A 65,478-nucleotide genomic window follows, 5' to 3' on the forward strand; every position below is an offset into this window, starting at 1 on the left:
CTAAGAGAGAGATTGGGGTTTTGAAAATGGGACGAAAACCCAAAAATACCCTAAAAGTGGGGTGGCGTACGTGAAACGTCACCTAGACGCCGTTTGGAGTATTCCGTTCCCCAAAACACGTCTGTCCGCATTTAATGTGAGCATACAATGATTGACACGTGTAAAGATTAGGGCTAAAGGCCTGTGACGGCCAAACGAAAAGATGTTTTCGCCTTGATAAAATAATGAAATATTGCACCAATATATGAAATAGGGTGCAGGGACAAAATGAGTTTGCTCGGTAAAAGAGCTTTACTCGTCATCTGAGTAAAATATAAACGAGTAAGGCTGGGGAGCAATTGTAGGGAGGTATTCCCGAACAGGTTCAAAACGAGCCCGAGCACGGTCAAAGAAAAGGTCAACGCACTATGGACCAGTGACATGAGAAGTCAATGGTCCAGAGAGGTTGTACGATTCTCGATGCAATAACACAAGACGTTATTGGACCAAATACAAGGAAAATGACATGAGATGCCACTGTTCAAGAAACTTGTTCGGCAAGAGAGAGCCGAACAGGAGGAGAGCTCCTTAGAAAGGAAATGGTCCAAATTGCTTCCCTAGGACCAGTTACATGTGAAGTAACTGGTCCAGGCCGTCTGTTCGGCCATGAGATGGCCGAACAAAGAGAGGAGTCCTATTAGAGGGAACATTCTAGAAGGGTCCAGAATCACTGGTATTCCGTTAAGGGATGAGAACCCAAGAATATAGGATCTAAGAAAGATACCCAACGAGTATGGGATGTTCGGCTTGATATGGAAAGAGTCCTACAAAGATTAAGGAAATAAACTGATAAGGGAACGAGAATCCAAGAGATCCTAGTTTTCCTATACGAGGTAGGAAACCTAGGGCAATATGGCTACTTGGGCAGCAAGCATCCATAAATCTATAAATAAGAGGTAAACCTAGAGTTAAAGGTACGCAATACATTGCTTTCTAATTGCTTTCCTACTGATAATTAGGGTTTCTTTAGTATGAAATAATAACAAAGGCATCGGAGGGCCTTTGCCACGAGAGGCAAAGGTGCACTCACTCCTTGTCTATTTTGCAGGACAAGGGTTTCGTTGACAAACTAGGGTTCCGGTCAAGAGGCACGTGAAGCCGTTGCATTCCAGTGCTGTTGAGAGCACTACTTGAATTTGTCCACCTACATCCTCCACATCAGAAACTTCATTAACTATTTTGATTACAGAATTTTGTATCAGTGGATTAAAAGTACCTTGAGACTTTTGGCTTTTGAGCAGTGTGTCTCGGTTTATCTACCCTAATATATAGAATTTTACTAATCAAAATCTGTTAAAAGATTTTACATTGAAAAGAAAAGATTTGTTGTATGAGGAAATGAAGAACCCAGACCTTTGTCCATAAAAAATGAATCATTTGTTTTCCACCTATTCCTCTGCTACCTCCTCTTTAGTTCCTTCAAGATCGTCCACTAGTAGAAATTCCTCCACCTCTTCTTCTAATCTTGAGTACTTGTATGAGTTTGAATACCTACCTGATGATAGTAAGGTTCCGCTTACTGATCTTCATTTCCTAAACCCATATAATGCCTTTGTCAGACCACAAACTTCTGTAAAAAAGTCTGTCACCCAACTCTTCTCCCCAAAACCTCCAACCTCCGTAAAAGAGTATTTTCAAGCCTCCAAGTTTGATCAATGTTCCATAGCAGCTACAGAAGCTGAACAACTTTTACCCTTGGAAATCCTGGTTGATTTGCCTCGCCTTTGGCAACAATAAGGATTTACTCATCTTCACTTTGGAGCAATCAGACTTGCTGTCACTTTCCACGGCAGAAAAGGTTTACCTGCTACTTCTAGACTTGCTCTGGTAGATACTAGGTTCATACAGTATCGGCACACATGCATTGCTACTATCCAAACCACGTTAAATGCTGGAACTGTGATCTTTACCTTTTACCCAAATTTCAACATGCCACTAGCAGATCCTCATTTGCTATCAACCTTGAAAGTCCAAGTTCAAATTGATGGTGCCTCCCAAATTTCTACCACATATGAAGCAACCCTTCACTACCAAATGGCCTATCGCCTTCAAAACCATGCTTTTGACATGTCATTACCTTCCTCCACAGATGAAGCCCTTTTCCTAACCGTCAACGCACCTCACCAAGCTTCCTGTGTCCATGTTCCATGTCAGATTTCCCATCCTGAACTTCTCAAGCTTCTCCCAGAGTCTTGAATCACAGCTTATGAGAAAAACCAACAAAAGCCCATCCCAGTTCAATCCTCAAATCCAACTTTCATCCCAAAACCTGATGGTACAGTGGAGATTTCATTCCCAAAAGAAGTCTCTGCCTCATCCTCCACCCATCCTGTTATTTTTCCTTCGAGAATTGACATGTTTGTAGATGGTTCTCGACCTGGCCCCCCAATAAAATACTTCCAACCCAGTGGCCTTCCAGTCTTCTATTTCAAAAATCCAGAAATAGGTCATTGTTATTTTGATGCCTATGACTGTGATGAGTGTCTAGAAGACAGTCTTCTAGAAGATGATGAGGACTTTGAAGAACCGTGTCCCATATGTCCTCCGTCACCTCCCATTCCTTGTAAATCTCCACCTCCTCCTCAACCTCCATCAGATGATGGCTCTTCGAGTCAACCAAGTAATTGTTTTATGTTCACCTCATCTCTTTTTTGGACTGAAGCAGATTTCCCTCCTTTCGAATTTCATAGTTCTCAAGAAAGAATGACCCACTGTCATAAAATTCCAGACCCTACTACCATTCTCACTGATGGTAGCACCAAAGCAGTGTCAGCAGCAGAAGCAGCAATAAATTGGCAGTCAGCAAATTCTCTGGCTCAAAACAAAATTCTTCAAAGAATTGCTAACTCTCAGCAAAATTTGGAGAATGTTGTCCATAAGAAGTTATCATTTTTGGAACTTCTTATCAGAGATTTGCAGTAGAAAATTCAAAATGTTCGCCAGGAACTTCTCCAGATGGCATATGCAAACCAAGCATTTTCAGCAGCCTTTTACCAAAAGGATGCTGAAATGAAGCATTTAAAGAATCAGCTTCATTCACTTCAAGCTCAGCAGTATTCTCAGCAAAAAAGCCCTTTTGACATGTTCACATCTTCTTCTCAACAAAGTTTGTTTGGGTATCCTAAAATGTCTCAACCCTTACCTATAACCCCTACCTCAGAATTTGGTGAGTCAAACTCCATCTTTGGAAACTCATCAACTTTCCTTCCTCCACCAAAAAGACCATCTCCACCAAAACTTCCTTTCCTAAAGCTCCAGATAAAGCCTGTCCAACCTCCAACAGTTCCGTCTCCACCATCTACATCTACCTCTACTCCAACTACCTCTACTCCTTCTAAACTAGCTGATCCAAATTCAAAGTCACCTCAGTTAATGGCTCAATTAACTTCTAGCCCCTCCAAAAATCCAATCTCCAGTCTCCTACATACCTTAGCCACTATACCTGAAACTCCATCTCCTGAACCAACCATTGAGATTGATTCGGATACTGAATCCATTGACCATATGCTAGTTCCTCATGTTTTCATGATGAACCTAGATCTTCCTGAAGAACATGTTGCAGATCCTATTATTGAAGAAGGTCCTGAGTTTGATACACCTCCACCTCCAGAAATCCCAACCTTTGATTCCTTCTCCCAGTCCAACATCCATACCCAAGGTTTCTCCTTTGATAACATTCCCCCATCAAAATGGTTGGATAAGCTTTATGAGATTCATGCTTGGTACACTGCTGCTCTGCTTTCCCCAAATGCTGCACTGAGTATTGTTATTACTAAGTGTACAGCAAAATTCCTTGGCCGTCTTCGTCAATGGTACTTAGCTCTTGGTGAGTACCAACAGCTGCAGCTTAAACAATTGCCAACCCTTGATCAATTTATCTCAGTCTTGCATTCTGAGTTTCTTGGAGACCACAACAACACGAAAGAGTTTGTTCGAGAAGAATATCTCAGCATGAAGTGTTGTTCATTCAAAAGAAAAGACTTGGAAACTCATTATGACCGTATGTCTCAGAGATTTTATCTTCTCAACGACATGGATGATGTCAACCTTAAGCAAGCTTTTCTAGCAAGCTTTTCTCAATTCCCTTCCTGAAACATTGGGAAATGAGACAACAAGGTTACTTCAAACAAAAGGATTGACTCTGAATGCAACATCTCTTGGCGGTATTTACCAGCACTATTTGATTGCCTTGGAAAAACTATGCAATCACCAGAAATTCCTCAGAACTCTTGAAGAACAAGGAAAACTTCTTGGCAAAGCGTGTGACCGACCAGACCTGTCTATAAAGTGCAAAGACAAGAAGTGCACTTACCGTCCTTCATATCGGAAGTCCAAACAATTTCAGAAATGGAAGTTCCAGTCTCCTGGCAAGTTTTCAAAGTTTTTAAAATCTGGCAAGTTCTCACACCGGAAGAAATGGAAATTTTTCAAGAAGAAAAAGTTCAGAGGGCAGCGAAAGTCTGATCGCTGCTACATATGCAGAAAGAAAGGGCACTATGCCAAACAGTGTCCAAATAAAGCAGCAAGAGACAAGATGGTAAGCTCTTTGGCTCTCATTGATGATGATCTTGAGGATGCTGATGTCGAATATCTGTTTTCTATTGATGATGAAGCAATAGCTGAAGCAGTCCTAGCATTTACCTTTTCCGATTCAGATGAATCATCATAATCAGATGACTCTTCTGATGATTCTGACTCATTCTCTTATGAAATCCAAACAATTGGGTTCTCCAACATCATGCTGGCTCAACCTTTAGCCCAGGTCAAAATCTTGCTTGGAAAATATGAGAAACACATACCAGTCATCACTTTCTTTGATACTGGTGCAGCAGCCTCCATTCTCAACCCAGCAATCCTCCCCAGGTCCTATTGGCAATCGTGTTTCAAACCCTTTACAGTAGCCAATGGAGAAACTTTTGTCATCACTCTAATCAGTAAGCCTATTATCATCCAACTTTTCCCTGGATACACCATAAAACACCAAGTCTATGGTTCTGATCTCCCAGAAAAAGACTTATTGTTAGGCTTTGATATTCTCCAAAATCTCAGCAAAATCTCATGGCTCAAAAAAGGCTTGAAATACAAAAACTACCTGTTACCCTAGACCACCCAACCAAATCTATTTTCCATAGAAGATTTCTCCTCCATCAAAGAAGCCATAATCCAAACTTCTTGTGCTGAATCCCATTCTCAGTTCCTTACCAAATGCTCCAACCCACTCTGGAAAAATCCAGATTTCTTCATTTCTCTTCCTTTTAAGAAAAATGAAGACATCTGTAACAACCCTGATTTTTAGTAAGTTAAAATTTTGAATTTTATTTTAATTCTTGGATTTGCTTTCAAAAATTTCCTTTTAACTTTAATAATCTGTCATAATTAGATTTTAGCCCTTTTAAAAAATTGTTTCTTGATTAAAAGCCCTACTTGGCAAGTATAGTTAGCTTCTAACCAATTAGTTAGAGGGACTTAACTACCAATTCATCTAGTTACTTTCTCCTAACCCTAGATGAGCCTTTTGAACCTCCTTGAAACTTTTGAACCTTTCAAACCCTAATGAAACCTTTTGGACCTAGGTTATTATTATATACATATACATACATATATATATATGTATGCCTAGTCAATCAAGTCATACTTGTCATCCTGGATCTTTACCCATTGGACGATAAAGGTTAGAGAAACTTTATCCATTGGACAATAGACTTTCCATTAAAAAGATATCTATGCTAGATTGTTAAGTACAAAGATATAGTTATATATAGGTATATATACATATGCCTAAAGCACATATGGTATTATTCTAGTGTATATAGTACCTCACCCTTTTATCCATTGGTCAATAACCGCTAGGGAAATTATTACCCATTGGATAATAGAATTAGTAAGTACTAGGGTTTTATTTAATAATCATTTCCTAGATTTCCCATGTGATGATATATTTATATAAATATATATATGTGTACTTTATAATATATACCCTAGATTTCCCTAAGATATCCCAAGTACAAAATCTAATATTTTAATGGAACATGTGCATATTTGACTATTTTAATGGGGAATTTTGATCTTGTAATTTTTTATTAGATACTTGGAAATCTTACTAGATCTCATAGTACTATTATATATATATACTTAGACATGTGTGTGTGTGTGTGTGTGTGTGTGTGTGTGTATATATATATATATATATATATGATAAGGACATGTGTTTAATTGAATAGTTTATTAGGAAAATATTGAATTTGAAATCCCATTAGATCACATAGTACTTTAAGTACATTTTATATATATGTTTATTTGTACATAGGAGTATATATATATGAGAATGCCGAGAGAGAGAGAGAGAGAGAGAGAGAGATTTGGTTGTACCTTGCCTTGATCTTCCATGATCTTCTTACATCCTTTCAATCTAGGGTTATATATTCTATAAAGCAAAAATCTACCCTCCATTGTCCTTATATATTTACCTATTCACACAATCTTTGAACCATCATCTTTTCTCCGTCAAATATTTCCAAAATCAAATCCAAAGTACCAAATCTAGCCATGCAAGCCTAGAACTAGATTTTGATCTTTCAAAGAAAGCATGACAAGTTGAATAAAAAATGAGATATGGAGAGGGAGAGAGATTCGGTTGAGAGAGAGAGAGAGAGAGAGAGAGAGAGAGAGAGAGAGAAAGAGAGAGAAGGAAGCCTTGGTCTATAAATAGAAGGCCATTTGTTTTGATTCGGTTAAGTTTTCTTGAAGTTCTTGAGAGCTACCACCAAACCACCTCCCAAAATCACCCCTAGATCTTTAAAGTAGCCTAGTTTAGTTATCAAAGTTGTTTCTAGGAAGAGAAAATCCAACTCTCTTCCTTTCGAAGCAAACCAGAGCCGTTACACCGCCGATTTGCAAAATCGACGACCTATTCTCAAAACCGACCTACCGCCAAGAAGAACAATAGATTCTCCCTGTCTACTACTCCAAAGTATAAGTAGAGTTCCATATACGCTATCTCTAAGTATATGTAGATTATCCTTAACCGTTTTCTATAAGTATATAAGGTTATCTATTGCTTGTAATGTTTGGAATGAATGATAGTTAGTAAACTCGTTTTGTTAATGGTGGTATGAACATGTTGAATAATTGACTTTTACTTCGATAAACATATGTTGTTTAGAACTTGCCAAAAAGGAAGAAAGAACGGCTTTCGAAAGATAAGACTTATCGTTGATAGAAGTATTCGTATTTTGATCTTAAGGATGGTTATGAGCATGCTTACATGAATTGCTTGTATTACTTGTGGTATAATATTGAGTTGGATGATCTTGCTAGTTAGTTTCAAGATTATAATGAATGATTTATGATTACTTTTGTGAAAAGTCCTACAACGGAGTCCATGCATGAAAATGAGACACGAAAATCAAGAAAGTAGAAACATGACACCTAGGGTGAGGTTAACGAAAAGGTGTGTTTTGACTTGGATAAAATATTTTTGAAACTACGTAATGGCCGGACGTGGTAGCCATTTTGTGGGTGTGTTTTTTGAAAACCCAATGGGAACCCGGAGTGGCGGAACCATTGTGGGATACTCGAGAACCCGGAGCAGCGGAACCGAGGGTTTTGAATTGTGGATTGGTTATCCTTAGAGAGGAGCCAATACCAAATTCAATGATTTTGTGTGCCAATGGGAATCCGGAGCAGCGGAACCATTGTGAGGTTGTGTGCGTTCCCATGGGAGCCCGGAGCGGCGGAACCGAGGTATGGCTTGGTTATCCGTGGAGGGGAGCCAATGCAAATTTTGTGTGCCACTGGGAAGCCGGAGCGGCGAAACCATTGTGTGGATACTCGGGAGCCCGGAGCTGCAGAACCGAGGTTGGGTGTGTAAAAACGATTTTGGAAATGATGATTTGGTTTACGAGAAACGGAAAATGGTGACACAGTCCACGACGAGTTGCGTAGGAGAAACTCAGAAAACCATGGACACAAACGATAGTTGATTAGCGAATGTGGATGTGTCATTGTGAACTGTTTTGTTAAATATGCATGTATTATGTGGAAATCGTTAGTAATATGATCTACTGCTTGTAAGTTAAGGGTTAGTGGGTATGGGTTATTCTATTGAGCTTTTGTAGCTCATGGTGTTACCTTTGGTGACCCTGACATATTATATCGGTGGCGACGCTGGTATAATGTGTCAGACCTTGTAGATGATCAAGATGAACAGTACACCTTGGAGGCTTTTGAAGCTGAGGAGCTGACTAGGATGGAGGAGCAGGTGGAGCTGTAGTTAGGAACCCTAGAACCCCTTCATTTGTGTAAATACTGAACTCTTGTGGGAGTTTTGATGTAATAACAAGCCAGACTCCATTTGATTTTATCAATAAAATGTTTATTTAACGTACCCAAAAATTGGGGGCGTTACAACATCAACCCCACCAAAGCTACCCATCATGGAATGAACCTAGAACACTACCAACTTGATTTCCAAGAGCTCCAGCAACTCCAGTCAGAAGGTTTGATTGAGACCACAACCTCTCAGTGGGCATGTGAAGCATTTTATGTAAATAAAAGGACAGAGCAGATAAGAGGAAAGCTCCGCTTGGTTATCAACTACCAGCCTCTTAATCATTTTCTGCAGGATAACAAATTCCCTCTCCTTCGGCGAAGTGTTCTTTTTACAAACTTGCCTAAAGCTCAAATTTTCTCAAAGTTTGACTTGAAAGCAGGTTTCTGGCAGCTGGGCATCCATCCAGATGATTGTCCCAAAACTGGTTTTTGCATTCCAGATCATCACTTCTAGTGGTCAGCCATGCCTTTTGGATTGAAAATAGCTCCATCTTTATTTCAAAAGGCCATGATTCGGGTATTTGCTCCTATTCTATCCTCAGCCCTCGTCTACATTGATGACATCCTACTCTTTTCTCCAGATATTGAGTCTCATGTTGTCTTACTCCAAATTTTCCATTCCCTGATCCAAACCCATGGTATCATGCTCTCAGAGAAAAAGATGTTTCTTGCTCAACCAAAAATTGATTTTTTAGGGATGCATATCTCTAAAGGTCAATATGCCCTTCAACCTCATATAGCCTCCCAACTTGACCATTTTCCAGATGAAAATCTCACAGTCAAACAAGTTCAACAGTTCCTTGGAAATTTAACTATATGGCTGATTTCATTCCCAACCTTACCCAATACCGAACTCCTCTCTCAGCTCTATTAAAGAAAAACCCTCCTCCTTGGTCAGCTCATTGTACCAAAGCTGTAAAGACCTTAAAACCATAGCCAAAACCATTCCTCCATTAACCATACCTTCAGATGGAAAAAGAGTTCTTCAGACAGATGTCTCTGATCTATATTGGGGAGCAGTTCTTTTGGAAGAAAATTCAGAACAAAAGCGCAGAATTTGTGGATACAAGAGTGGTGCATTCTCTCCAGCAGAACTTCATTACCACTCTACTTACAAAGAAATTTTGGCAATCAAAAGGAGCATTGAGAAGTTTGAATTTCTTCTAATCGGTCATCATTTTCTAATTCAGACTGATATGATGAGCTTTCCCAGCATGCTCAAGTTCAAATAGAAGCACCTTCCAAAGGCACAGTTACTCAGATGGGCAAATTGATTTTCCAATTGGAGTTTTAATGCTATTCATATAAAAGGAAAAACAAATGTCCTCCCTGATTTTCTATCAAGGCTCAAAAAAGAATTGTTGGGCCCGGAGTGCCCCCATGGATTTGGTTACACAATGCCACTCCCTGCGACCACTCTAAAAACAGACTTGCGTGTGCGATGTCGAATGCCATAAAAGACTTAATTGAAACCCTTCCTACCACCAATTGGTTTTAGGAGAGATGGTGGATAAACGGTCCGACAAGTGGTATCAGAGCCAGGAAGTCATGGGTTCGAGTTGCGGGAGCGTCATCGTGAGGGACGGATTGTTGGGCCCGGAGTGCCCCCATGGATTTGGTTACACAATGCCACTCCCTGCGACCGCCCTAAAAACAGACTTGCGTGTGCGATGTCGAATGCCATAAAAGACTTAATTGAAACCCTTCCTACCACCAATTGATTTTAGGAGCGATGGTGGATAAACGATCCGACAAAAATCAATTAGTTTTCAAAAACAAAACCACATTCCTTTGTTCCTGGTCATTTTCCAATGATTTCCTGTTTCCACCCAGTTAATCTTCCTGTCCACCTTCAATGTCAAATTTTGGAGTTAACCCTTCTTTCCAGGTGTGTCCAAATGTGTCAAAGCCTTCAACATCTCTGTATTTTTAAGTATGGTCTTGATAAAGGTCCCATAAAAGGTTTACCTTTCCATCCTGTCTATCCCTTCCTCACCCATTTTGAAGTGTCTTACCATAATGTATTTTATTTCTAAAAAAGAAGCCTATCTCCTCTTATGGTATTTAGTTGATGTGTATACTATAAGTGTCTATTTTAATAAATCAGCAGTCTTAGTTTATCTGGCTCATGCGGCGTTCAATCAGATCCATCCTCCAGAAGATTTCTTTTTGAAATTTCTCTTGCCCTTTGGAAGCATATCTTTCTGGCAACAGAAGATCAGACAAATCCCCAACAGTGCAGGCGGAGATCTCCAATTTGCTTTTTGGACAAGTCGCAACAACAGGAGTCATCCCAATCCAGATGGTTCTATCACATGGAGAAAGGAGTATCACACCATATTCCTCTCTGCATATCCAGAGTCTCAAAGCATCCAGAACGACAGTGGAAATTATCTTGTCATGACTCAAACACTATGTTCACTTAATGGATTTGAAATTATGCAGAAGCGTTCAATCTACTCCTAGAGGGGGGTGAATAGGAGTTTTAATAAAAATATACCAATTTTTAAATTTAACAGTCTTGATTAATCCAAACCAAAAAATAAAGTACTGCAGTAGAATAAAAATTATAATAAGAGATGCACGATTTACGTGGAAAAACTTAGGGTCCTAAATAACCCTAAGCCAAAACCATGGCCTAATACTACTGCTTTATTCTATTAGTCGAAAAGAAGTACAGATTGCGAAATAGCAAAAACCTTACCCAAGCCTTTACCTATTCTCGCCATCTCCGATGCTCCTTGAGCTTCTTCGAGATCCAATAGATGCACCACGGACTTCACGCCCGATCTCCGGATTCAACCGGCTCCGAATCAATCTCCCAAAGATTCGGCCACAGCAGGAAACGGCACAAAGAACCACCAACAGTGAATGAATGATATGATGAGAAGCATGATCTAGATAACCCAACTATCGTTCAAAGATGCAAGAGGCAAGAACAACAAAAACGGAATACGGGCTGCACACCAAAATCACCCCACTGCCGTGCACCCCTTTCTTTTTCTTTATTAACAAACAAAATCTCTCGCCCTCCGCCAAAAACCGAAATAGTCGAGCAGCCCTTTCTTTCGTTTGTATAAACAAAAAAAAACTTCAATGGATCGTGCAAGAATGAAACAAAACAAAGGGGTTAATTGCTGCCAAAATAAAACTCTCTCTGGTTGGCTACCTCCTCTGAATGAACAACCCCTCTTTTTTTTATATACTTTTGATACCTCTCGACCGAAAATCTTTTACTAATGCAAGTATGGAAAGTAAATTTTCGAAGGATTTTTTTTTTTCAAAAGACAAACGTGCAATTTTGTTTCTCTAAAAAAGGAAATCTCGTAATGACAATGATGTTAGTATGGAAACGAGTATTCGGAGAGATTTAGGAAAGACAAATTTGCATAAATAAAATTTTTAATCTTGGAAATAATATGCATGATGTGCTAATGCAAATTACCTCTCACGCGATTGGATCAATTACATAGCGGTCAACTTGGCGCAGATAATGGGAGGAGCATCGAGCGAGCAACTACCCCCTAATTAATTAACCTACCCATTACAATCAAATGGAGCCGATATAATAAAGACACCAATGAAGGTTTTGAACAACCCCAGAAAGTGCCAAAATATCTAACAATCTCCCCCTTTGGCATTTCCGGGACAACACCAACTGCACTAAAACACAATGGAAAAATACAACTTAAAGAGACAAACACTAGTCTTAACTAGGTCTATCCAATAAAGCTTGAGTTGCACTTCCAATACCTGCAAAGATAGCTCAACAAAAACTATGCGACAAAATATATGTTTCGAAAAGTAGAATGGGTCGGCATAATTTAATAATAAATGACAAAGCAACATTATATCCAAAAGCATGAAAACTCAACCAGCGATTCATCAATAAAATAAATCTCTCCTTATAAGTATCTCTCCAAATGAACAAAGCACTCAAACATTCTCTATCTTTATGCAAGACTCAACGACACATATCACTCTCCATTACTCCCCAACCCATGACCATAAAAACTCTCCCCCTTTTTGTCACGGAAAAACAAAGGAAAAGACTGTATCCGAGTGAGATACATGCAACCTGAAAGCATACAAGAGAATCATACGATATGCAATAACAAGAATCACATAGGCAAGATGGCTATAAGAGAAATGCATCGAATGAAAAATTTAAGACCATATCAACTCATGGAAGCAGAATGATGCAGATCAAAGAATGGACAGAATACCATGCCCAAGCCTATGAATGTGAAGCGTAAACGCCGTGCATGAGGAGCAAGAAAACTTATCAAGGACTAAGTGGGCGCTATAATCTTATCTCAAGAAAGGTTTAAACAAGACTATCACAAGGAAGTCAAACCAGAAACGCTCGGACCTACGAACTTAAGCACAAACCTCATCGGTTGTTTTAGACTCAAGATTAGCGACTTATACCTAGCCTTGTGGGGCAAAGGACCAAGCAGCTATAACCTCAAAGGTGAAGAGACAAATGTAAATAAACCCCCCCTTTTTTTTTAATAGGGGTATTGTTCCTTCTTCTTTTTTCTTTTTTTTTTTCAAAGCAATAGACAAGAAATAAAAGAAAGTCTCATTTTGATTTTTCCAAACCTTAGAGGTGCGTTACACACTAATCCATAGGCGGCCCATCTCATAAGGAGTCAAATGAAAGAAAGCATCCCTAGGTAAACAACGAACATGTGGTCAATCAAAGTGATGAGTTAAGATAAACTCAACTGAGACTCAATAGAGACCACTTAAACAATGTACGTTTACTAGCTCCAAGTGAGATTGTGTGCATAGAAATGTGAGCATGGGATTCTAATACCAAAATAGAGAGCAACATCACTATGTAACAGATTGATATGATTGAAAAAAAATTGATTTGATACATTACTCTCAAAGGCATAAGCATATGTAAAACTGATATCAAGATAGCACATGATTCCCAAGCACGCAAAAACATTGCAAGCACGTACACGATTAAAAAAATCTTTGACTCAAAAACAATATACCAAAAAAAAAAAAACTACTAAGTACATAACAACACATGACAACTCAAAATTAAAAACATTCAAAGCAAGCATATGAGATGGCATGTGACCCCACACACAACCTAATCTAGAGAAATTAAACCAAGAGATTTCCTAAGGTACTCAAACCTAAGAGAATCTAAAGGCTTAGTGAAAATATCCGCTTTTTGATATTGTGTGGGTATAAACTCAAGTGTCACGACACCATCTTCAACTAAATCACGAATAAAATGATGACGGATGTCGATATGTTTAGTCCTAGAATGTGGAACTGGATTTTTAGAAATATTAATGGCACTTGTGTTATCGCAAAAAATAGTCATTACACCTTGACATAGACCGTAGACTTGAAGCATTTGCTTCATCCATAAAAGTTGGGTGCAACAACTACCAGCGGCAATATATTCTGCCTCTGCGGTGGACAACGAAACACAATTCTGCTTCTTGTTATGCCAAGCAACCAAGCAGTTTCCCAAATAGAAACAACCACCGGAGGTACTCTTCCTATCATCCGCGCTTCCGGCCCAATCAGCATCGGAAAATGCGGCTAAGTCCACATTAGTACCCTTAGGATACCAAAGACCAAGCGTGAAGGTGCCCTTAACATAACGAATAATTCACTTGACAACGATCAAGTGAGACTCTTTAGGGTCAGATTGATAACGGGCACACACTCCAACACTAAACGAAATATCTGGACGACTAGCTGTAAGATATAATAAGCTTCCTATCATACTACGATAAAGCGTGGAGTCAACACTAGCGCCCTCAATATCTTTAGCAATTTTAATGGTGGAACCCATGGGAGTACGAGTACTCTTGGAATCTTCCAAACCAAATTTTTTGACCAATTCTTTCGCATATGTGGATTGGGACAAAAATATCCCATCATTCAACTGACGAATTTGAAAGCCTAGAAAGTAAGTCAATTCTCCCATTAGGCTCATTTGAAACTCATGGGACATCTGTGCCCCAAATTGTTTTGCATGCCGCTCATTTGTGGAACCGAACACAATATCATCAACATATATTTGAGCAATTAAAAGGTCGCTCTCAATTTTCTTCAGAAATAAAGTTCGATCTGCTCCCCCTTTCACAAAGCCAGTATTTAAAAGATGATCGGTTAAACGTTCATACCAAGCTCGAGGGGCTTGTTTAAGGCCATAAAGGGCCTTACGAAGGCGGTACACATAATCAAGGAATGAGGGATCAGTAAACCCTTTGGGTTGTTCCACATACACCTCCTCCTTAAGGTCACCATTCAAAAAAGCACTTTTAACATCCATTTGAAATAATTTAAAATTAAAATGAGATGCAATGCCAAAAAGTAGCCTTATTGACTCCATTCTTGCTACGGGGGCAAAGGTATCATCGAAATCAATTCCCTCAATTTGGGTGTACCCCTGGGCAACTAACCTAGCCTTATTACGCACGACTACGCCATCCACGTCCTTTTTATTTTTAAATATCCATTTAGTGCCTATGACATTAGTGTGAGAGGGTCTTGGTACTAAGTACCAGACGTCATTCCTAACATATTGTTGTAGTTCTTCTTGCATGGCTCCTATCCAATAGTCATCTCCTAAGGCCTCTTCTACCCTTTTTGGCTCTAATGTGGACGTGAAACACACATAATTGATCTCATTCGTAATTTGCCTCCTAGTTTTCATCTCATCATTGGGTTCTCCTATGACTTGGCTAATGGGATGGTTAAGCTTTACTTTAGCCAAGGGTTCTTTGGCAGAGAAAGGAACTAAGTTGTGTTGACCTAACTCCTCATCTTCTTAAGGCTCATCTACCTCAACCTCACTATCTTTTTCAACTCTCTCATCCACACTCGTAGGAATGTCAACCACCTCTTTAGAAGAAACTCCCTCATCTAAACCATTGGATTGAAACTCCCCCTCAAAAATTTCCCAACTCCCCTCATCATCATCATTAACCTGAGGGACTGACTCATCAAGCGTGGTATCGTCAACAACTACATTGGCTGACTCAACTAGGGTAGAGGTGCGTAGATTTTATACTCTAAATGCACTACTCGTGTTGGAATAGCCTAAAAAGATACCATCATCACTCTTTGAGTCAAATTTGCCTAAGGACTCACTATCTCTCAAAATATGACATTTACTACCGAACACCCTAAAATACTTCACTGAAGGCCTCTTACCATTCCAAATTTCATAGGGTGTAAGGATAGTCCCTGGTCTAACATACACTCTATTTATAGTATAACACGCAGTATTAATAGCTTCAGCCCAAAGGTTTCTAGGGACACGTTTGGCATGAAGCATAATTCTTGCCATCTCTTGAAGGGTTCTATTCTTTCTTTCAACAACCCCATTTTGTTGGGGTGTGCGAGGTGCGGAGAACTCGTGCTTAATACCTTTTTTATTATAATATTTTTCAATGTCGGAGTTCTCAAACTCACGACCACGATCACTGCGGACTCGTGAGATAGGGTACCCTTTCTCATTTTGAATACGTTGACAAATAGTTTTGAAACAAGCATAAGCATCGGATTTTTCTCTAAGAAAACCAATCCATGAAAAGCGAGAAAAATCATCAACTATAACCAAAATATATCGCTTGCCCCCTAAACTTTCAGTACGTGAGGGTCCATCAAGTCCATTTGAAGTAACTCTAAGCATTTTGTGGTTGCAACTAAATTTGTCTTTTTATGAGGGCGTTTTATTTGTTTGCCCTTCATGCAACCAGCACACACAAGCCCTTGCCCATTGGCAAGTTTGGGCACTCCCCTCACAATCTCGTTCTTAGTTATTCGATGTAATTCCGGAAAATTTACATGTCCTATACGTTGGTGCCAAATTTCTACATCGTCAAGCAATACTCGATGACACACATTAGAACCGGCAATTTCAACACAATAGCAATTATTTGAGGAACGAACACCTTTAACCACACACAAACCCGAAGCATCAACAATAGAGCAATTATTTTTAGAGAAATTGACTTCATGCATATTATCACAAAATTGCCCTATGCTTAACAGGTTAGCTTTCAAACCCTCAACATATAATACGTTATCTAACGGAGGGATTCCGGGTGCATTTATGGTGCCTTGTCCTACGAATTTACCTGTATTACCACCACCAAATGTGACAAAACCACCATTATACTTGTCTAGCTTAAAAAAGAAAGACTTATTTCCGATCATGTGTCTAGAACATCCACTGTCTAAGTACCAGGCGCAGGCATCATGTGCCCGAAAAGCAGTGTATGCTACATGACAAATGACTCTCTTCCATGTTTGCTTCGGTTTGGTGTTCACATGCGAGGTGTGACCATGTGTAGTATGTCTTGCAACAATCCTATCAGTCTCTCCACTATTATTAGCCAAAATTGACAACTTTTTGATTTCCACGACGAGGTAAGAAGTTTGATTTGCCAACTGACTCAAAGTCTTTTGAAAATTCTCATTCTTAATGTTTGTGGGAGACTGACACACAACTTGAGGTCTTCCCACATTGGGTTGACCATTTCAAACACTTTTATTAATTGGGGCTACAAACAGTTTCCCCTTTGTTCTCTGATTGTCCCTTCTAAGTGTATAACAAAAAGGTCGAATGTGACCTTGACCACCATAGTAGTGACAAATAAAAGGATTTTTCTTTTCAGGAGCATGAGTATTGTTGTAAGCATTCTTAATGATGGTGGGAGATTTAATAGAAGATTCGGGTTTATCGCTCACTACCTCATTCTTTGCAATTTCAGATTTCACAAACTTGATTTCCTTTTTTGTGAACTCGTTAGCCTTATGTATCAGTGAAGGTGGATCAACAAACCCTAAGCCGCTTCTATTTTTAAACGTATGTGTCATCTTAGCAATACGAGTTGCACCACACTCATTACGCTTTATGGCCTCAGTGGCCTCCCTAAGGTCATGCTCCAGATCAAAAATCCTCTCGTTAGACCCTTCAAGAGCCTTCAAGGCATTCACATGCTCTCTCTCAATTTTGGCAAACTTGTCTTTCAAATTAGCAGTATAAGTTTTTAATTCTTTAAGCTCGCGCGGTGTTCTTAGATTCAATGTCATCACTAAGTTTGTTCCTCTCACCACTAATTTTCTCGATGACACTCATGAGTTCCTTCTTTTTCTTTTTCAGTTTGACACCTTGTTTAAACAACTGATTATAGGCCTCATGAATAGAATCTATATCATCATCACTATTCTCACAATCTTCGTCAGTCGAGACATACTTACTATCATCGCTAAGAGTTGTAGAAAGTTCAACCGATTTGGGGGACGCGGGAGACTTAATGTTGGCAACAAGCACAGAATATCTAGGAGCTTCAGAACCCCCATCACTACTGTCATCACTATCGTCATCCCACGTAGCCTTTTAACCCTTGGCCACTTTCTTTTTAAGAGTGTTTGCACACTCTGTTTGAACATGCCCGAAACCGTGACACTCGTGACATTGTATACCTTGGGGTTTCTTGGATTTGTCAATAAAAGATTTCTTTTAATTATCCCAAGAATTAAAATTCTTGCCCCCACTAGTTGAAGGAGAAAATTTTCTGGAATTATTATTTTTACGAAATTTAACAAAATTTCTGAATTTTTTAGCAAAGAAAGCAAGTTCTTCTCCGTCAAGGTCATTATCACTCTCTTGTGTCACAGAGGATTCTTCTTTAGAAGATTTAAAAGCAATGCTTTTATTAGGCTTTAATGTAGGTTTCTTTGAGAGATGATTCAATTCAAACGTTTGAAGTTTACCTACAAGTTCCTCAAAAAGAATGTCATCAACTTTATCACTTTCTTCTATCGCAACTACCTTAGCCCTAAACCTCTCAGGAAGAGACCTAAGCACTTTTCGACAAACTTTAAGATTAGGGATTGGTTCTCCTATTGCGTGGAAGGAATTAATGATGTCACTCAACTTAGTGATAAAACTATCAAATGTCTCATCTTCCTGCATTCTCAAATCTTCAAAACGTGTTGTAAGTATTTGGAGTTTTGAAGTTTGAACAGTCTTAGTACCCCCGTGGGTGACTTGGAGAATATCCCAAGCCACTTTTGCAGTAGTGCATGCGGAAATACGACTAAATTTAGTTTTACTCAATGCTCCATAGATGGCTCCTAAAGCTTTAGAGTTTGCCTCAAAACTTTCATTGTCAGCAGAATTCCACTCAGTGTCATCCTTAGCCCTCATTTGTTTAGTCGTAGTGTCTTCTATGGTAGGGGTCTCGTAGCCGTACTTGACAGATCTCCAAACCCTAACTCCTAGGGAACTTAAATGTGTTGTCATACGGGCTTTCCAATATGGATAATCATTACCGTCGAAAAAGGGTGGCCTCGAGTTTGAGGCTCCTTCTCGTGGTGTGTTCTTGTCCATTATAACTAGAATAAAAACTCAAGTGGTTAAACCTAAACAGAGCAACCTGGCTCTGATACCAATTGAAATTATGCGGAAGCGTTCAATCTACTCCTAGAGGGGGGTGAATAGGAGTTTTAATAAAAATATACCAATTTTTAAATTTAACAGTCTTGATTACTCCAAACCAAAAAATAAAGTACTGCAGTAGAATAAAACTTATAACAAGAGACGCACGATTTACGTGGAAAAACTTAGGGTCCTAAATAACCCTAAGCCAAAACCACGACCTAATACTACTGCTTTATTCTATTAATCGAAAAGAAGTAAAGATTGCGAAATAGCAAAAACTTTACCCAAGCCTTTACCTATTCTCGCCAATCTCCGATGCTCCCCGAGCTTCTTCAAGATCCAATAGATGCACCACGGACTTCACGCCCGATCTCCAGATTCAACCGGCTCCGAATCAATCTCCCAAAGATTCGGCCACAGCAGGAAACGGCACAAAAAACCACCAACAGTGAATGAATGATATGATGAGAAGCGTGATCTAGATAACCCAACTATCGTTCAAAGATGCAAGAGGCAAGAACAACAAAAATGGAATACGGGCTGCACACCAAAATCACCCCACTGCTGTGCACCCCTTTCTTTTTCTTTATTAACAAACAAAATCTCTCGCCCTCCGCCGAAAACCGAAACAGTCGAGCAGCCCTTTCTTTCGTTTGTATAAACAAAAAAAAACTTCAATGGATCGTGCAAGAACGAAACAAAACAAACGGGTTAATTGCTGCCAAAATAAAACTCTCTCTGGTTTGCTACCTCCTCTCAATGAACAACCCCTCTTTTTTTTTTATATACTTTTGATACCTCTTGACTGAAAATCTTTTACTAATACAAGTATGGAAAGTAAATTTTCAAAGGATTTTTTTTTTCAAAAGACAAACGTGCAATTTTGTTTCTCTAAAAAAGGAAATCTCGTAATGACAATGATGTTAGTATGGAAACGAGTATTCGGAGAGATTTAGGAAAGAGAAATGTGCATAAATAAAATTTTCAATCTTGGAAATAATATGCATGATGTGCTAATGCAAATTACCTCTCACGCGATTGGATCAATTTCATAGCGGTCAACTTGGCACAAATAATGGGAGGAGCATCGAGCGAGCAACTACCCCCTAATTATCCTACCAATTACAATCAAATGGAGCCGATATAATAAAGACACCAATGAAGGTTTTGAACAACCCCGGAAAGTGCCAAAATATCTAACAGGATTAACACCTGCAGAAGTTCCCTCATTTCTCCTCCATTATGAATCTACAAATTGGAAATTCAATGATACTTATACGGAAGAATGGCGCCAAAATATTCGCTATCTTTTGGAGCAATATTACTTGACCGACAGAACTGAAGACTATTCTGGAAGCAGTGGTTCAGATAATCCTGAATGACAATCATGTGCCCATGCCACCTGTTTCTCTTTCCATTTCCAGATGATGGTGAAATAATTGGTCTTTACTGTTATGTACTGTTGTAAGATGTATAATTGGTATTTATTGTTACTGTTGATGTGTGCAGTTATTACGTTGTAGGCTGTACCTAGTAGGCATAGGTGTTGATATAATTAGTTTGTACTGTAGTAAGGTTGAAAGATAGTTTGTACTTTGATGTGATGGGTAAAGTTGTATGTGAAAAGTCTACGTAGTAATTAGTGTGGCAAATAATTGGTTTGTATTATTCCAGTGTACCAATTATATGTGGTACTATGAATGATGTAAGCACCAGTGTCTGTATTGCCTATAAAGGGAGGGCTCGACCCGTTGTAAAAACCAAGTTAGTTCAAGCTAGTAATCAAGCCAGTATTTTCCAATAATATCTCATGTGTCTTGTGTTCTCTCTTTGATCCTAACCTACTTTGTGTTTGTACCCACTTTGTGTCTGCAAACTTGGTATCAGAGCCAATGTTGTATATTCTAGCTTAAACCCCTTCTAGGAACTTCTTTTTCAGAACTACTTCGAATCTTTTCTAAAAGAAAAATTGAAGTGTATGCTCTGTGGTTGCCTTTTAAAGGATCCTCCACATCAGAAACTTCATTAACTATTTTGATTACAGAATTTTGTATCAGTGGGTTAAAAGTACCTTGAGACTTTTGGCTTTTGAGCAGTGTGTCTCGGTTTATCTACCCTAATATACAGAATTTTATTAATCAAAATCTGTTAAAAGATTTTACATTGAAAAGAAAAGATTTGTTGTATGAGGAAACAAAGAACCCAAACCTTTATCCGTAAAAAATGAATCATTTGTTTTCCACCTATTCCTCTGCTACCTCCTCCTTAGTTCCTTCAAGATCGTCCACCAGTAGAAATTCCTCCACCTCTTCTTCTAATCTTGAGTACTTGTATGAGTTTGAATACCTACCTGATGATAGTAAGGTTCCCCTTACTGATCTTCCTTTCCTAAACCCGTATAATGCCTTTGTCAGACCACAAATTTCTGTAAAAAGTCTGTCACCCAACTCTTCTCTACAAAACGTCCAACCTCGGTAAAAGAGTATGTCCAAGCCTCCAAGTTTGATCAATGTTTCATAGCAGCTACAGAAGCTGAACAACTTTTACCCTTGGAAATCCCGGTTGATTTGCCTCGCCTTTGGCAACAACAAGGATTTACTCATCTTCACTTTGGAGCAATCAGACTTGCTGTCACTTTCCATGGCAGAAAAGGTTTACTTGTTACTTCCAAACTTGCTCTGGTAGATACCAGATTCATACAGTATCAGCACACATGCATTGCTACTATCCAAACCACGTTAAATGCTAGAACTGCGATCTTTACCTTTTACCCAAATTTCAACATGCCACTAGCAGATCCTCATTTGTTATCAGCCTTGAAGGTCCAAGTTCAAATTGGTGGTGCCTCCCAAATTTCTAACACATATGCAGCAACCCTTCACTACCAAATGGCCTATCGCCTTCAGAACCATGCTTTTGACATGTCATTACCTTCCTCCACAGATGAAGCCCTTTTCCTAACCGTCAACGCACCTCACCAAGCTTCCTGTGTCCATGTTCCATGTCAGATTTCCCGTCTTGAACTTCTCAAGCTTCTCCCAGAGGCAGAGACTTCTTTTGGGAATGAAATCTCCATTGTACCATCAGGTTTTGGGATGAAAGTTGGATTTGAGGATTGAACTGGGATGGGATTTTTTTGGTTTTTCTCATAAGCTATGTTCCAAGACTCTGTGAGAAGCTTGAGAAGTTTAGGATGGGAAATCTAACGTGGAACATGGACACAGGAAGCTTGGTGAGGTGCATTGACGGTTAGGAAAAGGGCTTCATCTGTGGAGGAAGGTATTGACATGTCAAAAGCATGGTTTTGAAGGCGATAGGCCATTTGGTAGTGAAGGGTTGCTGCATAAGTGGTAGAAATTTGGGAGGCACCACCAATTTGAACTTGGACCTTCAAGGCTGATAACAAATGAGGATTTGCTAGTGGCATGTTGAAATTTGGGTAAAAGGTAAAGATCATAGTTCCATCATTTAACGTGGTTTGGACAGTAGCAATCCATGCGTGATGATACTGTATGAACCTGGTATCTACTAGAGCAAGTTTGGAAGTAACAGGTAAACCTTTTCTGCCATGGAAAGTGACAGCAAGTCTGATTGCTCCAAAGTGAAGATGAGTAAATCCTTGTTGTTGCCAAAGGCGAGGCAAATCAACCGGGATTTCCAAGGGTAAAAGTTGGTCAGCTTCTGTAGCTGCTATGAAACATTGATCAAACTTGGAGGCTTGGACATACTCTTTTACCGAGGTTGGACGTTTTGTGGAGAAGAGTTGGGTGACAGACTTTTTTATAGAAGTTTGTGGTCTGACAAAGGCATCATACGGGTTTAGGAAAGGAAGATTAGTAAGGGGGACCTTACTATCATCAGGTAGGTATTCAAACTCATACAAGTACTCAAGATTAGAAGAAGAGGTGGAGGAATTTCTACTGGTGGACGATCTTGAAGGAACTAAGGAGGAGGTAACAGTGAAATAGGTGGAAAACAAATGATTCATTTTTTACGGATAAAGGTCTGGGTTCTTCGTTTCCTCATACAACAAATCTTTTCTTTTCAATGTAAAATCTTTTAACAGATTTTGATTAATAAAATTCTGTATATTAGGGTAGATAAACCGAGACACACTGCTTAAAAGCCAAAAGTCTCAAGGTACTTTTAACCCACTGATACAAAATTCTGTAATCAAAATAGTTAATGTAGTTTCTGATGTGGAGGATCCTTTAAAAGGCAACCACAGAGCATACGCTTCAATTTTTCTTTTAGAAAAGATTCGAAGTAGTTTTGGAAAAGAAGTTCTCAGAAGGGGCTTAAGCTAGAATGAACAACATTGGCTCTGATACCAAGTTTGCAAACACGAAGTGGGTACAAACACAAAGTAGGTTAGGATCAAAGAGAGAACACAAGACACATGAGATATTACTGGAAAATACTGGCTTGATTACTAGCTTGAACTAACTTGGTTTTTACAACGGGTCGAGCCCTCCCTTTATAGGCAATACAGACATTGGTGCTTACATCATTCACAGTACCACATATAATTGGTACACTGGAATAATACAAACCAATTATCTGCCACACTAATTACTACGTAGACTTTTCACATACAACTTTACCCATCACATCAAAGTACAAACTATCTTTCAACCTTACTACAGTACAAACTAATTATATCAACACCTATGCCTACTAGGTACAGCCTACAACGTAATAACTGCACACATCAACAGTAACAGTGAATACCAATTATACATCTTACAACAGTACATAACAGTAAACACCAACCAAAAAGGGATGTTTTTATGAAAAGAGGCTTGATGATGAATGGTAAGAAATAAGGAAGTTAAGTGTGGCATCCATTTGAGAATTCTTAAATTGGTTTGTGAAATTGTCATTGGCTATTTAGATTACTGAGTGTGTAATGCTACTTCCGACTCGATGTATGACTAGTTAGGGTTAGCTACAAGACGTATAGATTCCCTTAATAGTAGTTCGGCGGTTCTTCATGACATTCCATCGTATCTCAAGTCATTCATTGAAATCCATTCACTCTTATTGCATGTTTCATCGCATTTACATATCGTTTGAGTATAGAATTCTCTACTGGGCTAGTGTAGCTCAACCTATCATTTTCATGTGCATCCTAAGGATCTTGACATGGAGTGCATGGTGTGCATGCTTGACTTCACAACTTTGAAAGTCGTCATTGAGAAGTGGTTCCATCATCCTTTGTATGATCTTTTTGAAAAGATATAATAATAAATTCATTTGAACTCTTTTAACTTTGGATATGATGTAACCTCAAAATTTGTCATCTTTGACTAATTATGGAATTTGGGCCGTATTGCCAATGTTGTAAAATCTCTAAACTCGGGGACTTGGTTTGTAAGTGATCTTTTCGGGAACTCTCTTTTGGGTATTATCTATATTATGCGGAGATTGATTATTGAAATGGATTATTATTTACGTTGAAAATCGAGGGCGTGACAAATTGGTATCAGAGCATTAGGTTTAGAACACCTCGAGACCGTGGGGAGACTTTTAGTCTCATGGGTTCAAAGGAATATCATTGCATTTGTTTTCAAAACACGCGTGTGCTTGCATGAATGAGTTTGTACATCGATGAGGCATGGCATAAACATTGCGGTAGAATGGAGTAGAGTTGTTAACCCATGTTAGAAGGTTGGAGACTTGCATCATATGGCAATGTGATTAATGCGAACGACTTGCTTTCTTATGCTTTTATAGTAAGATGTCTTCGAGACGTGAAGTTAGGTGGGGTGAAACCAGAGATCATGATCACCAGGATCATAGTGCATACAGGGAGAATGAGGTGAATCCGCGTACTAGGGATGAGGCAATGTTTCCTCAGATCATTGAGTAGGCGAAGGGTGTTAAGATTCTGGAGGGTGCTCAGAGGGGTACGAATATGGGGGAAACTAGATATCGAGTTGTTAACGTGACCTCATCTTCTGGGAGTATCCAGAGTTTAGGAAGAAAGAAGTCGAGGGACCAAGTCACTCTATTCATGACCAGTAGAGCCTTAAGCCACCTTCTCATACCAGGACTCCGGGAACTCTCCTCAAGCGTTAGATTGTGTGTCACCATGTGGTCAGCCTGGTCATATTCATGCTCAATGTCCGTGGTGTCAAAGAACTTGCTTACTTGTGGGAAGCTTGACCATTTTGCGAGAAACTATCCACAGATTATTAGCCAGCCGCAACCCCCGAATACACAAAGGCAACCGACCATTAGAGTGAGTGTGTCACCAAAAAAATTCCAAAGCCAAGAGAGGAAAAGGCAAAGGGTACCAAATCAACCTTTGCAAAATCGGATAAATCTTAGGCCACCTTGTCACACCCTTGATTTTTAACATAAATATAAATGATTTCCATAAATAAAACCTCGCCATAATCCGTACGATAACCAAAATAATGTAGCATTCCCAAAATATTACATCTTTGGCTCCGAGGCCCAAATTAACACAAGTACTGAATATTCAAGAGTTAAGGATTACATTATTCCATAGTCAAAAGATCTACAAATAAAGTTACAAATACATCTTCAAAGAGATTTACAAAGATGCCTAAGTAACTCTTCAATCGTTAGCTTTCAAATAATGATTACATCCAAGCACTCCAAGCATGCACGCTATTGTCCTGTGTTAGTACCTAAAATGAAAATAGGCTTGAGCTACACTAGCCTAGTAGGAAATTCTACGCTAACATTATATGCAAGAGAGATGCAAGGATGACCACAAGGCAAGAACAGGATGTAGACCATATGATAGGCAATAATCAAGGCTTAACAATCCAACAAACTTGATATGAAATTTGGCATACACCTTAATCTTTAACCGTTTCAGCTTTCCATGTGTCCAAATTCGCTTCACGTTAGTGTCATGAGCCGAAGCTTCTGCCGGGCTAATTACAGGACCCCGATACCCCCAGCCAAGCGCCCACCTACAAGGTTGGGCCTTGAGTGTTCAATATGAGCATTAGCTCCTACCGGGCTAATTATGGGACCCCGATATCCCCTACCAGGCACCCACCCATTGATGGGCCCTGAATGTTCTCGTTGTGTCGATAAGTGTCCAAGAATCTCATACTCACATAACGTGTCATTTCAATTTAATCAAGCTCCATATGGAAGTCAACGTCCAATTATACCAAACAAGGGGTGAGGGATGCAAAGATACTCCATGAACTCAACGAATATGATTTACAATGTTATGGAGTGATTTGGTGATGATTAGAACAAGTTAGAAGTAATCGGGGGTCAAAACAACGAAGTTTGAGACAAGACAGCAAAACTGGCCTTTTGATTATTGTATAGATACTACGAATTTCAGTATCTATACAACCATGCTTAAAAACGTTCCAAAGACTATTGTATCGATACTGATTTAATCAGTATCGATACAACAGTAACTAAATTCGTTCCATAGATTCTTGTATCGATACTGAGTAGAGCAGTATCGATACAAATGGGTGTAAAAGTAGATTTTCTGCAAAAATCGACATTTTCAACAACAACAACAACCAAGGACAGGATTTAAGGCTAGAAAACACTTCTATTACATATATTGAGAGGTAGAATCCCTACCTCGAAGTCGAAGCACGATTCCCAAGAAATTTTGAGCCCTAACTTTTCAAAAACCTTGATTCGACCAAAATACTCCACACCGAGCTCTAATCGACGAAGAGAAAGCCCAAAATCAAGTGTAGAACGAGGAATGAAGGTTAGTTTGTGAAGGTTTTGAGGAGTTTTGGTGAGATTTTGGAGAGAGGGTAAGAGAGAGAGAGAGAGAGAGAGAGAGAGAGACCGGAGATAGAGAGAGAGCCGGTGAGGGAGATGAGAGGGAAAATGATTACATGCTCTCTCACCCTCCTATATATACTCATATACATAATAATTACACATGCACCCCTCAATTAACCATCTTATCACATATGTCCCAAATCACATAAACACACTTATTCCATATTTCTTTCTCGATAATCAAACATTTATAAAACATTAACTTTGATAAATAAATATGGGTCTCTACACACCTACTTTATCTAGGAATCAAGGAGTCTCTCAGCTTGATAGACATTGTTATGTCTGCCGCAAACCTGGTCACTTTTCAAGAAATTGTCCTTGGGGATTCAGAGTACATGAAGCATCGAGCTTAGTGCAGCAGCATAAACGTATACCTAAACAGCAATAGATGTAGTTCCGCCATCAAACTACCACCTTCTACTACTCTCTAGTTCTCAGAAAAATGTTAACATTTGAGGTATCTTCTTTCCTTTGGTATTCGACTTATTCGTTAGCTACCCCGTATTAATATGTTATCTTGGGCCTCTGTAGTTTGCGTATATCGAGGAGTGATGTGATTTGAAAAGGGATTGGTTGTATCCATGACAATAGGTGATATTCTGAATGTGAATTCACAAGAATTGCTTCCTTGTTTGTCTTCTTTCGTTGTCCTAACTGAAATCAAGTTGGAATTGTATTGAAATCTATTTTCTGTATGTCTGTTGTACTGTTGGCTTGTTCTGGTTCTAGACATTTGAGTTAATTATCACAAAATTGTTCTTGGCATTTTTTGGGAACAATCAAATTCTTGTGGCAAAGAATCCTATGACTCATTTGTTAGTGATGATGACGATTGCTCCTCGTTTTCCATTCGAAGTCTTATTGTTAACATTACTTTGCTTGAAGATAAAGTTTTCGTTGGTCAATTTAGATACTCCTATTGTGGCTACCAATTTCGTTGTCTACTTGTAACTGTTATCCTATGCAAGTTCTTCTATTGCAACTTGACCTACAAAACTTAATCTGCAATCACATACTTTATGATATACAACTTCTTTGGTACTGTCAAATTCGGACTTGTTACTATTGTTGCATACTTTGGTGGCACCATTTATTCTAACTTCTTAGTTTTGAAGTCATATGATTTGAGCTTGTTTTCGTTTTGTATCCGTATGCTTGCCTAAACCTATCCGGTTGATTTTGATTTCAATATTGTAGTTACTAGTCTATTTGTTGGGGATTATTGCCCTACTTAAATTCTTATGTTGTAATTGGAGCCAAATCTTGTGGCGACATATTTATTGATACCCATTTGTTGGTGCCGTTCAATTCGAATCCGCTTGTTATAGTTGCTCTCATTGTCAATCGATTCTGTTGTGATTCCTCAACTCTGGAGGCACATGACAATTTGTTCTGTAACGCTCAGTCTTAAACTGTTAAAAGTTTTGCTCATTACTGGTATTGGACAAATTTTTGATCTTGTAATAGCTTGCCTATAGGGGGCTTTGTCCCACTATTTGGTGTTCGTCCTCAGTAAGGCTATGATCGATTAGTTCAAGGTTCTTTGGATTATCATGAGAAGGCACATTGAGTTTGTTGTCTAACCGTTACCTAACCATTTTAAACATTTCCTATGTTCTTTGAATTCCAGACACCTTATTACCATCCTTTGAATTCTCATTTGGTGTTGTTGAGTCTTGGAGTTTGCTCATTCATTTAAGATAATAATCGAATACCTTTCATAATCTAGAATGACCCAAGCTGGAGCGAGAATTTGGTGCGACTTTTAGAAAAATTGGTTTGTGTTCTAGATCCGCTAGATTTAGTATTGAGGAGTACGACAGGATTTATTCATCAATAATTTTGAAGTTCGAGAGAGGATGACCGAACAGAGTAAGGTAAATTCGTTAAAGATTGATAATTGCACGAGGCTGACCAAAGGATTACGCCAACTGCCATTGTTATCCATAGTCATTCAAAAGGGGGAAAATCCTGTGTACCATAAAGTGTCACCGCGTTGGAGTTTGACTCATTTTGGGTGGAAAAGGGAAGCGTTCACCACTAGAAAGATAGGGTGAGTGTCAGGTATCGTGTGTGTCCTTCGAATGCCCAGGCGACAACCGATGAAATCCAGTTAGAAGAGGCGCATGATCACCGCACTTTCTAGATGGAAGTCTCGGGAAGTCAATTGGACTATCGGGTTACATTTAGAGTAAGATCATTACGCATGGATAGATAATCGTTTGTAGAAATCTCGCAATAACGAGAAGCTTAGGAATTGTGTACCGTTTGAAGGTGCCATAGAAATTTTTGAGCATTTGTGATGCATTATATATATACGGATAATAAAGAAGTACGAGCCGAATCCATTGCATGAGTTAGAAAGGTCTGAACTTGAATTAGAAGCCAACGTGTCCCATGGTGAGAATCCGATACCTATCCTAAATTTGCGTAGTCAAGTGTTGAGAGGTAAACTGATGCCGTTAGGGTGTTTACCAAGGAAGGGAGGATGAAGTTAGAAAGATGTACTCATGTTTGTTGTTGTTTGATTGATGTGAATCTGACATGAATTTTGATGGTTATCAAATTGTTGAATAAGGGATAGCAATACGATTGGAATATGTTGATATGTTGATTGGCATGATTGGACTTGATTTATTAAATTTTGAGGACAAAATTTCTTTAAGGATGATAGAATGTAGAGACCCGAAATTTTTTTTAATTTTTGAAATGATTATTAAATGACTAATTGAGAAAATATGTTTATTTTGGTGGATATTTAGATTGAGGATTGAAGTGAAAGAATAGAAGATTGAAGTAGTGGGTGTGTGATAAAAAAATATAAGAGTATGTAAGGTGGGTGTGTGTATTGTAGGAGATTATTTTCATCTCCCTATCTCTCTCTCATCTGTGTTCTCTCTCTCTCTCTCTCTCTCTCTCTCTCTCTACCGTGTATCTCTCTTGCTCTCTCACTCAAAACTCCACTCCATCTCACAAAAACCTCAAGGATCCATCTCTATTTCATCTCTAGAATGCAACCTCGGGCTCGTATCGCGTGGGTTTGTGCTAGAACCCGTTTTTGGAGGATTTTGGAGCTTTGGAAGCTAGGGCTCATTCGTTGATCTCGTGTTCGAAGCTTTCTAACCTTGAGGTAGAGATTTCTTACTCATTCTATGTGTTCATGAGTTGATTTCATGCTTTAATCGAGTTTAGATCATCAACCATTGTGTTTTCGAAAAGCTATCGAAATTTGCAGAAAATCGCCCAAAATTGCCTAGGGATCGATCCCTAAGCATGAGAGATCGATCCCTCATTCAAATCTGGACTAAATCTGGACTTTTGCCCTTGGGGATTGGGATTGATCCCCAAGAGAGGAGGGATCGATCCTTCCCCTCTCTGGAAATTCTGCTCGCTTTCTGGGTTTCATCCCAACTTCAAACAGCCATAACTTCTTTATCCAATGTCTGTTTCATACAAATTTTATATCGATTCGAAGGTCTTGAAGTCAGCTTTCATTTGCCGCTAGAACCACCTTAAATCTCTTATTACACAGAAAGTTATGACCATTTGAGTAGAGATGTGTCAGTATACCGATGTCTGTGTCTATTCCTAAGGTTATTCTTGTTCCGTGTTATGATTCCCTATATAATTAGAACATTTTTAAGTCACTCTTGAGCATGATTTCTTATGTTCTAATGACTCATTATTTGATCCTGTCTCTTAGCACTCATTAGAGCATAATATCAACGACGTTGGTTAGGAAAATGTACCGTAAGGTCGATAGGAGTACCGTGGGCTATAAGGGATAAAGTGATGAGTGTTATGAGAAGACATGAGCTTGTCTAGTGATCCGATAGGTAGTGTTGTCACTCGTATCCTCATGCCTCATTTTGTTGAGCTTCCTAAGTTCCTTTGGCACTCGTTCTATAAGATTCTCGTTTAGAACCTAGCGGGTGGTGTGTCGGGGAGTGGTTGTGGGTTCGGTACGTGACGTAGGGCATTGTAATAGATTTAAAGCCATAACGTGGACTTAAAATACTTATCAATGTTCAATGGGGCAAGCTTATGAGTTTGTAGTACATTGTGTGATGATGAATTATAGAATGTGACCTTGAGAAACGTTGACTTATTTTATATGGATAGATAATACATGTGTGTATGTGTGAGTTGATAATTCTGAATTGAGAGTCCTGCAGCGCAAGGTGTGGTAATGCGGAGACTTTAGAGGGCCCGCAATGCAAGGTGTGGTAATGCAGAAACCCAGGTGGAGAGAATTCACTGTAACGCAAGTGGTGGTAACACAGTTGAATATCTCGCATGATGAAGGAAGTTATGATTGATTATAGAAGTTCATGTTGTCATTCGGCTGTTTCTTGCTTGAGATTGTAAGTGTTGAAAAAGGGAATAAACGATTGAATTTATTAAAGTTTTTGAAAAGGAAGAAACTTGGTTTTGGAAAAAGGATTTTTATGAAAATCCTCCAGCTATTCTTGAGCGAATCAATGGTTTTCGGTATTTGTGCACAAAATCAACGAACTCCAGCTATTCAAACTCGAATCAACGGAGCTTGACCCGTAAAGGTCGAGAGTTCTCTCAAAACTATTTTGGCAACCAAAAAGGGATGTTTTTATGAAAAGAGGCTTGATGATGAATGGTAAGAAATAAGGAAGTTAAGTGTGGCATACATTTGAGAAATCTTAAATTGGTTTGAGAAATTGTCGTTGGCTATTTAGATTACTGAGTGTGTAATGCTACTTCCGACTCGATGTATGACTGGTTAGGGTTAGCTACAAGACGTATAGATTCCCTTAATCGTAGTTCGTCGGTTCTTCATGACATTTCATCGTATCTCAAGTCATTCATTGAAATTCATTCACTCTTATTGCATGTTTCATCGCATTTACATATAGTTTGGGTATAAAATTATCTACTGGGCTAGTGTATTTCAACCTATCATTTTCAGGTGCATCCCAAGGATCTTGACGCGGAGTGCATGGTGTGCATGCTTGACTTCACAACTTTGAAAGTCGTCATTGAGAAGTGGTTCCATCATCCTTTGTATGATCTTTTTGAAAAGTTGTAATAATAAATTCACTTGAACTCTTTTAACTTTGGATATGATGTAACCTCAAATTTTGTCGTCTTTGACTAATTATGGAATTTGGGCCGTATTGCCAATGTTGTAAAATCTCTAAACTCGGTGACTTGGTTTGTAAGTGATCTTTTGGAAAACTCTCTTTTGGGTATCATCTATATTGTGCAGAGACTGATTATTGAAATGGATTATTATTTATGTTGAAAATCGAGGGCGTAACAGTTGAGCTACACTAGCCCAATAGAAAAATCTTTACCAATCTTTTATGTAAATATGATGATAAGTGCAAAATGAGAGGACAAGGAGACGTAGTTCAAGCAGGAGATAACAATTGACTCATTGGTGTATCGACATTTAGTTCGATCATTCAAACATATGCCATTATCACAAATAGTCGCACATTTCACAAGATTTATGCACTCTAAAATCTCAACTCGGCCTGCTAACCCAAATTCCTATCTTCGGTATTTCCACCCCTTGCGTTACAGTATAACATCACAAGGATTACCATGTTGCCACCTCTTGCGTCACAGTGATCCCTAATGACTCAGGTTACTTTATTACCACCCCTTGCGTTATGAGACTCCCTAAACCAACTTCCGACCGAATCAACTTATTTCTCATACAATATGTAAATTAAGGTTCCCTCATGATCACATTCATAGATGAAACATCATACAATATGCCAACATTATCACAAATGCGCCATGAACAATCACAAATATCAACAATCAATGGTATGCACTTAAACGACGTTTTAACTAAGTAATTTCTTATTCGTTCCTCACTAACGGAAAACCAACGGAACAAGGATAACATCGAATAATCAAGAGAAGTCAATTAGACAAGCTTGAGGTAGGTTAGGAGGTGTTCAAAGGAGTTTAAAAGTGATCGGAAGTCAAAACAGTCGATGGAGAAGCAGCAGGAGCAAAAACTGGACTTAAGGTCCTGGTATCGATACGCGCCAAAGTTGTATCGATAAAACATTAACTGTCCTAAAAGATAGCTTTATAGTATCGATACGACACTTAAGTCGTATCGATACAACAGAGTTTCGAGCAGCGATTCTGCAGAATTTCAAGGGCAAACACAACAACAAAAATCCAACGATCCAAGCCTTCATTCTACACCAAATCACATATAAACACATAAGAAGGGTAAAGAAGTCCCTACCTCGCAACAATGGCAGAGATTAAAGCAATTTGAACAAGCCCTAGCCTCTTTGAACCTCGAAACTTCGATTCAAGCTCGACCCAAGGATCTCTGAGCTCAAGAATGCGAATGGAAGGCCGGAAGAAGGTTGATTCTTGAACGTTTTGTGAGATTGAATGAAAGTTTTGTGAGAGAGAGCAATGGAGAGAAAGTGAGCCGGGAGAGGGAGATAGGGACGGATGAGGGAGAGATGGGAGAAAATGATCTCCTACACACTACACACTCCCCTTTTATACCCCTATATCTTGTTATCACACCCACACTCCCTTAAGTCTCAATTCTTTCACTTTGGTCCTCAATTCAAATAACCACCAAATAAACCATTTTCTTTTAATTAGCCAATTAATAAACATTTCAATAATTAAGATTTTACGGGTCTCTACACGAGATGCATTCCTCGACCACTTAATCGATTGGTCGGCCGCCAGATCGTCTTTTTCTAGAATTCTGGAATGTTCTGTCAATCGTTTGATCCGATGCTCAAAACCCTAACAACCATTTTTCGATTCTTTTGGGCTACGTAAAGGGATTACCATGCAGAGTTAGAGTTGCCCTACACTTCCAATTTGAACCGTGCATCGTGATTGGTTGGAGTGAGTCACCCCATGCCTATATGAAGGGGCCCTGGGGTTTCGAAATTGATATGATCATTCACCCTCTCTAGCCACAAAGCCCTGCAAAAATACTCTCTCATACTCTCTCTACAAAAGCTCTAAACTCTCATAAACAGCCACAATCCGATGACCAAACCCCAAAGTAAAAACCCTAACCCTAGGGTTTCTGTCACGCCCTCGATTTTCAACTAAAATAATAGTACATTTTCTACAAATAAAAGTCTCTCTCTCAACTATATTTACCCTTAAATGTCATGCCAATAAAAACAAAGAATCAAAGCTCTTCTCTCTAATAATTTTTTTTTACATAAAGTCTCCCAGACGTCTTCCATTAAAAGGGCTTCACAATAATCAAGGAGAGGAGTTTATACATAGCTTTACATATGTTCAAACAAAGGTACAACATTCAATTGGGGGTAAAGTACACAGTGTGAATTAAACTAGATGAAAAACAACCCCTTAATGATCCCAATGAAGCTCTCAAGAGACGTCTCAATGTGTACTCCATGCAATCCAAGCTAAGTGTAATAGCGAGTACCTGAAAGGATAGGGTGAGCTACACTAGCTCGTAGAGATATCCATACCTAAATTATATGCAGAAGTGAAGACAGACATCAAGGAAAAAAAATATTTTCCAAAAGCATATTTGTTTTGTCAAAAAGTGGAACACAAAGATAAAAAAAACATACTCATGTAGAAAAGAATATTTAACTCCAATTCTCAAATACTGACACTCTCAACTACACATGCACCCACTTCTATCTTAAATAAACTCAAGTTCATTCCCAAACTCAAAACATACTCCTACGTTTTCATTCCAGTGACTGAGAGACAACTCCGGATTCTTTAACCAACCAATTTGTCTTTCTTACCCCACTTCACTGGTCACACTTGCATCTAAGTTGACACACTACACACAAAGAAGTGAAATACAATGTGCACAAAGACATTAACCTCAATGTGTCATCAAAGAACTCACACATCCACCTAATTTAATCTTTTCAAACTTAAGTTTTATAGTGTCCTCCCTCGTGTCACTTTTTATTCTGTCTTTTCGTTTTCCTCTCGTCATCAACAAGAGTAAATTATCCACCTATACGGACATACATACCGTTCAGTCAAATCTCGAGTTTACCAGTATAAGTTTAAACTACAATACCAATGTAACTCTTTCACAATAGATACTATCACATCTACGGCATCAAACTTAACACGTTTCCATACCAATTAAATTACCACACAAATCCCAATTTATCAAGCCAATAAAATTTAGGAAGTCTACAAGAAGGAAGAAAGCAAGCATCGACACTTCAAACCATCTAGGACACCAACTCAGGTTAAAAGTTCATAGTTTCTCCCATGAGTACTTCGTTCCGCCAAAATTTCACATTCTAAGTCAACGTACCAATACTCACAACCTTCTGTATTTCCACCCCTTGCGTTACAGTAAACATCACCCAATGGTTAAGTTTTGGCATTTCCACCCCTTGCGTTGCCATCTGCATTACCACCCCTTGCATTGCAGTAAATACAACCCAATAGTTGGGTTTCTGCGTTACCACCCCTTGCGTTGCAGTACTTCCCCAGTACAACCCTTGGACTACAATCAATTTATCTCATCAATCAGATAACATAAACATCAAGCGCTTTTTCCCAATCTCGATGTACTACAAAACACATCGATCAGACCAACTTAAAGAATAACTATGCATAAATAATATCATCTTCACGATTATAACAATAAGAACACCCCAAGTCCAACTCTTTCATGTAGTAAATCCACCACATATCTTCATCAATTAAATAACATTAACACCAAGGCATTCGCTTGCATATCCACACATGAATACACACGACACTTTAATCACGCCGGACATCAAGAAGCTCACACACACACACATACTCTCACGCACCTTTTACTTAGATTCTGGGCTTACCGTTACCAATATCATTTTCTGTTATCACGTTTTTATTTTTAAAGACTTGGATATACCTTAGGTTCTCGAACGACCACTTTCTCTTTACCGATTCATTTACTAAAACATGCCCTTTTAACAAAATCAACTTTTCAAATCTCTTAAATTGAACCCACATACCAAAACACGCACACTAAACCAACCCCATGGATACAGCACATAAAGAAGAAAAACTATTTATATTTCTCTAAGTATCAAACAACATCAATGTCAATACACCAACAATGCACATCTCTTATACACCACAAGTTCTCTTTAATCCAACACCTAATCATCTAAATCAATCCATTATATCCCCACACTACAAGAGAAAATGCTTTTTTCGTTGGTCTTTTTGCGTCGGCAGAAAATGCTATCGCAAAAAATTATTTAATTTCGACGGCATTACCTCCCGACTCAAAAATTGTCAATTTGCGTCCGCAACGTTGCCGTCTCAAAAACCAAGTAGCAAATAGACTTTTTTTGCGTCTGCAATGTACACCCCGATGTAAATAGTTACTTTTTGGCGCAAAAAAAGAGTACGCGAGATCGTCTAAGAATTGGCGGGGGGGCGAAAAGTTATAAATTTTTTTGGAGGGTTAAATTATTCATTACTTTTCCCCAAAACCCATCCGAAACCCCTAATCCATCTCTCTCCTTATTTTGCTGCAAATCCATCGGAAAACCCCAAATCCTTCTCTCTCCTTATTTTATTGGAAATCCAATCAGTTTCTTGGTTCCTACCGAAGTCCCCATCACTAGAATGAGTTTGCACCCAGTATAATTGATGCCGCTTGAAACAAGGTTTTCCCCTGGAGCGCTTCCTCAACGAAACCGCATTTCCAAGTCTTAATCTGGGTGTGTTGTAAGTTTCGATCTCTCTCCTTATTTTGCTGGTTGTATGCTCTTTTCTTTGGCCCTAACTTTTCTCTCTCTCTCTCTCATCATCTGCTCATTGAAGATAACGAGAGCACCTCAACGACGACCACTGTCACAGGGGTTTCCGACAAGATGAATGAAGACAATTTCTCTCACGTGATTCTACCAAGCAAACTCTCCAATGCTTCTATTTGAGGTTCAGGATTCGATATTCCACCAAGCAAACTCTCTAATCCTCAACTCCCCAAGAATCTTTTCCAGGGCTGAACACTACGTCTCGTGATTCCACCATCGGTATGCTCTAAGGGACCTCTTCAAAAAAAAACCTTTTTGCTACTCATTTATTTTCTATCTCTCACCAGTTGTGGTTTGTGTGTAATCTTGAATCTTTATTGCTATTTATCACATGCATGCTATTGTTATTGGGAACCCAACTCGGTTGGGAGTTATTTTACTAGGGCCTAGAGAAGTCCCCAAAAGAACCGAAAGAGATCCCCATATGTGTGTGTATATTCATAAGAGTTCTTTAAGAATTTTTAGTATTTTAGTTTTGTTGTTGAGATTGAAGAATAGTATAGTATACTTTACATTGTTCGATATAGGTGTTCCTGATTTTTGTACATGGAATTCATTAGTTATGTGTCTCTGTCAAGAAAAAATGTGGATTGAAGACAGGAGTATGTTCCGGGAACATAATCTGTTGGAATGAATATATTGGACCTGCATTTTATTAGTGGTGTTTGGAATTTATGTAGGTCACAAAATCATCTCTACGCTTACGATTCGTTAAGATTAAAACGTTTTGGAAGTTCAATGAAGAATGTTTTTTCGTGTTTAATTGAAAATAATTACTGCTTGGCTAGAAAGTGTTTTCTATTTTCTAAATTCGAAAAACATTTACAACCCTAAAGTTACGAGAACAGTTCAAATTCTGTTCATGGCCTGGATTCTTGGGTAGAAGACTTAGTAGGCTAGCTCTAAACCTCCATCAAGATCAAGACTTAGAAATAAGAGGCCTAGTTGGTTTAAACCTCCATCAAGATCAAGACTTAGAAATAAGAGGCCTAGTTGGTTTTGAAGCCCAAAAGAATAGAACTCAAACACCCGAGGAGAATGATATCAATATTCAAGAAAAGGATAGTGAAAGGGGTCAGGTCCATTTAGAGGTCTTGTAATCATTGGATCTCATAATGACCTTAGAGCCTCTCAAGTTGAAGGCATATACTTACATGTGGATCTTAATCCAAAGAGCCTCAATAGGCAGTTAAGAAGCCAAACAATGAGGAATGTATTAACTCAAGAGAGCGTGACATTGTGGAAAACTCTATTTCTGAATTCCAAAGCCAGCTATAAAATGTTGCCCGGAATGAACTCCAGTTAACAACCATGGTTGGTACAAGATTAGGAGTGGATTTTGTTGAAAAGGCTACATTAATTATGGAGTGAAGTCTAGAGTCTCAAAAAAGAGGGGAACTATTGTATTATTTGCACGTTCTCTCCGATATGAGTAATATTTGCAATTTAAAGAATTTTGTCATGCTGATTCATTGTTCTCTGACTTCTATTTCTGAAAATTGGTAATTTTAAAATGTGATATTTTGACAACTTGTTTATCTATTTTTGTGTATATGGTTAGGGGGACTACTGGAACTCACGTGGGTTTATGTGATTTGCTTAATATTGTGTCCTCTATTTGGCCTTTTCTTTTCGTTCAAGTGTGACCTTTTTCGTATGTTGCATTATCTCTCTTTATTTTTCTTTCCTCAATTAAGCGACTGAGAGCATACTTGAATTTTTTTGGAGTGGGTAGCTAGTATGCATTTGTGTGTCTGTATGCATAATGTACATGTTTGTCTACAGAAATAATTGAGGGAAGTAGAAACATGGACAAGACTTGGATTGATTTACCAAGGATGTCAAGGGACTACTTTGATGGGATTGACAGATTTCTTGAGTTTGCATACACTGATAAGCTTGATGATTCATTCATCAGTTGTCCTTGTAGAAAATGTGAGAATCGCTATAGTTTTCCTCGAGCAGCTGTAAGGAAACATCTTTACTCTTGTGGATTTTTTAAGAAGTACAAAAATTGGACAAACCATGGGGAGTCATATGCTTTTCTTAGTGGAGAGCAAGCCTATGGAACTTTTGAAAACTCAACAGTTGGGGACGATATGGTTGGAATGATAAGTGATGCTCTAAGGAATCAACATTCGGGTACAAGTGTTGGGAATGATGAACGAATTCCAAATGAACCTCAAAAAGGGCCTGATGAAGCAATGGCAGCGTATCTCAAACTTCTTGAGAATGCAAATACCGAGTTGTATCCTGGGTGTAAAAATTTCACATCATTGTCGTTTATTGTTCGACTTCTACATATGAAGGTGCTCAATAAGTTGACAAACAAGACGATTGACAAGTTTCTTGCATTTTATCATGAGGCTTTCCCTGAGGCCTTGAATCTTCCGAATTCGTACTATGAAGCCCAAAAGATAATTGATGATTTGGGCTTTACATACAAGACGTGGGATGCATGTCCTAGAAGTTGCATGTTGTTTAGAAACGAGCATGCAAATCTTGATGCTTGTGTCGTATGTGGTGAATCGAGATGGAAAGTGACTATCACTAAGTCAAAAACTGGCAAGAAACGTGGTAAAAAAAGGGCTACGAAACAAATGAGGTATATCCCTTTGAAGTCAAAATTGCAAAGGTTTTTTACGTCATCCGAAATAGCCAAGCTCATGAGTTGGCATGCCGATGGACAAACCAATGATGGTGTTCGTAGGCATCCTGCTGACGCTCCTGCATGGAAGGAATTTGATCGTCGACATGTCAGGTTTGTTGGTGATATTCGAAACATAAGACTTGGGTTAGCATCTGATGGATTCAATCCATATGGAACAATGAGCATAACTCATAGCACTTGGCCTGTCGTGTTGGTTGTGTACAATCTACCGCCATGGATGTGCATGAAACAACCATTTTTTATTTTGTCTTTGGTTATTGATGGCCCGAAGGGACCAGGCGATAAGATTGATGTGTATTTACAACCATTAATTGAGGAGCTATTGGAATTATGGAATGAAGGAGAACTCACATTTGATGCATCAACCAACCAAATGTTTCAACTGCATGCAGATTTAATGTGGACAATCAACGATTTCCCCGCATATGCCAACTTGTCAGGATGGAGTACCAAAGGAAAATTTGCTTGTCCTTCATGCAATAAAAACACAGTATCTTGCTAGTTGAAACATGGTAAGAAGCAATCCTACAGGGGTCATCGCCGATTCTTACCAAGTGATCATAAATTTCGAAAGGATAGAGTGTCATTTGATGGAACACGGGAATGGAGAAGCAAGCCTAAACCATTGTCTGGATCTGAGTTGCTGAATCAAATCGAATTAGAAGGTATCCTTACCCAATACAAGATATTTGATCTTAAGGTACGGTTTGAGAGATTAAAAGCCAAGGAATCCGATACATCTTCAGACCACAATTGGAAAAAGAAGAGCATATTTTTTGAGCTGCCATATTGGGAATTCAATTTAATCAGAAACAATATTGATCTAATGCATGGGGAGAAGAACTTTTGTGACAATATATTATGGACAATACTTGGAGTTGTAGGAAAATCTAAGGACAATCCTAGTGCCAGGCGTGATCTAGAATTTCTACATATTAGAAAGTCGTTGCATTTGCAGTCAAGAGGGTCCAAGAAAGCATATATGCCACCACCACAATTTACAATGAGCAAAGAAGAAAAGAGGATATTTCTCAAAGTATTAAAGGAAGTTCGAGTGCCAGACGGTTATGCATCGAATATCTCAAGACGTGTGCGCCTAGATGATACAAGTATTGGGGGACTTAAGAGTCATGACAACCATATTCTAATGCAACAACTTATACCTATTGCCATTCGAAAAGCGTTGCCTAAGAAGGTGGTTGAACCCTTGATTGAATTGGGAAATTGTTTTAGACAATTTTGCTCCAAAGTTAATCGTGCTTCAGACTTGGAATATCTTGAAGATCGTTTTGTAGTGACGCTGTGCCATCTTGAGAAAATATTTCCACCATCCTTTTTTGATATAATGGAACACTTGGCTGTACATTTAGCTGAAGAAGCATTAATTGCTGGACCGGTTCAATTTCGATGGATGTATCCAATCGAGAGATTCCTTCTTATGCTGAAACAATATGGGCGGAATAAAGCTTATCCGGAGGCTTCAATAGTTAAAGGTTACTTGATGGAAGATTGTATGAATTTTTGTGCGCAGTATTTGAATGACGTGGAAACAAAATTGAATCGTCCAGCGAGGAACTATGATGGCGGTGACAGTATGGGTCGGGGTGTGGGGGAAAACACGATATTTCACCTTGATGATAGAGAATGGATACAAGCTCATCGATATATTTTGTTCAACACCAATTCAGTTGCACCTTTCATTACGTATGTTGAACTACCCCCTTAATCCTTTGTTTTAAGTTATTTACTTTTGGTAGTTTTTAATGTGTATTTTAACTTTGCACAGGAAGCACCTTGAATTTCTCAAAAATAAGATGCCTCGAGCTGATGATCATCAAATTCAGCAGGAGCATTTTGAAACATTTCATGCTTGGTTCAAGGACCATGTATGTATTTTTCTATAAGTCATAATCAAACATAATTACGTTCCTATATCATAATTTTTTGACTTCAACATGATTTTTAATAGGTCCAACTTTTGTTGAGAACAAGCATCGTCACATTTTCTGAAGAAATCCATAAGTTGGCTATTGATCCTCATACCATCGCAAGGAGATTTAGTGGCTATGCTATTAATGGGTTTCGTTTTCGTGTGAAATCTATTGATGACAATCGTTCGACTCAAAATAGTGGTGTAGCTTTGAAAGCAAATACATTGAGTTATGCGAGTAGGAAAGACAAAAATCCTCGGGTAGGACCAGTATACTACTATGGATGCCTCACTGATATTGTGGAAATTCGATACACTAATGATACAAAATACGTGATGTTCAAGTGTGACTGGATTGATAATATTCATGGGAAGAAAGAAGATGCCTTCAAATTTACATTGGTCAATTTCAACCATTTGTTGTACCGAGAGGATCAAGCTACCAATGAACCTTACATCTTGGCATCCCAAGCAGAACAGGTTTGGTATGTTCCAGATCCGATCGAACCTGATTGGCAAGTCGTTATAAAGATGTCGCAGAGAGGGCTGTATGATATGCATTCCAATGATCCCCAAGTAGATCCCTATTTGAGCCAGCAATTGGAAGAGAACATAGGGCGCCAAGATGAAGATCTTGGTTGGGTGAGGGAAGGAGAAGAAGGTGACATCATCGATGAAGATGTTTAGGCTTAGGGGGTAATGATTTTGGACGTAGGGATGTATGTTTATTCATCTCCTTATCATTTCTCTTTTTTTGAACGAGCTACCTTTCTTGTGGACCTTTAAGCTTATGGTATCTTTTTTTGTCTACTATTTGCTTTGATATGAGCATGCCTCAAACTTGGATTCAAATGACTTAACTTGTGGAGTATTGATTTTGAAGAGGGCTGTAGTGTTGGTATGAGAATCAAATTATATTGTGTTATATTTCTTGCATGTACATGTTATTGGTGTTTTTTTTTTTTTTGGAGAGTATGTTTGCCTTGCACCATTGTGTCTATATAATCAATTATCATTTGCATTGGACAAAATTCTAACTTCATTGTCACGACAAGATATTGTGGAAAGGCAGCCATGGCTAATAGAAAGGCTAGTAAACGACCTTGCACAATGGCTGAGGCAATACAAATAAGTTTATCTGAGGTGGTACAGGATCCAACACCACGACCGTTGGAGGATACACAACCATCTCAAGTAACGCAACCATCTCAGGCTCCACACATGCCTCAGCCAATACAACCGCCTTCAAATGAAACGGGTACGTAATATTTTTTTAGAATGGAAACACATGATAGGCTCAATTTTTTTTGTTCTTTAACCTACTGAAAGTGAATGACATGGAAATCGAATTCAATGCTATGCCCCTTGATTATTACAAGTTATCACCAATTGATTTTTCAGCTCATGAGACTTCTATGAAGAAGTGTGGTCGAGGCAGTGTTAAGGGCATTCACCAATGGGGTTCTGGAAGTAAATTAAAAGTCATGTTTGATAATGATTTCCAGCCATTGGGAGATGAAGGCAACAAATTGAAAGGACAATTGGGCACAATGCTACGCAACCCCCATCGAGTTCCCTTGACTTATCTTGACTGGAATTCAGTACCTGAAGAGATCAAAATCGCTATTTGGAAGGAGATTGAGGTATATGTCATATTTTTTGAATTTTTCTATTTATGTATATTTGATCTCTTCTTATATATGTAGCTGCACTTTGTAGGATAACATTGAGGATTGTCCGGCAGAGTTTCAGCCGGTAGCCATGCGTTCATGTAACAAAATATGGAAAGATCATAAGGGTAAGACAAAGGATAAATATTATACTAAACATGAAGAAGATCCAGATATATTGTTGAAAGTGCCTAAGAGAGTATTGCCAGATCAGTGGAAAGAACTTGTGAGTTATTGGAGGACTAAGGATGCCAAGGTATATAATTGAGTAAATAGTTGTAAATTTATAAAATTAATTACATTAATTGTGTTTCGGTCTTGAGTAGGGTTTTCATATCGCAGTTAATAGCAACCAGGAACTCCCAAAATCGAGAGTGCCGTGGTCCGCATCATAGGACTGGGCGGACACATTTCGCCCAGATTAGGCATGAGGTATTGCATAGTTGACAAACTTATTTTACTTGGTTTTTTGTCCCTACTAATAACATCTTTTAAACTCAAGCTCAATGCCACTTTTTGTTATGTTCAATGAAATTAGATGAGTGCAAATGGAGAGAACACAGACAAAATGAGTGTCTTCATCAAGACACGTGACGAAAATGACCCAGACATGAAGGCCGTTGTGGTATCAATGACCTTTTTAATTGTCTATTTTTTTATTATGTCTGAATTATTACCTGACTTCACTTCTATGTTGTTGAATTGTAGGAAGAATTTATTCAAAACCTTGCTGAAATACCAGAGTCACTTCAGACAACAGAGGTTCGAAACAAGATTTTCCATAATGTGTTAGGAGAGGATGGACATGGTTATTGCAAAACCTACGGTGCCGGTGTGCCTCGGAGTGCAGTTTATGGTCAATCTTCCAGGTCGTCACATGCCTCCTCTTCTTCCACTCTCAATGAGATCACTAGGCAAGTACGTGAGGCCACTCAAGTGATTGAGCAAAGGCTAAGCATTGAGATTGAGCAAAGGCTAAGCAGTGAGATTGAACAGAGGCTCATAAGAGAGATTGAGCAGAGGTTCGTGGGAGAGATGGAGCGTATGCTTAATGAGAAGTTGATGGCTCATCTCGAGCATATGGGGGCTCAAATGGCCTTATTTCAGACCGATGGAGGGACAAATCAGACGGAACAGGTGGTTTCTAAATGTTTGAACTTTGTTTTTATATATAGATTTAAAGCATGGCGTAGTGACAAATGGTATTTGGTATGTTATAGGTTTCGAATGTCACTAACAGGCAACCTATAATTAAGGCCTCTGTGGGAAATGACTTCCAAGATGGTGACCAAGGTTCCTCTCCTTTATCAGCACATTCTCCACAACTTGATAGACAGGTATGTTCGGTTTAAGTTCCAGTAAATGCATGTAAAGGTATTCAACATTTATTATTCTTGAAGCATATTAATTTAGTGGGATCAAAGAGGTATTTTTGAAATACCCATGATAGATTGCTTTTGTGATGAATATATATAGTTGGTATTGTCATATGGACAGCAAGATTCAGTCAGGTGTACAATCATTAGTATTTAAGAAAACTAACTAGTCTGGTTGTAAATTAACTTTAGTGTAATAAATGTTGAATTCAACTACTTGATGCAACCAAAGGATGTCAGGCAAGACTATCCAAACCACTTAGTATTTGATCTTGAATATTGAGCTTAGAGTTGTGACTTTTTCAAGTCCTTGTTAATCTGCAGATTGTAACTACTACTATTAAGTTTACCGTTAGTTGATATAGCTGTGTTGGAGCATTTTCTCCGTAAGGCAGATCTCAAATGTGCAAATTCTCCTCGACTTGTCTGTGCTTGTGGTTTCAAGAATGACAAACGGCATATTGACCCATAGTCTTTAGTCGACAATTTTGTTTTTGTAAATTTTGGCTTTTTTGCCCCCAATTCTGTCATGTGTTCGAAATGCTCACTCTCATAGTTTTTATGGATGATTGTGCGAGTTTAGTAGCCGTTCATTGCTCCACTCTGTTTTTATTTGATCAGGTTCATTAAACAGAGAAAAGGGAAAAAGGATTGTCTCTCTGCTTGTGACCTAGCACAGGTGAAGGGTTGACTAGACCCTAGAATGAGAATCAAAGGCTAAATAACACCTTAGGATTTCTATTTTCTTACTGACTCTCTCGTGTCACTGCTTTGTCGTTGCCGATCTTTAACGGGCATGAAAGTGTCCTATGAAATCTTAGGGATGCGTGTGAAGATTCCATCGCAACCAGAAAAAAGAAGAAGGGGGAAATAGGAAAAGGGAAAAAAAAATGGAGATTATTGGCCAGCCTCCATATACAAAAAAAAAAAAATTGCTACGGAAACTAATTAAGTATATACAAAAATCTGGACGCTTGTGTGTCCCAAACCGACTGTCCGAATCATTGCTGCTTCAAATTTAAGAAAGATCCACTTTTTTGTCTTGTAGTTATACAGACGTTAACCCCATGCATGTGACCTTAATTCGCTGCATTTCCCATGGGGTCCTTCAGCATCACGATCATTACTTTGCTTGTATAATCAATTCTACACTCAGCTTCAATATATGTATCTATACTCGACAACTTGACCAGTTGCTCTTCAAACTTGGAACAGTCAAGGTGCATGGTTTTACAGTGCCTTGATGATGGCATGCGCCTGAATCTTTGTCCAGCTGATTTCTTTTATCACTATATGGTCTCTTATTTGCTAAGTATAAAAATGTGGGTACTAAACCGTGCTTCTGATTTTAGGATGGTCAAAAAGTATGCTTGGTGAGTTACACTATTCCAAAACACGATGTGGCAGAGGGAATTGTTATTAGTAAGGACCCGTTGGTGAAAGTAGACGGAAAGCCATTGGGTTCTGATTTTTGGAAAGTGCTTGTTAAAAAAGCAAAAATACCCAATGCTTCTTTGGAAAGACCTCGCAAAAAATTTCACACAGTTGGAGAAGCTGTTGGCTGCGCTGTTGCTTGGAGGTCTTGTGATGTATGTTAATTATGATAAAACATTATTGTTTCATGTGATTGGAAATGCATATATCGATCAACATCTTATTCTCGTATATTTTCTTTTTCAGGTGTTTGCCGAGGAATAAAGTGTGCAACAATGAACAAGCTAGATGCAATATTTTGGGTTCTGCTTATTTTGCATTCTAACCGAGGTTCCTATTTTGTCGAGGACTTAACTATGCAACGATCAAGAAGATGCAAATATTTTGGGTTTCACTTATTTTGCATTGTAATGTTAACCGAACTAAATTGTGTTCCTATTTTGTTTGACGTACTATTGGCTATGTCTATTTTAGGTTTTATTTCCGAAACATATTACTCCTGGGAGTATTCGAGTACTGTTGTATATATATGGACCTCTTGGGATTGAATGAATGGGTAAGTTGTGAATATTAGCTGCATTTTTTGATCGAATGATGGTTTTTGTATTACAGACATATTTTGGGTGGAGTGGTGTTTTATATGTCCAGAAAATTATGCAAGCTAGCTAGCATGTATTAGATGCCCGGCTAATGTACATAAAGCTCCTAGCTTCCTGTTTAGGTGTTCTCTTTTTTTGCGACGGCATACCCCCGACTCAAAAAGACATATTTATATATATATATATATATATATATATATATGAATCTTTGGCGATGGCGCGGGCCGACGAAAAAAATGTTTTTTGCGTCGGCAAGATCCCCCGATGCTAATTACCTTCTGTTTTTCAAATTTTTTGAGTCGGGAGGAATGCTGATGCAAAAAAAGTAATAGAGACAGCGCATGCCGATGCAATTACTATGCGACGGCACAGGCCGACGCAAAAAACTTTTTGACACCCCACCATATACGTCCCCCAAAATGCCGACGCGTTGCCGACGCAAAAAATAGGTCCCGTTGCAAAAGGTCTCCCGACCGACGCAAATAGGTCGACGCAAATAGCATATTCTCTTGTAGTGCCACATGTCAAATTGGCAAGGTTAATCCTTTACATTAGACTATATCCAATTAAACAACGCTAATTCAAGGACGACACTTAAACCATTGAAAAGTATACTTCTTTTTCTTCGATCCATAGGTCATACATCAAAAACGGAGTTCGGATAACCTTACTATGGCCTTGCGATTATTGCTCAGCGTAGCAGTGAAACGGGTGCAAAGCAGAATTTGGGTCAGTTTTGGATGCAAATCTATTATCGCTCGGACATACCCATGATGCATGGGATGTATCGTTGGAAAGCTTTATATGTCTAGTTTCTAACAAAACAAACGGTGCATCATTTCGAGTCCCGAGCTAGAAGTTATGGCCATTTTACCAAAGTCCGCCGGTGCTGTCAGATTCTACGCGGAAATAAGTAAAATTGATTGAAAAATCATAACTCTCTCATCTTAAACCCAAAAATAGTGAAACTAAAGCCAAAAGTTGCACCACGACAAGCCCTACACTCAGTAAAAATACCAGGTTCAGAAACGAGAGGAGATTAACCCAACAATCAAAAGAAAAATAGTTTCGCAACCATTTTCGCACCTATCAACCAACCCAGCTTTAGAAATTCACCAAAAATTGTACACTTAACCAAATTAATTGATTCCAACGCCAATCTCTTCTTAACTTAAATATATGCACCTCCTGTAAAAGACCCAAAGCCACCCAAAATGTTCGTCATGCCCAGAAAGTTAAAAGAAGACAGCCACGCACAGATTCGCACATCCAGCAAACAGCCCGTATTCAAAAATTCATAACTAATTGTGTGATTATCGGTTTTGCATGATCTTGGTACCGAAATCTTCGTATTGAAACGTACTTTAACAGTTATGAAGACACTAAAAATTGATTCCCAACAGAAGGGCCCCCAAAAGGCAGATTACCAGAACCCACGAAATTTTCAGCATACAATGGGTTTATTCAAGACTCAAATAGATGATCAAACTTGATTCTTGTACATCTAACCAACACTTAAACATGTAAAGAAGGTAGGAGATCCCTACCTCGAAGGTTAGAAGCAAGCCCGAAGATGGAGGAAACTTCGAAGTGCTCTGATCATGAATTTTCTTGGATGGATAGGAAGCTCTCGTCGTGTAGAACAACTTTAATACTTGGGATCTTTTCAAAATCTCTTTCTATGGAGATGAAATCAAAGAGAGAAGTTTGGAGAAGAGGTGAGAGAGAGTCGGCCGGGAGAGTAGAGAGAGAGAGAAAAAGAAAAAAAAAGGATTTTTCTTCTCTACACACACACCCCCACCTATTTATACTAGCACCAACACCAATCACACTCACACCCCTCCACTAACAACATTACCACATTGACCCCAAATCTCATATTCACATCATATTTCACATTTCATAGTATAATTTCGCATTAAAATTATTAAAATAAATACGGGTCTCTACAGTTTCCGAGAAAGAAGTCGGTCAATCACCCTCAATCTGAAGCAATCAAGCAACTGAGGGATTAAGGTGGTGAGGCCCGGGGGCCTATAGTTTGATTCACTTTCTTTTCTGTAACTTAACCATAACGTTTTTGATTTTCTGATTAATTGTTCGTATTCTGGTATGAGGAAGAACATCAGCTGGGACACCATTCCCACGGCCGGTACATTAATCTAGAAGGATCCCTCGGCCGTGACATTAATTCATCGGCCGTGGGATCTATTCTCTAGGACAGCCTGTCGTTTTCCTGTTTATTTCATTACATGCTTTCATTGCTATCTTGGCTCACCATTAACTGCTTAAAGGATAAAAACAGGTTTTGTGTTTAGAATTAAATAAAGCAAACACTAATTGTATGTTGAATGATTATGGGCTAGTCTCACGACTGGGCAAAGATGGGTGCCTAACACCTTCCCCTTATTGTACTTTTGGCTCTCGTACTCAGAATCTTTATCTGTTTTTTCTAGATTTTTATAAACTAGCTGGCGACTTTATTTTGATGATGACTGCTATCGTGTGGAGATATTCCTAACCATGAAAATATCCATGATTCTGGTCTATGAAGTGGAATCCAATCAAAAGCATGACTGTTCGACGATGCCCCGTTTTGGAGGTGTCTACATAATCAAGTAATTTTCACTTTATTCACTCTTATCCACCCACTCTTATCCACTCATATCAACTACTATTCAAACAAAGTTTTAACTAATCCCCCCTCCTTAACTAATCTCCCTTATAATAAATCCACCTCTTATCTGCCCTTCTTTTTTATCCACCCAAAACCTTATTCGTCCGACAAACGGGCCGTAGGTGTTTGGATAATACATTCCTTTTGCTTATAAGCTGCGGCTTGGAGAAAGGACTTGGCTACAAGCCGTGAGACTTTTTCAAGTAGAAGTGAAATGTTGTTATTGGCAGAACATCTATCTATTTATTTATTATTTATCTGTATCCTATGCAAATGTAGTTGAAGCCAAAAGTCTCTTAACCCTAATCCTAAATTCCTAAAATTTTGAGGTTTTTTTTAAATGAGAGAGAGAGAGAGAGAGAAAGAGAGAGAGAGAGAGAGAGAGGGGTGGGTGGGGGGAGTGATTTAAAGGAGAGGAGTTGAGATTTAAGTATTAGATAATGATAAATAAAAATTATACTTTTTAGTTTTTGTCTTCTTGAAGACCTATATGGATATTTTATTTCTACGTTATATTTTATATTAATAAGAGTTGTGTTCGTTTAATGCACGAGACAAACCTATATCGATGAATTTTTTAAATTATATTTTCTATCAATAAGAGTTGCGTCCATTCGACGAACGAGACAATAAAAAATTCATACTGCTGTTTTTTTTTCCCTAGCAACTAGTGGTATGCCCTTTTGATACATGGAAACAAAAAAAATGCAATTTTTTTGTCCCGTGCATCGAATGAACACAGCACTTACATTCTTAATTGTTAAGATTTTTCTTTTTCTTTTTTTTTAAAATTTGGAAAGAGAAAGAGAGGGAGAGCGAGAAAGGACGCGGGAGGGAGAGAGAGAGAGATTGATAGCCTAAAATCAATTGCCCATAGGTGGAGTAACCTCTAGATTTTACTAACCAAACTTGGGTGGCTTTGTTTCTAACAAAAAACGTGCAAAACCTAATTGGCTAGTGTTGCGAGCGTGCCAAGACACAGGATTGTTGTCTGAGTTGTTTTTAAGGCCTTTGTGCCTCATAATCTGACTCCTTTTGAGTGACTATGCTTGGCCCAAAGGGTAAGGCCTCGTGATGGTTCGTTGGTTGCCTTTGTGAGCTAAGAACTTAAAATTTTCTGACCGTTGCTAGAAAAATGGAAAGAAAGATGAAACGAGGCTAAACTTGGATCAAACGAACTCTATTAACGGTTTAACGAAGCTTGGATACAAGGATTATGATAAAAACTTAAACTACTATGAAGTGAGTACAAGCAAAGTTTGAAAGAAATGGAAATGTAGTTGCATAAGCTTTTAGCTCTTGAGGTCGTGGACCCTTCATAAGGCCTTCAAAACTGTGATTTATAGGTAGGAGCTACAGGCCTTTAGCTGCTTCAAATGCATGACTGCCATGTGGCCCTCTTGAGCTGCTTCAAAATGCTCCAATGAGAGGCTGCTCCCTGACCAAAACATGCTATTCACTCCAAGAAAATGGCCAAGGCGTGAAAAATTCTTCTTTCTTGCATAAAATTTTGCAAAAGGGCAAAAGGAATTTCAGCTCCTCAAGCATCCAAGCCTTTTGAGCTACTTCAACACTCAAGCTACTGCTTGAATGGACATCCTCTGGGCCCACCAATGCTGAAGACCGAGACTTCTTCAGGCCTTCCTACCATTATATTGGTCCCTGCATCTCTTGTGGGCCCTCTAAATCCTCTAAGTTTGATTTCTTATGGAAGAAGAATCAAGAAACAAAGGATCAACCAGACCTGGGTGAGCTGCTTGTGAGCAGCTTGCTTAGGTCTGCATGAGTCATTCACCAACAGCTCCAAGGGTTGCATGTACGCCACTTGTCCTTGGCCTTGCTTCATGCTGAAGGATAGTGGCCACTCAAACCTTGAATTGTTTGTGAGCAGCTTGTCTAGACCTACCCAGCAAGAACATTATTGGCTTTTGAGCTGCTCACAAGGCATTTTCTTGCCAATTAAAGGCTATATGTGACGTCTTTAAGGAAGTAGGCCCATCTATCAATTGGGCTTGAACTTGAGGTGAATCATGGGCCTCCATTCTCCTTGTCCCAATCTTGGAAAAAAACATGGGCTTTAACTGATTTGGACCTATTTAGAATGCCTCATTATTTCTTAAGAACTGGGCTATTATTTCTAAAGAACTGGGCTAAGCTTCGATAAAAATGCCCAGATCTGGTGGTCAACCCACGTCTTTGGCCTGTCTTGAGCTTGGGCTTGTGATGGTTTAATTTGACCCAAGCCTATGCAAAACTTCAATTCGGTCAATGGCTTCCAAACCGGCCCCATTCGTGGGAAACTGGTTATAAGGCTTTTCAAGGCCTCCTTTTAACCCATAAATTCATTTTCTGATTTTTGGCCAAAGATGGGTGTAAACAGGCTTAGATGACCGATGCGAGACAAATCTAACACTCTCCCTCACGTGCACTCCGAATGCACATGGAGGTTGCAGACCAGGAGACTAGGAGTGTAACGACCCTGAGTTTTGGTAAATAAAAATTTCGTTAAATATTTGAATTTCTAATTTTAATTACTTGGATTTCCTTTAAAATTTCTTTTTAACTTTAATAATCCGTTATAACTAGATTTGAGACTTATAAAATTATATTTCTTTGCACCGGACAATCTAGTCAATTTCAAAAGACAAGTGTATTTGTAGAAACACTTGTATATTTTCCTAGTGTATAAAACAAAATCTTAAATTATATTTCTTGACTAGAAATCCTATGTGGCAAGTAGAACTAGTTTTCAACCGATTAGTTGGAGAAACCTATCTACCAATCCATTTAGTTACCTTTTAACCATTTTCCATTGGACGATAAATGTTAGGGAAAACTTTATCTATTGGACAATAGAAAACCTAGATTTTCTACCAAAAGTACTTACTAGATTTTGTTAAAGTACCCATATATAGTTATATATACACATGCCTAAAGGACATATGGTATTATTCTAGTATATATATAGTACATCACCCTTTTATCCATTGGTCAATAACTATTAGGGAAATTATTACCCATTGGATAATAGAGTTAGTCTTACCAACAAGTACTAGGGTTTATTAAATAAAGGGCAAATTTTCGTAGTCGTCCCTCTAGTTTTACCTTTGTCTTGATTTCGTCCCTCTAATTTCAATTGTAACCAAATAGTCCCTGTAGTTTGTCTTTTTGTCTCAAATTGGTAAAATCATTCACGGTGTGAATGAAACTAACGGAAAATGGGGTTTGGAGGGGTAGATGTACGAAATGTTATGGGCAAATAAGACATTTTGGCCTAATCTCCCGCCAAAATCGAGTCTGCCATATTGGAGCCCTAATATGCCTTATATATATTGTCATTTTGGTCAATTCCTTTACCCAGCTATAAGCCCTAACCCATCCAGACTTGAAGAAGCTTCAATGGAGTCCAAGCAATGCCATTGTGGAAAGAGAGCTCCAATCGGCACCTCATGGACTGATTCGAAACCTTGGCAGAAGATTCATTGGGTGTTCCAAACAAGGGGTAAGTTCCAAGCCCTAATTTTAGACTTTCTTTACCTTTGTGGTCTAACAATGTTGGGAAAATTGCCTCGTTTTTTTTCTAAAATGTTTTTTTTCATATTAAATTACAGTCTAGAGATGCTTGCACCTTCTTCATGTGGGTGGATCCACCTATCTATGCTCGTTCTCGGGATGCTTAAAAGAACCACATAGCTAAAGGAAAAAATTGGACTTCTCAAGTGAAGAGAGAGAATGCTGGTGGCTATTATGTTGCTGTCTTGGGTGTTCTTTTCTGGTTCAATTCCCTGTTGATGGAGACTGTTATGCTGGCAAAGGAAGTCGTGGTGATGGATTCTGAATGTAGTAACCTGGGATGGGCAATGTGTACATAGTACTTAGTAGTATATGGGGTAATGTAGGTTGGTTTAGACAAGGTTAACTTGTGTTTTGTTATGGTGGTACTGGTGGTTTTGGGGGATGAAAATCAAGTGTCCATATATTGGTTGGTTATGGTATGTAACGACCTGTTTTGTAATGAAAGTGATGACATGTGGTTTATATTAGTGTTTGTGAATCTGTAATGCCATTTTGCATTCATGCCAACCAAAATTGAACTTACCAATGCCATTTCCATTGAACTAAGCAAAATCTGAACAGCAATGGCACTAAATTGTCTTGCTGCATTTCCATTGAACAAAAACTAACCCATTACATTTGCAGTTCAACCATAAACTTAGCAATAACTATAAACTTAGCAGTTCAACCATAAACTTAGCAGTTTGACATCCCTTATTTCCAAAAAGTCATGTAATAATCCATACATTTTCATAGCATAACCTAACAACAAAAAACAGAACCTATGCTCTGGATAGAGTGCAGAGATGAACACTCAGAATAATCTCTATAGTGCAGAGACAATGACGAACTTCATTCCCTTGGACTGCACTCTTGCTTGGCCTTGCTGGCTACTTCTTGTTTGCATTCCTGCTTGGCCTCCCTTATTAGTTGGTTGACTGCTTGTTGTAAGGACTACTTGGCCTGGCTAGCTAGTTCTTGTTTGCACTCCTGCTTGGCTTCTCCTCTTAGTTGGCTGGCTGCTTCTTGTTTGCATTGCTTGGCCTCCCCTCTTAATTGATTGAGTGCTTGTGTTTCCTCTTGTCCGAGTGGTGCTTGTGTTTCCCGGCCTACTGGTAGTGGTACCCATGGTTGGTTGACTTGCATCTTCAGTGCCTTGTGTTTCACCCCTCTCAGTATTGTTCCTCCTCACCTGCATACATAGATTACATTTGAACACGAAAATGGAATAGTGAACACCAAAATGGATTAAGGCCCCGTTCGGCTAAATTAAGCCAACTGGCTTATTTTTTGTCCTTATTCAAATTTTTTTCGTATTTGTTAGTTTTTCATCATTTTTTGGGGGATTATTGCATCATCATGACAAGAGATATCTAAAAAGTAGAAAATTATGATCGAAACCTAATTTTTTTTGTATAAAGACAAAAATAAGCCAATAAGCCAATTTTTTCGTCTTTGTTAAAAAAAAATTGGATTTCGATCATAATTTTTACTTTTTAGATTTCTCTCGTCATGACGATGCAATAATCCCCAAAAAATTGATGAAAAACTAACAAATACGAAAAAAATTTGAATAAGGACAAAAAAATAAGCCAGTTGGCTAGGATTCTTTATTTTTTAGCATATTTTCTAGGGTTGGGGCATACATAGGAATAAAAATGGAATAATGTATACATAGAATACTCACAGGCAATTTCTCCCTTCCTGCATTCTGATTCTGAGGCAATGGTTGACCTTTGCAGGTTCTTTTGTTGTGTCTTAGCTGACCACATTGGGCACATGTGGTGGTTGTGTTTCTTCTTACCAATTTGGTGGAACTTTGAGGCTCATCAATTGCCCTCTTCCTTTGCTTCTTTGGCCTTCCTGATTGCTTTTTAACATCTGGAGGTAGTGGCCCAATTACCCCTGTATATGGCCACATCTCTGCACCATTGAGAGGGTAAATGATAGGCTCATAGCTAGCCATGTAAGTCTCCTTCCTGAACCAGTGGTCAACATAGTCATCCACATTCTCATGGTTAGAATTTATAGCTGCAATGGCATGAGGGCATGGAATGCCCGTGAGGTCCCATCTTCTGCATGTACAGGTGTGTGTAGCAAGGTAAGTTGTGAATTGTTCGCCACTAAAACAGTTGACCTGGTATATCCTTTCCCCTGACCATGTGGCAATACACATTTCAGATGCTCCAGTTGTCCTATTGTTATGCCTTGTTCTAATGTTTGGACACAAGACACCATTGTACCCCCTCATTTTTTCCCTCCTCTCCTGCATCCTCTTCATCATAATCACCCTAATCTCCTCTAACATTGGAATAATGGTCTTACCTCTTGCCTCCAAAATAGTGTTGTTAAAGCTCTCACACATGTTGTTATCCAAGACTTCACACTTGCTATAAGTGTTGAAATGGGACCTAGACCAGAATCTTGGTGGATGGTCAGCCAACCATCTCACTGCATCTGGATCAGCTGCATTCATCTCTTCCATGTGGAAATTAAACCTTCCAACATAAGTAGCTTTTTCTGCACTAAATAGGATCTCCTTCAAGTGTAAACCCTTGTTTGAGTCTTTGAAGTTGTTGTAAAAGTGCCTAATACAGAACCTATGTTATGCATATGGATCTCCTTCAAGTGTAAACCCTTGTTTGAGTCTTTGAAGTTGTTGTAAAAGTGCCTAATATAGAACCTATGTTCTGCATATGGCATAACCTCTCCAAGTGCTCCAATCAAGCCCTGTACACAAATATCACATTAGATATGCCACCACTGTAAAAACATAAGTATAACTTTTAAATAATTCAAGTAAAAACAAAGTGATTCACCTTTTGCTTGTCTGAAATGAAGGTGAACTCGTGGCTGGTACCTATATTAAGGTCTTCACTGAGAATCTCCAAAAACCACTTCCATGATGACTTGTTCTCTGCTTCCACCACAGCATATGACACCATAAAAGTTTGATTATTGCCATCAATCCCTACTGCTACTAGCAATTGTCCTTTTGTAGGGTCCTTTAAGATGACATCCATCTAGTCCAATGAATGGCCTACACCCAGCTAAGAAGCCTTGCTTGCAAGCATTCTAACAAACATACAATCTTTCAAACCTTGACCTATCTCCACCACGCTCATCCTCAATGGTCTTCATGGTTATGGTTGTGCCAGGATTAGTTCTCCTAAGTTCTTCACAGTAATCAGGAAGTTTTGTGTACTGCTCCATATAATCTCCTTCAATTATCTGAAATGCCTTCCCCTTTGCCTTATAAAGTTGAGCCCTAGACACTCCCACTTTGTGATCCTTTTGTACTTGGTCTTTGAAGGACTTCACTGGCCAAGTGGGATTGGATCTAAGGGTCTCCACATATTTGTTTGATAACCACTTAGCAGTGACTTGTTTATTGTGAAACATCCTTTGGCAGTTGTGTGTACTTTCGTAGGTCCTGACTTGGAAACATTCATTACCTTGCATTTTAGATGCAAGCAACGCCCATTCACATGGATTCTTCTTGGCTTCGCTTGGAGGAGTGGGGACTTGGCTTGGAGGTGGCTTACAAACAACCCTAACCCTACGAGTATCATTCTTTGTAAATATTAAACGCTTGCCAGTTTTTATGGAATGCTCCCTAACAGCTTCTTTGAATATCTCTCTTGTTGGAAATATCATCCCAACTTTGAACTTAGGGTCAATCATGTCTGTTTTTTTATTAAATTGACGGTGCCTTTCCCTAGGTGGTCCACGTTCCTCATCTGAAGAGCCATAAAGACTGACCAGCTCATCAGATTGAGCCTCTGCATCTGAATCCTCATTTGTCATTGACTGAGTAGACCTATTACTTATAGGATCCTTCCCCTTTCCCTTGGACAAACCCCCCCACTCAACATTTTTGTCCACATGCATGTCAAACAACCTATCATCTTCAACATCATCAACTTCACTATCCACAAAATCCTCAAGATCTGTACTCTCTTCACTCTCACTTGAGTATGACTCACTCCCTTCCCCTTCACCATCCCAATGGTCATGTTCATTAGCATTCCCACCAACCTCCCCACTAACTATTCCTCTATGTTGGGTGTTGACTGGTTTAGGCACAAGTGGTTGAGTTTCTAGGTATACCTCTATTGTCTTGCTCAGTTTTACCCACTGAACCATTTCAACACAATCAGAGTCATCTGTTAAATGCCTTAATCCATGATAGAGATCCCTTCTAGGCACTTTGTAGTAGTAAGTCACCAACCCAAACAGATTCAATTCCTTCACCATTTCGTTTAATTCAATCATGCTCAGGTAATCACCATTTACCCTGTAACGCCCCGGATTTTGGGTACGTTAAATAAAACATTTTATTGAAATAAAAGCTGAATCCGGCTCTTTTATTACAACAAAAACATAAAAGGAGTACTTTTATTACAAACGGAAGGAAACTAAGGCTCCTAACTACAGCTCCGCTTGTTCTTCCATCACAGCTAGCTCCTCGGCTCCGAAGGCTTCCAAGGTGTAAAGCTCGCCCTGCTCATCTATGAGATCTGACATATTATACCCGCGTCGCCACCGGTATAATATGCCAGGGTCACCAAAAAGGCAACACCGTGAGCCAAAAAGCTCAATAGAACCATCCAAACCCTCTAACCCTTAACTTATGAACGTAAGAACATAATAACAACAATTCCACTTAGATCATGCATTTAGTCCAACAAGTATTCAAATCCACATTCCTTGCTTGACTAACGTTGTGTTCATTACTTAGACTCATCGTAGACCAAGTTATTACTTCTCTTTCCTTTTTACCCAAAAACTCCTTTTTAACTCACCCAACCTCGGTTCCGCCGCGCCGGTTTCCCGAGTATCCTCACAATGGTTCTGCCACGCCGGGTTCCCATTGGCACACAACCGCATTGGCTCCGTACCGCGGATAACCAAGCACACACCCAACCTCGGTTCCGCCGCGCCGGGTTCTCGAGTATCCTCACAATGGTTCCGCCGCGCCGGGTTCCCATTGGCATACACACACACAACTCACATAGTGCACCCAAAACCGGTCATTATGTAGTTTCAAAATATTTCCTCCCTCGGATACACATTTTTATCTTTGTTAACACACCCTAGGTGCCATGTCTCTACTATCTTGTTTCTCGTGTCACGTTTATCATGCATAGACTCCGTGGTGTAGGACTTTGCACATAAACAAGCATTTATAAATTTCCAAAATGAATACAATAATATTATCCAACTCTTGATCACATAACATGCTTGAATAATAACAACAACATCATGCATCTCATACATTCTTAAACAAAGATAACCTTATCTACATAATCTTAATGATCAAGTTACTTTCAAATGAACTTATTTTAGGGTTATGATACAAAACTACGTTATACTTAGGAATAGGGATAAGGAATTTCTACTGGGATGGAAGTTAAGGAAATCCAACCTTGCTTCTTGGCGGTAGTAGTCGGCTAAGAAGATTTGGTCGTCGGTTTTGGATTTCGGCGGCGTAACGGCGTCGGTTTTGCTTCGAAAGGAAAAGAGTTGTACTTTCTTTTCCTAGAAACAACTTTCTAACTAACTAAGCTACTTTAAAAGATCTAACGGTGGTTTTGGGAGGTGGTTTGGTGGTTTCTCTCAAGAACACTCAAGAACACAAGAAAACTAGAACTTTGAAAGCTAGAACTTTTGGAATTTCTAGAGAGAAGTGAGAGCAATGGTTGAAGGTGTGAGTTTAAGCTTGGAATGAGCTTCTATTTATAGGCAAGGGCTTCTCCTCTCCCTCTCTCAACCGAATCTCTCTCTCTCTCTCTCTCTACATCTTTGATTTCTTTCACTTGTCAAGCTTGATTGAAAGCTTGATGGGTGAAGTTAAGGCTTGGTTGGAAGATCAATGGCTAAATGGTAGGCTTGCATGGCTACTTTGGTCCTTGGATTTGATCTTTGGAAGATATGTTGGAAAGGGGGGAGACATGGGTACAAGATTCATGGTTTAAACAATTGGAATTGGTACAAAGGAGGACAATGGTGGTAGATATGGAAGATATACATCTTCCAAGTTTGAAAAGATGAAGAATCACCAAGTACAAGTCCCATCTTTCTTCTTCTTTCTTCTTTTTTCCTTCTCTCTCTCTCCCTCTCTCTCTCTCTCTCTCTCTCTCTCGGCCTCTCTCCTCTCTCTCTCTCTCACGGCTCTCTCTCTCTCCTCTCTCCTCTCTCTCTCTCTCTCTCATGTGCTAGCTATATACATATGTATATATATGTACAAACATGTAAGAATACAAATAAACAATAGGTACTTTTGTACAAAAGGGCAATTTAGTCTTTAAGGGTCAAGATTCACCCTTTAAACCAATACAAAAGGTACCGTACTTAATTAATAAAGTAATCTACTTTTGTACTCCCGGGAATCTTAACAAAATATTAGTTTAATGGGATAAGTACCTTGTTTGAAAGATGAGCCTATTACCCAATGGTTAATAGAATCCCTAACGGTTATTATCCAAGGGATAATAAGGTACGGGTACTTTAAATACTAAACTAAGTTTTTGGAAAAGACTACATGTCCTTTTTGAAAATACACATGTGATATATATATATGTACTTACCAAATAAAATAAGAAAAGACTTTTGTCCAATGGGTAAAGATTACCCTAATGGTTATTGTCCAATGGTCCATAGTTACTTGGGTACTTTTATTGGAAAAAATAATCAAAAGTACTTTTCAAATGTCATTTCTTTAAAAGATCAAAGTCCTTGTTCAAATCTTTCAAAAATCCTTTTAATATAAAGAAATGGGTTTCTATTATCCAATGGATAATAATTCCCCTAACATTTATCGTCCAATGGATAAAGAATAAAACTAAAACAATAAAAGAAAACAATTAAATCCTTTCTAGTCTAGGGTTCAAAAGATTTAAGATGGGCAAAACGGTCCATCTACGGTTAGGGATAAGTAACTAGGTGACTTCCTAGTTTGGTTACTCCTTCAAGCCGGTTAGAAGCTAACTAGGCTTGCTAAGTAGGGCATATAAGTCAAGAAACGATCCTTGAGGGTCCAAAGTGCGATTAGGGTTTCTAGACGAGGATTATGATAATAAGGCGTTCGATTGCTTAAATACAAACAACAAGGAATCAAATAAGAAAATCAACGAGCAATTAAGAGAAATTAAGAAATTTCAAATAACAACGAGATTTTTATTGAACGAAAAATCGGAGTTGTTACATACCCAATCATGAAATACGATGTTTCTCCTTATGTAATTCCTAGTGTTTACTCTAGCCACAAACTTACCCCCATGGTGCATCTTTATGGAGAAGTGCACATCATTTCGATCTGTGAGAACATATATAAATGGTTCATCAAGAAATGCCAAACTATATGTCTACCACATGGCATACAACATGAAGACATCATGGGAAACATCACACATTATCATATGCATATATATTGTACTATGTGCTAGTGTCAAAACAAAGCAATAAAGACAAATATAAAAGTCATACAACAACCAAAAGCAGGAAAATTTACACCTTTCACTTGGATGTTTATTATTATACAACTACTTACCATAAGTTGGTGCATCGTTTCCCACCCTCACTATTGACATTGTCTTTTGACTTCAATGGTGAACTACAACCTTCCTTCTGAAACCTTGATTTTGTCTCCAGGGAATCCGATTCCCTTTTCTTTAGCAGCAAACCCTAGGTTTGTTCTTTTTCCCCTTTTTTTTTGACAACGATTGAACGAAAAATAGTGAAAGAAGTGCAATATATGGAGAGAGAGAATGGGTAAAGTCAATTCTACCCCTCCAAACCCCATTTTCCGTTAGTTTCATTTACACCGTGAATGATTTTACCAATTTGAGACAAAAAACAAACTACAGGGACTATTTGGTTACAATTGAAACTAGAGGGACGAAATCGAGACAAAGGTAAAACTAGAGGGACGACTACGAAAATTTACCCTTAAATAAATCATTTCCTAGATTTTCCATGTGATGATATACTTATATATATATATATATATATATATATGTCTCTGTGTGTGTGTGTGTGTGTGTGTGTGAATGTACCTTATAGATTTAATACCCTAGATTTCCAAGGTACACTAGCATAATATTATAATAAGAACATGTGCCAATTTGGATTATTTTAATAAGGAATTTTGATTTGGAAATCTATCTAGATTGCATGGTATATATATATATATATATATATACACTTATATTATTACAAAAGTACACATGTGTTTATTAGATTTGTTTATTAGGAAAATCTTGGCCTAGGAAATCTTAAAAGATTGTATTGTACCTTAAGTACATTCTTATATATATATATATATATATATATATATATATATATATATATATAGGATGTACATATATGATATATGTAACACCCTGATATTCGGACACGTTAATTAAATTATTTTTAATTGAGTTAATAATTCATAAAACTGATTTAAGAAATAAAATTCTATTAAACAGAGTTTAGTAGTGGAAATCTCAAATACTAAATTCAAAACTACTTAATTGTCTTACAACTCAACAAAAATAAAACAGAGTTTGACAAATGTGATAACATTTTTGGAAATTCAAATAACATTACTCCAAATTAACAGAGCTTTTAAGGTAAGGCATCCAAGGCTCGACAAACTCCCCTTCCTCAGCTGGAAGGTCCTCACCCTTGTACTGATCATCTTGTAGAGGATTCTATTCTTCGATCTCCTGATTACCAGGCATGAAATGCTAGCCCAACGGCACTATAATGAGTTTTGAAACTCAGTAGATAAATTTTACCCATTAACCCTTACACTACAAGTAATCGCATTTATAATAAATAATGTAATCATTGAATAGCACATAACTTGTTTGACTATCTAACCATGAACTTAAACATATATCAAATTCTCAAGTTCAATAAAAAAAAATTCCAACACATCTGTGATCAACAGATGTCAAAATCATAATTTCGACCAATCATACTATGCATGTCCTACTAGGCTACCCTCCATAACGCGAGGTCCTAGTAGGCTACTCTCACAATTCTAGGACCTTCAGGCTACCCCCACAATTCTAGGTCCATCAGGCTGCCCCCAAGGTCCTGCTAGGCTACCCTCAATACCTGAGGTCCTGCTAGGCTACCCCTGAGGTCCTGCTTGGCAACCCTAGCTACATTGGGTCTTTCAAGGTCTTACCAAGTTACCCTCGATCACACGAGGTCCTGTCAGGCTACCCCTGAGGTCTTGCTAAGCCCACAACCTTTCATCTGTTACCTTTTTCCTTTAACCAAGATAACATCTACATAATTTCTCTAAGTCCATAACTCATCCAATGTCTCTAATGACCTTTCTACATTCTCAGTTCAATCAACAAAGTAGTCATTTCAAATAAGGAGTAAACAGATCGTAATATAACTACAGACACAGGATAACTAAACCGCCGCAGACCCACATCCAGTGAGCTTAAGTCCAAACTAACTTCATAGCAATTTCGATATGTTTCAATACCAAGGTATTTGCAAGTGGATCAATAATAACAACAGTTCATAAAGAGTCATTGAAACAATACATTATCGACAGTTCAAAAGATACAAGAATATTTCACATAAAATATTCAGATTTGTCCCGGTAACTTTTGGGTTTCATTAGGATTTTGCACATAGGTTCGTTTTAGTAATTTCCATTATTTGAGGAGTGAATAGTTATTTCGTAAACCTTGGGTTACCTTACTAATAACTATCAGGTTTAGAGTTCAACAAGGACATAATGTTTCTTTTGCAAAACGATCACTCTTTTTGCTAATCTAACCATGTATGAAGTTGTGTTTAATGAAATGTAAATTTCCTTATTTTTATTTAAGATTTTAATAGTTTGACTCCTAGAGAAGATAACTAGTATTAAACTATAACGACCCTGATTTTTGGTAAAATTTCACTAAATATTTGAATTTTATTTTTAAAATATTTGGATTGCTTTTAAAATTCCTTTTAAATTTCTATAAACCGTCATAATTAAATTTTAGTCCTAGTTTTCAACTGATTAGTTGAAAGAACCAAACTACCAATTCACCTAGTTACAGTCTCCTAATCATTGATGGACCTTTTTGACTATTTTTGAGCCTTGTGAACCCCTCCAAACCCTAATTGAACCCTTGAACATTAAGAAGTAATCATATTATATTCCATGACTTGTTATTTCAAACCTTATACTACATTATTATCCCTCTACCCATTGGATAATAAATGTTAGAAAAAAATTTATCCCTTGGTTAATAAAACAAAACTTGCCAATGTGTGTGTGCGCGCGCGCGTGTGTGTGTGTATATATATATATATATATATATATATATATATATTTGACTAGACAACTCAAAACCAAATCCTATCACCTTACTTCCAAAAGAAGCTAACTTAAATGCCACCCTTTGACTAATAGGCCTAAATCTAAGTTACCCACTAAAGTCACTTTCCTAGATTTCCTTTGTCACGCCCTGGATTTTTAACATAATAATAATAATATTTTCAATTAAAATACTTCGCAACAATTCAACGTAATACCCCCAAATACTTTCCATAATCCATCCAGGAGAAAAAAATCAAGTTTTAAAAGTTTACATTAATGGCACTCCGGCCCCAAATTCTTAAACAATAATCCCAAGAGAGTAAGGCAAAAGAATATAATTGAAATTACGATTACATCTTCAAAAGGATTTTACAAAAAATGCCCTGGTAATTCCTCGTTGTTGGCTTTCAAAAGTATGGTCAAATGCACAGCTCGCACTCCATATCAATGCCCCTGAGAGATACCTGAAAATAATAATAGGTTGAGCTACACTAGCCCAGCAGAGAAATCTTTGCTCAAACTATATGCATATGAGATGATTTATGCGCCGGAAAGAACAATGACAACAGTAAGATTCTCACATGAACCGAAGCAAGGATCTATGACTTGATAACCGACACCGTTTTCACACTTGAAGCTTAACACTCTCTAAGTTCTCCGCTTTCAATATGTCGAATGTTCTCGATTTCTTTTCCGGGCAAATGGGACCCCGTGCATCCCATATTCGTTCCGGCATCACACCGAGCGGCGGATCTGTGGCTTTCTTGTGCACTTCCAGGCATTTGGGACCCCATGCGTCCCATTTCCGGCATCCCACCTCATAGTGGTTCCGTGGTTTTCTTCGTATCGTTCTATTGTTCTAAAACGCAAATTTTCATTCTACAAGCCTCAATACCATATAGCATAATCCTTCATAAAATATGCCACAATGCTCACATAATAACCCGAATGCATAAACAAAGGAAACAAGTATCATATTCATTTAGTTTTACGCTTATCCTTATTATAACGAGGTCTAAAAGAGTAGGGACGAACAACGAGTCGTTGGAACACGAGCAACAAAGTTTAGAGATGACTAGAATATGATTGGGGAGTGTTAGAGGTGATCGGGAGCCAATACAATCGACGAATGATTAATAGAGTTCAAAAACAGTTTTCTTAGTCATTGGTACCAATACCTCAAAAAGTAGGTATTGGTACCAAACTAGGTATTGGTACCAAACCAATCCAGAGAGCAATCCGAGATCAAGGTATTGATACCTCAAAAAGTAGGTATTGATACTAAGGTATTGATACCTAAAAAAAATTGTATTGGTACCAAACCAATCCAGAGAGCAATCCGAGATCAAGGTATTGATACCTCAAAAAGTAGGTATTAGTACCATTGCTTGACAGTGGACGATTTGCAGAAAACGAAGAATATGTATAACTTCGATTTCAACCAACTAAAGCACAAATTTGGCACACAATCAACCCATAAACATGTAGAGAGAGTAAGAATTCCCTACCTCACCTTGGAGAACGAAACCCAACGGGATTTGATTGAGCCCTAGCCTTGAAATTCGAAATCCTCCGAGAATACTCCTCTCCGAGCTATATCCAACGAGATACGGGCTCAATAACAAGAATGGATGAAGGATTGAAGATTATTTGTCTTGGGTTTTGAGTGAGGAGTGAAGTTTTGGGTGTTGGAGGAGGAGAGAGAGAGAGTGCCGAGAGAAAGGGAGAGATCGGGAGGGAGAGAGAGAAAGTGAGGAGTATTTTACTCCTCTACATACACACCCACACATATATATACTATCCACACTTCAAATTGCACATGCACCCTCCCACAAACAATTCTATCACATTCACCCCAATTCATTTAAACTCAATAAAATCCATATTTTCCTTATTTAAAATACTTAATAAATCTTTTATTAAGTTTTTCAAAAATACGGGTCCTTACATCCTATGTACTTATATATACATAAATATGGGTACATATGTACCTTTTAGGCTATTTTAAGCATGCCTATATATGTCTATATATACATAGTACTTTTGACAATGCATTCTAGGACAAGACAAGCCAAAAACCCTTCATGATTTGTCATTTCAAGGCCATACCTATTATCATTACCTCTTTACCCTTTGGACAATAATTGCTAGGAAAAAGTTTGTCCCTTGGGTAATAGAACTAAGTCTTGCCAAAATCCAAAAAGTACACATAAGATTTGGCTAGCCAAATCAAGCCAAACTCCATATTCAACCTAAGTACCACATGACAACCTATTCTATACTCTCTTTTTTTGTTCTTTCTTGCAAGCAACCTCTCCTATGACAAGACAAGACCATACCTATCATAATTGCCCTTTTAACCAGTGGACAATAATTGCTAGGGAAAATTTTATTCATTGGGTAATAGAAGCTAGTTTGGCTATAAACAGCACCCCATCTTTGCTATTCAACTCACACCTTCACCCATTCAACTTCTCTCTCTAGAAACCTTGAGTTTGTTCTTTGTTTTTCCTTATTCTTGAGTTCTTCAAGAAACTCATCCAAAGCAGCCACTAAACCACCACTCGACCACCCTTTCGATCCATAAAGTTTAAGTAGTTTAGTCAAGATCTAGTTTTCGAGAGAAACCTTTCTCTTTCGAACCTACCGGAAGCTCACCGTAGGAAGTTACTCCGTCCGACATACTTACTTTTTCCGTAGCCGCCCTACCGCCAAGAAGAACGGTAGAATACCTCTACTTACTTACTCTACGTATATTGTATGTTGTTTGTATATCGAAATGCACGAAAGTATTCGTATTTTGATCTTTA

The 65,478-nt window shown here is 38.5% G+C and overlaps 6 protein-coding genes across 8 annotated transcripts; 3 read left to right on the forward strand and 3 right to left on the reverse strand.

Annotated features, from left to right (window-relative positions):
* Positions 1-15,993: 15,993 nt before the first annotated feature.
* LOC131306771 (uncharacterized) lies at positions 15,994-18,757 on the reverse strand. The gene is made up of 4 exons (XM_058333196.1): positions 17,959-18,757; positions 17,476-17,709; positions 16,931-17,387; positions 15,994-16,876 (listed from the first exon to the last, which is right to left on the reverse strand). Exons 1-4 carry the CDS (start codon positions 18,755-18,757, stop codon positions 15,994-15,996), a joined length of 2,373 nt encoding a protein of 790 aa, XP_058189179.1.
* A 19,480-nt stretch (positions 18,758-38,237) lies between these two features.
* On the forward strand, positions 38,238-41,020 carry LOC131306772 (uncharacterized). Its single transcript, XM_058333197.1, has 2 exons — positions 38,238-40,804; positions 40,887-41,020. Exon 1 carries the CDS (start codon positions 38,238-38,240, stop codon positions 39,600-39,602), a length of 1,365 nt encoding a protein of 454 aa, XP_058189180.1. The 3' UTR covers positions 39,603-40,804; positions 40,887-41,020.
* Positions 39,927-41,717, forward strand: LOC131306773 (uncharacterized). The gene is made up of 3 exons (XM_058333198.1): positions 39,927-40,804; positions 40,887-40,986; positions 41,070-41,717. Exons 1-3 carry the CDS (start codon positions 39,927-39,929, stop codon positions 41,715-41,717), a joined length of 1,626 nt encoding a protein of 541 aa, XP_058189181.1.
* A 233-nt stretch (positions 41,718-41,950) lies between these two features.
* Positions 41,951-46,115, forward strand: LOC131308153 (uncharacterized). Of its 3 annotated transcripts, XM_058334966.1 has the most exons (9): positions 41,951-42,288; positions 42,432-42,673; positions 42,750-42,956; positions 43,043-43,132; positions 43,239-43,325; positions 43,409-43,837; positions 43,921-44,037; positions 45,429-45,665; positions 45,757-46,107. In XM_058334966.1, exons 1-9 carry the CDS (start codon positions 42,105-42,107, stop codon positions 45,772-45,774), a joined length of 1,611 nt encoding a protein of 536 aa, XP_058190949.1. In that variant the 5' UTR covers positions 41,951-42,104; the 3' UTR covers positions 45,775-46,107. The 3 variants fall into 3 exon arrangements, with proteins under 3 accessions (XP_058190949.1, XP_058190951.1, XP_058190950.1); XM_058334968.1 differs by lacking the exon at positions 45,429-45,665 and having other exon boundaries at positions 45,757-46,115; XM_058334967.1 differs by lacking the exon at positions 42,750-42,956 and having other exon boundaries at positions 45,757-46,110.
* Positions 46,116-52,998: 6,883 nt separating this feature from the next.
* LOC131306774 (uncharacterized) lies at positions 52,999-55,364 on the reverse strand. Its single transcript, XM_058333200.1, has 4 exons — positions 55,161-55,364; positions 55,025-55,071; positions 54,029-54,929; positions 52,999-53,533 (listed from the first exon to the last, which is right to left on the reverse strand). The coding sequence occupies exons 1-4, from the start codon at positions 55,362-55,364 to the stop codon at positions 53,309-53,311; spliced, it is 1,377 nt and encodes a 458-aa protein (XP_058189183.1). The 3' UTR covers positions 52,999-53,308.
* LOC131308155 (uncharacterized) lies at positions 54,958-56,633 on the reverse strand. The gene is made up of 2 exons (XM_058334970.1): positions 55,161-56,633; positions 54,958-55,071 (listed from the first exon to the last, which is right to left on the reverse strand). Exon 1 carries the CDS (start codon positions 56,614-56,616, stop codon positions 55,417-55,419), a length of 1,200 nt encoding a protein of 399 aa, XP_058190953.1. The 5' UTR covers positions 56,617-56,633; the 3' UTR covers positions 54,958-55,071; positions 55,161-55,416.
* Positions 56,634-65,478: the final 8,845 nt, after the last annotated feature.

Source organism: Rhododendron vialii, chromosome 11a (genome assembly GCF_030253575.1).
Source record: "Rhododendron vialii isolate Sample 1 chromosome 11a, ASM3025357v1".
Taxonomy (NCBI): domain Eukaryota; kingdom Viridiplantae; phylum Streptophyta; class Magnoliopsida; order Ericales; family Ericaceae; genus Rhododendron; species Rhododendron vialii.

Coding starts and splice junctions, on each gene's coding strand:
- LOC131306771 (XM_058333196.1), bottom strand. CDS start 18,757: ATGGACAAGAACACACCACGAGAAGGAGCCTCAAACTCGAGGCCACCC. Junction 17,710..17,958: donor CAGAAATTTTGTTAAATTTC/GTAAAAATAATA, acceptor GGGGTTCTGAAG/CTCCTAGATATTCTGTGCTT. Junction 17,388..17,475: donor TGTCATCGAGAAAATTAGTG/GTGAGAGGAACA, acceptor CTAATTTGAAAG/ACAAGTTTGCCAAAATTGAG.
- LOC131306772 (XM_058333197.1), top strand. CDS start 38,238: ATGGACAAGACTTGGATTGATTTACCAAGGATGTCAAGGGACTACTTT.
- LOC131306773 (XM_058333198.1), top strand. CDS start 39,927: ATGCATGGGGAGAAGAACTTTTGTGACAATATATTATGGACAATACTT. Junction 40,805..40,886: donor TCAGTTGCACCTTTCATTAC/GTATGTTGAACT, acceptor AACTTTGCACAG/GAAGCACCTTGAATTTCTCA. Junction 40,987..41,069: donor ATGCTTGGTTCAAGGACCAT/GTATGTATTTTT, acceptor GATTTTTAATAG/GTCCAACTTTTGTTGAGAAC.
- LOC131308153 (XM_058334966.1), top strand. CDS start 42,105: ATGGCTAATAGAAAGGCTAGTAAACGACCTTGCACAATGGCTGAGGCA. Junction 42,674..42,749: donor CTATTTGGAAGGAGATTGAG/GTATATGTCATA, acceptor TGCACTTTGTAG/GATAACATTGAGGATTGTCC. Junction 43,133..43,238: donor TCGCCCAGATTAGGCATGAG/GTATTGCATAGT, acceptor CAATGAAATTAG/ATGAGTGCAAATGGAGAGAA.
- LOC131306774 (XM_058333200.1), bottom strand. CDS start 55,364: ATGGATGTCATCTTAAAGGACCCTACAAAAGGACAATTGCTAGTAGCA. Junction 55,072..55,160: donor TCATTTCAGACAAGCAAAAG/GTGAATCACTTT, acceptor ATTTGTGTACAG/GGCTTGATTGGAGCACTTGG. Junction 54,930..55,024: donor ATGCCATATGCAGAACATAG/GTTCTATATTAG, acceptor GTTCTGTATTAG/GCACTTTTACAACAACTTCA.
- LOC131308155 (XM_058334970.1), bottom strand. CDS start 56,616: ATGATTGAATTAAACGAAATGGTGAAGGAATTGAATCTGTTTGGGTTG.